At 40.8% G+C, this 72,089-nt stretch overlaps 1 non-coding gene and 1 pseudogene across 1 annotated transcript; both read right to left on the bottom strand.

Moving 5' to 3' along the window:
* Positions 1-3,094: 3,094 nt before the first annotated feature.
* Positions 3,095-3,226, bottom strand: LOC131767521 (small nucleolar RNA SNORA18). The gene has a single exon (XR_009338730.1). It is a non-coding gene; the product is annotated as a small nucleolar RNA SNORA18 (small nucleolar RNA).
* Positions 3,227-22,471: 19,245 nt separating this feature from the next.
* LOC131767015 (ribitol-5-phosphate xylosyltransferase 1 pseudogene) lies at positions 22,472-23,139 on the bottom strand (annotated as a pseudogene).
* Between the last annotated feature and the right edge of the window lie 48,950 nt (positions 23,140-72,089).

The following is a 72,089-nucleotide window of genomic DNA, read 5'->3' as shown; positions in this document are numbered from 1 at the left end:
TTATCTTCCTTTCCCATGTGAAAAAGACTTGGGAGGGGTTAAATACAAGCTTGAGAAGATTCTACAAGTATAGCAGCTGGTGAAAAAGCCAGTTCGTATTTAGGGCACATTCAGACAAGAATAGGGTCCAGTGCAGATGATATATTCTGTGCTGTTCAGATTGTGTCTGGAGTAGTGTGTTCAAGTTTGGATGATATTTTTTAACCAGTACTAACAAACTGGAAATGACTATGATAATGAGAGAGGTTGGAAGTGATCTCAAAAGAGCAACAGCTGAAAATGTTCTGATTTGATGAAGGCCTGCAAAGGATCAGAGAGATAGATGTCTTTGGGAAAGGCTGATTGTCCAGCAGGTCGACAGTACCTTGATGTAATCAATATGGGTCCTGACTCTGTTCCCAGACTTGCAGGTCCAAGAATATCACTGTATCAGTTAACATTCAGAGTTGATCTTCTATGTGGTGATTGACTCACACTAACCAAACTTCTAAGAGACTGATGCATATACCAGTATGCCAGTTGCTTAAAATTAGGAACATAAGCACCAAACAGCTTTTATACATGTATTTGCTGATCAGAGCATCTATTTTGTTTAGGGGTTGCCTTATATTCTGTGGTCGGAATGTATATTATACTGTGGTAAGCTAATTTGTTAGCTTGCAGGTAGGGTAAAATCACAGGCCCTTTACGGTTTCTGACTTAGAATGATAGTCAAAAGTTGATGCCTTGGGACTTCCCTGGTGGCTCAGTGGTTAACAATCCTCCTGCCAATGCAGGGGACACGGGTTCGATCCCTGGTCCGGGAAGATCCCACATGCCGCAGAGCAACTAAGCCTGTGTACCACAACTACTGAGCCCGCGTACCACAACTACTGAAGCCCGTGTGCCTAGAGCCTGTGCTTTGCAACAAGAGAAGCCACTGCAATGAGAAGCCTGCTCACTGCAAAGAAGAGTAGCCCCCGCTCGCCACAACTAGAGAAAGCCCGTGCGCAGCAACAAAGACCCAATGTAGCCAAAAATAAATAAATAAATAAATTTATTTAAAAAATTGACACTCGTTATCTTATTAACTTGATTTATTAACTTACTCTTAACTTTATATCTCATTATTTTATTAACTGAGTTTATTCATATGAACAATATTTCATATGTGGTTTTGAACATTTGTATCTTGTCATCTGCAAGTTGTATGCTTATATTCTTTACCTATTTTCTTTCTTTCTTTCTTATTTATTTATTTATTTTTGGCCACGTTGAGTCTTCATTGCTACATGCGGGCTTTCTCTAGTTGCGGCGAGCGGGAGCTACTCTTCATTGTGGTGTGCAGGCTTCTCATTGCAGTGGCTTCTTCTGTTGCAGAGCATGGGCTCCAGGTGTGCGGGCTTCAGTAGTTGTGGCTTGCAAGCTCTAGAGCACAAGCTCAGTAGTTGTGGTGCATGGGCCCAGTTACCCTGTGGCATGTGGGATCCTCCTGGACCAGGGCACGAACCTGTGTCCGCTGCATTGGCAGGCAGACTCTAAACCACTGTGCCACCTGGGAAGCCCTACCTATTTTCAGTTGGGTAATTTTTAAAAAAAATTTATTTATTTTATTTTTATTTTTGTCTGCGTTGGGGCTTCATCACTGCTCACAGTCTTTCTCTAGTTGTGGCGAGCGGGGGCTACTCTTTGTTGCAGTGCACGGGCTTTTCACTGCAGTGGCTTATCCTGTCGCGGAGCACAGGCTCTAGGTGCGTGGGCTTCAGTAGTTGTGGTACGTGGGCTCAGTAGTTGTGGCTTGTGGGCTCTAGGGTGCAGGCTCAGTAGGAGTGGTGCACAGGCTTAGTTGCTCTGCGGCATGTGGGATCTTCCCAGACCAGGATTTGAACCCATGTCCCCTGCATTGGCAGGCAGCTTCTCAACCACTGTGCCACCAGGGAAACCCCAGTTGGGTAATTTTTAATTAGATGGTCAATTTTTTTTATAGTGTAAAGCGTTTAAAAATATTATTTATAACATTAGGCAAATTATTTAAAGTCAATAAATTTTAAAAAAATATTTTCATTTTATTGGAATATAGTTGATTTACAATGTGTTAGTTTCAGGTGTAGAGCAAAGTGATTCAGTTATATTGAATACATATACATCTATTTATTCTTTTTTATTATTTATTTATTTATTTAATGACCATGCTGCATGGCATGTGGGATCTCAGTTCCCCAATCAGGGATTGAACCCATGCCCTTCCTTGGCAGTGAAAGCGCAGAGTCCTAACCACTGAACTGCCAGGGAGTTCCCTTTTTATTCTTTTTTAGATTCTTTTCTCATATTGGTTATTAAAGAATATTGAGTAGAGTTCCCTGTGCTATACAGTAGGTCCTTGTTGGTTATCTATCTTGTATATAGTAGTATGTGTATGCTCATCCAAGGCTCTTGATTTATCCCTCAACTAAAGTCAATAAATTTTTATTTAAAGAATTTTACATGTGATCGCCTCCACTGTCCATCAGGGTCACCTTAGTTCCTCCAAAGTTTGAGTCAGGGTTTATCTTCAAGACAGCCCTTTTAAAAAGAAGCTATGCTTAATCCACAGTCGTCCTATCAGCTAGCCCATAATTCTTTTAGTTGGACTTCTTTTGTCTCCACTTGAATATGGACACATTGATAACATCAAACAGTTCCCCACTAGAATCTTGGGGATCTAATTTCTTCATGTAATTTACTTTAGGACCACTTATAGGCTCAGAGTAGATGGATCTGCCTGCTTTTCAGTTTCAGACACCCTCTAAAACTAATGAGTTCAAATCATATTCGCTCCAAAGCTATCACACCCAAGAATAATATAGACTGTGGGATATGCCAATACCTAAGGTAAAAAAATTTGACTACTAGGTCTTTCATACTCTTAGCAGATCTTGTAGTTCTTTCCAAAGATCTAACAAATAGGGCTTCCCTGGTGGCGCAGTGGTTGGGAGTCCGCCTGCCGATGTAGGAGACACGGGTTCGTGCCCTGGTCCGGGAGGATCCCACGTGCCGCGGAGCGACTGGGCCCGTGAGCCATGGCCGCCAGGCCTGCGCGTCCGGAGCCTGTGCTCCGCGGCGGGAGAGGCCACAGCAGTGAGAGGCCCGCATACCGCAAAGATCTAACAAATAGTTCTGTGAGTGAAGCAAAACCACACAGTTACTCTGTGAGGCATTTCCAACAATGTGAGTCTACAAGAAAAACCCCATAGGGATAGACCTCAACTATAGGGTTGTTTTTTACTGATTGATAGGTTCTTTGTATGAATATATATCTATTTAATATATTTGTCTATATTTAAATAATTCACATAAACTGATATATATGTATACAAAGTAAAATAAAGTATAAAATTTTATTGTATCAGTTGCAAATATATTTTGTCATAATTTGCTTGCTTTTCGACTTTATGTCTTCTGCCATACACATAATATATTTTGGGTTTTATGTTTTGTCAAGACAGTTTTCTCCTCCCAAGATTATAGATATGTTTTCCTATTTTTGGTTTATCCTTTAAAACATTTACATCCTAAATACATGTGGAATTTTTTTTTAAGTATGGTGTGAGGAAGGCATTTAGTTTTCCTTTTTTTCAAACGGATAGCTCCTTGTCTCAACACCATTTATTAAATAATCTGTCAGTACCTGTATGATTTTAAGTGCCTCATTTATCACATTCTAAGATCATTGGCTGTTTTTCACAATGATGTTTTTCACATTATTTCAATTATTGTGACTTCATAATACATTTTGATACTTGGCAAAGTAAGTCCCGTTTCTTGTTCTTTTTTCTAAAAAGAAAATGTTGACGTTTTTGCCACATCTCATAGATGAACTTTAAAACTAGCTTGCCAATTCTATAAAATATCCTGTTGGAATTTTGACTAAAATTGCATCACATTTTTTATTTAACTTGGGGAGCATTAATATCTGTATAATGTTGAACCTTTTTATCTAGGAATATCTTTCATAGCCTTCATTAAAATTATATGGTTATCTTCAATAAATTTCATACTTTTAAGTTTTTTCCTAAGTAATTCAAGGTTTCATTGGAATCGAATTTGGCTTTCTTCTCTATTACATTTTCAAATCGGTTTTTGTTGATTATAGAAAGGCTATAGATTTTTATTTTATTATTATTATATTTTATAAATATTAATTGTCTCAGGAATCTGGGGAGAACACACACACAAGGAAATAAGACTGTTAAATGTAGGTGACCCAGATAAAATAAATACAGGCTAAGTAAATTTGAATTTTAGATAAACAACAAATAATTTTTTAGAATCAGTATGTCCCAAATATTGCGTGGAACATATTGCTGCTAAAATTCTTTTTGCTGTTTCTCTGAAATTTGAATTTAACTGGGCACCCTGCATGTTTATTGGCTAAATCTGGCAGCCCTGTGAGACATCACAGCCTAACCTCTTCTCCTGTATTTCCGCTTTTTTCCCTCATTCCCCAACCAACTTCCTGCGTGCTGACCTCTGTCTCAGAGTCTGCTTCTGAGTAACAAGTCTGCAATAGACTGAAAATTAAAATAAAATGCCTTTCTTTGCTCTGCCTGAATTTTAGAACCAGTTGACAGATTGGCACATGGATTCAAAAGATCCTCTTAGGTTGATTATTGCAGAGCTGAGACTACAGAACACAGCTGAGAGCCTAATGGGTCACTCGTATGTCATTCCCAATTGCATTTACTCAGAGTCTGCCCCACTGAGCCTGTTTTATAGATGTTCCTATTACCTGTTCATCAGTTAGGTAAGTCATTCCTCCTCTCCTGGGGAGTGAGTAAGGAGGAGGGCAAGAAGCCAGGACTGTTACTCTTGCGACAGTCCCTCTACATGAAAATTTGAAGCCCGGAAAGAGGTATCCCACTATACAGTGCTTTGTATAAGATAAAAGCAGCCCTGTTTGAGTGGTCAGTGCAAGGGATTATATATGAGCCTGATGCAAAAAACAGGCTGGGGTCTTCTGAAAGTACGGCTTCTGTCTCCTTTGCTTCCTCTGTCTCTTCTCCTCCCCCAAGTGAAGGATTTCCTCAGGACTATGCTTAGCTCTTTTCTCAGTGTGTCTGCTTTGTAGAGCTTTTACGGGCATGACCTTCAAATCAACATTTGCCTTGGCCTCTGTCCCAAGCTCTAGTTCTATATTTCCAGAAGTTCTGTTCTCTGTTCCTCATTTTTTTGAAAGTACCCTAAATGCGGTATGTCCCTGCTTCAGTCACACTCTTGCTTTGGTGTGAAGAAATTCTCATTCAAGCTGCCAAGCAGTGAGGAGCATGTTCTGGGGAGGACACACGTGGGAACCTAGGGAAAGCAAACATCAAGCCTTCAAGAAAAGCAGGGACTGGAGGATGGGACAAGACTCAAATGACCTTTGTTTTCAACTCTCAAAGTATCTATTTCTTGAGTGCCTACTATGTGCTGGGCGAGGAAGGAGTCCCCAAATGCCCAGTGAAGGGACCTCAGCTACAACTGTTGGTAGATTTCTACTCTAGTGCTTCACTGTTAATGGGACTCACTTTCTGCACATCTTGTTTCCTTCTGACTTAACTGCTGGATTAGGTTTTTCCTCTTACAGCTTTTGCTTCTTCATTTTACTTACACTTTATGGTTCTTTTCAAGTTCATGATCCTTCTTAGTACCCTTTCAGGGTCACCTACATTTAACAGTCTTATTTCCTTGTGTGTGTGTTCTCCCCAGATTCCTGAGACAATTAATCTGATCTGCTGTGCTCAGGGTTTTGAACCAGAGCAGCTCATAGGTCCTTGGTCAACTTATAGGTCCTTAAAAATGGCCAGTTCACCATATGCATTAAATGGCCAGTGATTCTCATTCTTTAAGGCAGTGATATTCAAGGTGTGTTCCAAAGAGCACTCAGAGGCTCTGCAGGAGGTGAGGGGCATGCTGAGTGGATGGGCTTCCTAACTTCCTTTTCTCTCCTTTCACTAAAATAATTCCAATTATATTCGCTTTATATTTTCAGGTTCTAAGATTATATTTGAAAGACGTGTTCTGCTTGAAAGTTTTCTAAGTCTGTCTGTCTGGTTTTAATCACATCTTTTCCTCTTCCATCTTTCAAACCATTTGAGAAGTAGATGCAGTATTTAGATGGAGATTTTTTTTAAAAACAGCTTTATTATGGGTAAAGTTCAACTGGGGATTGCAGCCTGCGTCTGTGGTAACAACCAGGTTTCCCGATATTGTTTTTCTAAGCCTTGACTTTAGGACAGCTCACCCAAGGTAGTAATGCCCTTCCCTGATAGTCCCCAGCTTTTTGCTCTTTATTAATTCTTAGGTTTTTCCATGCCCTGTGTGATGATTTCCCTTGGTAGGGGAGATGGTCAATTTCTCCTCCCTTTTTTTTTTTTTTTTTCTCCCTCCCTTTCTTCTGATGCTAGCAATGTAAGTTCTTTTTTTTTTTTTTCTCCTCCTTATTTCTTGAAACCACACTCCTAATACCAACCACAGCTCCTCTGAGTATTCTCCTGTGACAACAGGTAGGGGGTGTATCTTTTGCTACCAGAAGGCTCTGAAATGGGACAGAAGAGGAACATGGATTAAATTTTCTGCACTCTTGGCTGAAAATAAGTCCCCATTCTATTTCTTTCTTTCTTTCATTTTTTAAAGATTTCTTTATTGCTCCATTTCTTTTTTTTTTAACATCTTTATTGGAGTATAATTGCTTTACAGTGTTGTGTTAGTTTCTGCTGTATAACAAAGTGAATCAGCTATATGCATATGTATATCCCCATATCCCCTCCCTCTTGGGTCTCCCTCCCACCCTCCTTATCCCACCCCTCCAAGTGGTTGCAAAGCACCTAGCTGACCTCCCTGTGCTATGCAGCTGCTTCCCACTAGCTATTTTACATTTGCTAGTGTATATATTTCAATGCTACTCTCTCACTTTGTCCCAGCTTCCCCTTTCCCCACTGTGTCCTCAAGTCCATTCTCTACATCTGTGTCTTTATACTTGTCCTGCCACTAGGTTCATCAGAACCATTTTTGGGGGATTCCATATATATGTGTTAGCATACAGTATTTGTTTTTCTCTTTCTGACTTTCTTCACTCTGTATGACAGACTCTAGGTCTATCCACCTCACTACAAATAACTCAATTTTGTTTCTTTTTATGGCTGAGTAATATTCCATTGTATATATGTGCCACATCTTCTTTATCCATTAATCTGTCGATGGACACTTAGGTTTCTTCCATGTCCTGGCTATTGTAAATAGAGCTGCAAAGAACATTGTGGTACATGACTCTTTTTGAATTATGGTTTTCTCAAGGTACAGTAGTGGGCTTCCTGGGTCGTATGGTAGTTCTATTTTTAGTGTTTTAAGGACCCTCCATACTGTTCTCCATAGTGGCTGTATCAATTTACATTCTCACCAACAGTGCAAGAGGGTTCCCTCTTCTCCACACCCTCTCCAGAATTTATTGTTTGTAGATTTTTTGATGATGGCCATTCTGACTGGTGTGAGGTGATACCTCATTGTTGTTTTGATTTGCATTTCTCTCATGATTAGTGATGTTGAGCATCCTTTCATGTGTTTGCTGGCAATCTGTATACCTTCTTTGGAGAAATGTCTATTTAGGTCTTCTGCCCATTTTTGGATTGGGTTGTTTGTTTTTTTGGTATTGAGCTACATGAGCTGCTTGTATATTTTGGAGATTAATCCATTGTCAGTTGCTTCATTTACAAATATTTTCTCCCATTCTAAGGATTGTCTTTTCGTTTTGTTTGTGATTTCTTTCTTTCTTTTTTTTTTTTTTTCTGGTACGTGGGCCTCTCACTGTTGTGGTCTCTCCCATTGCGGAGCACAGGCTCCGGATGCGCAGGCTCAGCGGCCATGGCTCACGGGCCCAGCTGCTCTGCGGCATGTGGGATCTTCCCGGACCGAGGCACAAACCTGCATCTCCTGCATCGGCAGGCGGACTCTCAACCACTGTGCCACCAGGGAAGCCCCTGTTTGTGGTTTCTTTTGCTGTGCAAAAGCTTTTAAGTTTCATTAGGTCCCATTTGTTTATTTTTGTTTTTATTTCCATTTCTCTAGGAGGTGGGTCAAAAAGGATCTTGCTGTGATTTATGTCATAGAATGTTCTGCCTATGTTTTCCTCTAAGAATTTTATAGTGTCTGCCCTTACATTTAGGTCTTTAATCCATTTGGAGTTTATTATTGTGTATGGCATTAGGAAGTGTTCTAATTTCATTCTCTTACATGTAGCTGTCCAGTTTTCCCAGCACCACTTATTGAAGAGGCTGTCTTTTCTCCATTGTGTATCCTTGCCTCCTTTATCAAAGATAAGGTGACCATATGTGTGTGGGTTTATCTCTGGGCTTTCTATCCTGTTCCATTGATCTATATTTCTGTTTTTGTGCCTGTACCATACTATCTTGTTGACTGTAGTTTTGTAGTATAGTCTGAAGTCTGAGAGCCTGATTCCTCCAGCTCCGTTTTTCTTTCTCAAGATTGCTTTGGCTACTCGGGCTCTTTTGTGTTTCCATACAAATTGTGAAATTTTTTGTTCTAGTTTTGTGAAAAATGCCATTGGTAGGTTGATAGGGATTGCATTGAATCTGTAGATTGCTTTGGGTAGTATAGTCATTTTCACAATGTTGATTCTTCCAATCCAAGAATGTAGTATGTCTCTCCGTCTGTTTGTATCATCTTTAATTTCCTTCATCAGCATCCTATACTATTCTGCATACAGGTCTTTTGTCTCCTTAGGAAGGTTTATTCCTAGGTATTTTATTCTTTTTGTTGCAGTGGTAAATGGGAGTGTTTCCTTAATTTCTCTTTCAGATTTTTCATCATTAGTGTATAGGAAAGCAAGAGATCTCCATGCATTAATTTTGTATCCTGCTACTCTACCAAATTCATTGATTAGCTCTAGCAGTCCTCTGGTAGCATCCTTAGGATTCTCCATGCATAGTATCATGGCATCTGCAGACAGTGACAGTTTTATTTCTTCCTTTCCAGTTTGGATTCCTTTTATTTCTTTTTCTTCTCTGATTGCCATAGCTAAAACTTCCAAAACTATGTTGAATAATAAGGGTGAGAGTGTGCAGCCCTGTCCTGTTCCTGATCTCAGAGGAAATAGTTCAGTTTTTCACCATTGACAATGATGTTGGCTGTGGGTTTGTCATATATGGCCTTTATTATGTTGAGGTAGGTTCCCTCTCTGCGTACTTTCTGGAGAGTTTTTATCATACATGGGTGTTGAATTTTGTCGAAAGCTTTTTCTGTATCTATTGAGATTATCATGTGGTTTTTCTCCTTCAATTTGTTAATATGGTTTATCACATTGATTGATTTGCATATATTGAAGAATCCTTGCATTCCTGGGATAAATCCCACTTGATCATGGTATATGATCCTTTTAATGTGCCATTGGATTCTGTTTGCTAGTATTTTGTTGAGGATTTTTGCATCTGTGTTCATCAGAGATATTGGCCTGTAGGTTTTTGGTGACCTGTTTGTCTGGTTTTGGTATCAGGGTGATGATGGCCTCATAGAATGAGTTTGGGAGTGTTCCTCCCTCTGCTATATTTTGGAAGAGTTTGAGAAGGATAGGTGTTAGCTCTTCTGTAAATGTTTGATAGAATTCGCCTGTGAAGCTATCTGGTCCTGGGCTTTTGTTTGTTGGAAGATTTTTAATCACCATTTCAATTTCAGTGTTTGTGATTGGTCTGTTTATATTTTCTATTTCTTCCTGTTTCAGTCTCAGAAGGTTGTGCTTTTCTAAGAATTTGTCTATTTCTTCCAGGTTGTCCGTTCTATTGGCATATAGTTCCTTGTAGTAATCTCTCATGATCCTTTGTATTTCTTCAGTGTGTTGTTACTTCTCCTTTTCATTTCTAATTCTGATTTGAGTCTCCTCTCTTTTTTTCTTGATGAGTCTGGCTAATGGTCTACCAATTTTGTGTATCTTCTCAAAGAACCAGCTTTGAGTTTTATTGATTTTTGCTATTGTTTCCTTCATTTGTTCTTCATTTATTTCTGATCTGATCTTTATGATTTCTTTTCCTCTACTAACTTTGGGTTTTCTTTGTTCTGCTTTCTCTAATTGCTTTAGGTGTAAGTTTAGGTTGTTTATTTGAGATTTTTCTTGTTTCTTGAGGTAGGATTGTATTGCTGTAAACTTCCCTCTTTGAACTGCTTTTGCTGCATCCCGTAGGTTTTGTTTGGATCATCGTGTCTTCATTGTCATTTGTTTCTAGGTATCTTTTGATTTCCTCTTTGATTTCTTCAGTGATCTCTTGGTTATTGAGTAGTATATTGTTTAGCTTCCATGTATTTGTATTTTTTACAGTTTTTTTTTTTCCTGTAATTGATATCTAGTCTCAGCATTGTGGTCGGAAAAGATAGCTGATATGATTTCAATTTTCCTAAATTTACCAGGGCTTGATTTGTGACCAAGATATGGTCTGTCCTGGAGAATGTTCCATGAGCACTTGAGAAGACAGTGTATTCTGTTCTTTTTGGATGGAATGTCCTACAAATATCAAGTCCGTGTTGTTTAATGTGTCATTTAAAACTTGTGTTTCCATATTTATTTTCATTTTTGATGATCTGTCCTTTGGTGAAAGTAGGATGTTAAAGTCCCTTACTATTATTGTGTTACTGTCGATTTCCCCTTTTATGGCTGTTCACATTTACCTTATGTATTGAGGTGCTCCTAGGTTGGGTGCATAGAGATCTACAATTGCTATATCTTCTTGGATTGATCCCTTGATTGTTATGTAGTGTCCTTCTTTGTCTCTTTCTCTCTCTTCTTTGTCTCTTGTAATAAAGTCTATTTTGTCTGATATGAGAATTGCTACTCCAGCTTTCTTTTGATTTCCATTTGCATGGAATATCTTTTTCTGTCTCCTCACTTTCAGTCTGTATGTGTCTCTAGGTCTGAAGTGCGTCTCTTTTAGGCAGCATATGCGCGGGTCTTGTTTTTGTATCCACTCAGCCAGTCTGTGTCTTTTGGCTGAAGTATTTAATCCATTTACATTTAAGGTTATTATTGATATGTATGTTCCTATTACCATTTTCTTAACTGTTTTGGGTTTGTTCTTGTAGGTCTTTTCCTTCTCTTGTGTTTCCTGCCTAGAAGAGTTCCTTTAGCATTTGCTGTAGAGCTGGTTTGGTAGTGCTGAATTCTCTTAACTTTTTCTTATCTGTAAAGGTTTTAATTTCTCCATCAAATCTGAATGAGATCCTTGCTGAGTAGAGTAATCTTGGTTGTAGGTTTTTCCCTTTCATCACTTTAATTATGTCCCGCCACTCCCTTCTGGCTTGCAGAGTTTCTGCTGAAAAATCAGCTGTTAAACTTATGGGGATTTCCTTGTATGTTATTTATTGCTTTTCCCTTGCTGCTTTTTTTTTTTTTTTTTTTTTTTTTTTTTTTTTGCGGTATGCGGGCCTCTCACTGTTGTGGCCTCTCCCGTTGCGGAGCACAGGCTCCGGACGCACAGGCTCAGCGGCCATGGCTCACGGGCTTAGTTGCTCCGCGGCATGTGGGATCTTCCCGGACCAGGGCACGAACCCGTGTCTCCTGCATCGGCAGGCGGATTCTCAACCACTGCGCCACCAGGGAAGCCCGTCCCTTGCTGCTTTTAATATATTTTCTTTGTATTTAATTTTTGATAGTTTGATTAATATGTGTCTCAGTGTGTTTCTCTTTGGGTTTATCCTGGATGGTACTCTCTGTGCTTCCTGGAGTTGATTGACTATTTCCTTTCCCATGTTAGGGAAGTTTTCGACTATAATCTCTTCAAATATTTTCTCAGATCCTTTCTTTTTCTCTTCTTCTTCTGGGACCTCTATAATTCGAATGTTTTTGCATTTAATGTTGTCCCAGAGGTCTCCAAGAGCCTCCTCAATTCCTTTCATTCTTTTTTCTTTATTCTGCTCCCTGGTAGTTATTTCCACCATTTTATCTTTCAGCTCACTTATCTATTCTTCTTCCTCAGTTATTCTGTTATTGATTCCTTCTAGAGTATTTTTTTTTGTGGTACGCGGGCCTCTCACTGCTGTGGCCTCTCCCATTGCGGAACACAGGCTCCGGACGCACAGGCTCAGCGGCCATGGCTCACGGGCCCAACCCCTCTGCGGCATGTGGGATCCTCCCGGACCAGGGCACGAACCCGTGTCTCCTGCATCAGCAGGTGGACTCTCAACCACTGAGCCACCAGGGAAGCCCCATTCTAGAGTATTTTTAATTTCAGTAATGGTGTTGTTCATCACTGTTTGTTTGCTCTTTAGTTCTTCTAGGTCCTTGTTAAATGTTTCTTGTATTTTCTCCATTCTGTTTACGAGACTTTGGATCATCTTTACTATCATTACTCTGAATTCTTTTTCAGGTAGGTTGCCTATTTCATCTTCATTTATTTGGTCTTGTAGGTTGTTACCTTGCTCCTTTGTCTGTAACATATATTTTTGTTTTAATTGTTTTTTTTTTTGTGGGTGTTGCTGTATTCCTTTCTTACTGGTTGTTTGGCCTGAGACATCCAGCACTGGAGTTTTCAAGCAGTTGGATAGAGCTGGGTCTTGGTGCTGGGATGAGGACCTCGGGGAGGCCTCACTCCGATTGATACTCCCTGGGGTCTGAGGTTCTCTGTTAGTCCAGTGGTTTGGACTCGGATCTTCCACCATAGCAGCTTGGGCTTGACCTCCAGCCTGGGAACCAAGATCCTGCAAGCTTTGTGGCATGATAAAAAAAAAAAAAAGCAAAAAGGGAAGAAAGAAAGAAAAAAAAGGAGCAGTACAGTATCAAAGAATAAAAAACAAAATAAAATTAGAAAGGTAAAAAGTATATTAGGAAAAATCAAGTTATAATTGGAACAACTGCAACAAGGTAAAATAAAACCACAACAGAAAAAAGAAAAAAAAAGGTTGGGGGAGGGAATAAAGCCAAAGGGGAGAACAGTAACAAAGTATAAAGAATAAAATAAAATTAGAAAAATAAAAGATTTATTAGGAAAAATAAAAATATAAAAGAATCAACAACAGTGAATCAACAAGGTAAAACAGAACCCCAGTGTAAAAGAGGAAAAAAAAAAAGCCTAGGCTATGGGGGCGGAGTTTAAGTGGGATGGAACTTAGGCAAGGGCAGGACCTAGGTGTGTGGGGGGGTGACCTTTGAGTGTGGGGCGGGGCCTCTGCTTCGGGCCTGTGGGGAAGGGGAGAGACAGACATGGAAACGAGCGCCTCTGGAGTGTGGAGTTCCGGAGTTTGGAGGTAAGGCCCTGGGTGAGGGTGTGTGGGTGGGGTTTAGGCCCAACTCGTTGGATGGGGTCTCTGAGTGTAGATGTGGGGCCCTGGGTGGGGGTGTAGGGGTGGGACTTGGGTTCTCCGCAGCAGGCGGGAGGCTCGGAGGGAAGAGGATTAGGCCCAGGAGCCCAACAGGCTCCCCGGTGCCTAAGTGGACAGGGAAAGTGCTGGCCCCGTTCCCTTCCGTTCCTTCGTGCCCCTCCCCCACCATCTCCCCCAGGGTCTCCCCCATTGCTGCTGCACCCCTAACCGTGGGTGGGTCCTGCTGGGTGTAGGAACTCCTTCCCTCCCCCAGCCCCTCCTCAGGGTCCAGCCTTTACTTTTGCTCCCCCTTCCCTCCCTCCCCCTCCCTCAGGACTTGCGAGGCTGGAGGGGGCCTAGGTGGGCAGAGGATCAGGCCCGATCTTAGCGGGTTCCTGGGGGCGCAAGTGCACAGGGGAAACCTGGCCACGCTTCATTTTGATCCTCTGCCCTCCCAGTGGTTCCCCAATTTCCCCCTTTGGGCATGGGATCCCTTCCCCTCCCCCAGCTGCCCCTCAGGGGGCCAGTCCTGTCCTACCTCCACTTCTCCTCCCCCTTCATTCCCTGCATGCCCCACGTCCTACCCGGTCACTGGGGGTTCCTCCTGTCCCCTTAGGTCTCCGTGGTCCCCCACTGGTGCCTGGTAGGTGCCCTAGTTGTGAGGAGACTCGAATTCCACATCCTCCTAGTCTGCCATCTTGACTCTGCCCCCCTTTATTTCTCATTTCAGTTTATGCTCAGCTGTTAGTTGACAGAGTGTATCAAAAATCAGGCAGTGAGCCCAGATGACAATATAAAATTCTTCAAGTAACATTATATCAGAAATATAAAAGCATCCCTCAAATTGAAAGTCCAAGAACTAAATTATCTTTCCTTTATATAAATTTAAGTGCAAAGAAATTAGAGCTCTTACTAACTTGTCATTCTGCTAAATCTCAGAAGGATCTCACTCAAACCCTGGATAGAAACAAGCTCTTTACCATTGGCAGCTCTGGCTTCTTCTGTTGGAATGGATATCGTTTTCTATGAGAATTATCAGCACTGTGAACTATATATTTCGTGCTTTACTCTTTCATGACACATGATAGTATTTCACTTTGCTGCTGCCTTTGAAATTATGCCTAGTATATGACTCACATTGACCAATGGAATGTGAGTTGAAATAATGTGTTACTTCCTGATGGAAAATTTATGAGCCAGTGTGCATTTTGCTTAGTCCTTCTGCTCCAGCACTTGTGGAAGTATTGGCTTGAGATGGAACATGCAATGGGCGGGGTCCCTGATTCACTGTGATAAGCAGAATCCCCTTGTTGACTTGTAATAGATATATACTGTGGATGGAAAGACTGTTGTTGTCAAAACTATGTTTTGGAATTGTTTGTTACTACATAATAACCTAGTTCACCCTGACTGATACACCTTCTCAGGAATACTGAGACTGAATTCATTCAACATACAGTCTTTCAAAAGCCCCACTTTTTAAGGAGTCTAAAATCTGAATAGGTCACATATGAATACAATTATTGAGCAAAAAATTTAAAACATAGTCACATCCCTTGCCTCTTGAGTAGTTATCACAAGCAAGAGGATCCTCCTGAAACCGTTAACTTAGTGTGTTCCTGACCAGACCTTCAGGGGTATTTGAAGGAAGGGGAGAGACAGTGGAAAGACACATGTGCAAAGAGAAAGTCATCCAGGTCTCAGCCTCTTCAGGATATCAGTCAGCCTGTGCCAGTTACTTGGAGACCATGGCAAATGAATAGAAACTCAGGAGAATCTACCTCAAGAGATTAATTATGGATTAACTATGGCACCAGGCCCTGTGATTACTGTATCTTGGGGGAAAATTCCTCTATGCATAATGCCTCCTGTCTCAGAGAATGGCTTTTGTAAAATTTAGAAATTGACCGAAGTGGCGTGTCCAGACAGTTATTTGAGATGCCCTTCTTTCCTCTTCTGCATATTCAAACCCTCCTTACTCCCCTCTGCCTTTTGAGGCTTGCATTTCTGCCACACCAGAGTGGAACTGAATGTGAGCTCTGTAGGGCATTGCCTCTACTTTTTCAAGTGAGAGGCATTTCTAGTCCTTTACTACAGTGGCTGTTACCATGGGCTTTTTGTTTTGGAATTGCCTAGACTAGGGGGTCTGCAAACTATAGCCTGGGGGAAGAATCCAATCCACTGCCTTTTTTTAAAATGCTAAAATATAGGTTTACATTTACATTCATATGAAACATAATACTAATTTATTACATTCACCGATAAATGTAATGTTTTTTCAATTTAAATGATTGAAAAAATCATATTTTGTGACATGAAAATTACATGAAAACCAGTCGTGATGTCCATATATCACGTTTTATTGCAGTACAGCCATGCGCATTCATTTCTGCACTGTGTATGGCATCTTTCACATCCTAAGGCACAGTTGAATAGTGGCAACTGAGACGGTATGGCTTACAAAGACTAAAATACTTATTAAAGCTGGCCTTTTACAGGAAAAGTTTGCTGACTTCTAGCCTAAAGCATATGAGTTTTGCCTCTTTCAGCTGATCCCTGACTTGAAACTGTTGTTACTGTCTCTGATGTATTCCTAGGGGCTTGGTGAAAATCAAAACTTTTACAGTGGGTTCTATCTTAGACCTTGCCTTTCCTGTTTTTTGACTTTTTTTTCCCTGGGCTTGACCAACTTCTGATACTTCAGAGGAACAAAACCACTTCCCTCACTACACCTTTGCCTGAAATAATGGGATATGGCCTACTGGTCCATTTTCCTCCATGGTTCCTCTAATCCTTCCAGGAAGGCTCAGCTAAGTTTAAAAAACAAAACAAAACCAAAACCTAACTTCTTAATTTGTTCCATACCCTCTCTTCATAAACAGGGCTAATACTGAAGGATCTGAGTGTCTTTTTACTTCTTCTTTTCTTTATTTCTTTACTTTTTTTTCCTCCTACACCAGACATCTCTTTTCCTAACATGCTCTATTAGATATTTCTACTGTGACTTTTCCTCATAATGAGAGAGATGAAATCAAGGAGTTCTGGCTTTGCCTAAAGCATTAATTGTTGACATCCATCTTGCCTGCCTTCAACTTCCTAAAATGTGTAATTCTACCTAGGAGATATTCTCCCATCAGACTAGCATGTGGTTAGGCCTGGATTCAATATATTATTGTCTTGCTTGGCTTGCCCTTACCATCTCTCTCTCTCTTTGCATCTTAAAGTCCTTACTTTCTAAAATTCCCGGGCTTGTTTCCTCAGGACATAAGTAATACCTGTGTCTGTTTTTTTAAAATTAATTTTTATTGATGTATAGTTGATTTACAATGTTGTGTTAGTTTCAGGTGTACAGCAAAGGGAATCAGTTATGCATATACATGTATCCACTCTTTTTTAGATTCTATTCCCATATAGGTCATTACAGAGTATTGAGTAGAGTTCCTTGTGCTATGTGTCTCTTCTTAAAATAGCTGTTTCATCTTGCCAAACTTACTTAATAAGGTTTCAAGATCTCTGCCCTGACAGCTTCAGTTTTCCCTCTCCAATCTGTCCACATAGTCTGTAATGACCTCGTGTAGCTTTCCTTGTTTTCAGGATGGTTCCCCAATTCCTGATTGACTTTTAACAGCTTTAGTGGGGTGCTTCTGAGCAGTTTTCTGACCTGGGCTTCCTTTGAGGCGTGTACTGATTTGTTAATGGCTGCTGTAACAGAAGTACATACTACAAACTGGGTGACTTAAAACAACAGAAACGTATTGTCTCAATTCTGTAGGCCAGAGTCTGAGATCAAAGTGTGGGCAAGGCTGGTTCCTTCTGAGGTCTGTGAAGGAAGGATCCGCTCCAGGTCTCTCTGTTTGGCTTGCAGATGGCCGTCTTCTCCTTGTGTCTCTTCACATCATCTTCTCCCTAAGTATGTTTGTGTCTTGTGTCCAAATACGACAGTGGTCACATTGAATAAAGTGTCCACCCTACTCCAGTGTGACCACATCTTAATTTAACAAATCACACCTGCAAGGACCCTACCTCCAAATAAGGTCACATTCTGAGGTACTGGCGGTTAGGACTACAATATATGAATTTTGGTGCGGACACAATTCACTCCAAGCTTCTCTCCCATACCTTGGCCCCTCCTCTGTAAGGTTTCTTTGCATCCCAGGTATCCTCTCTTAGTATCATCTTCTCATTTTCTGGTATAATGTTTAAAGACAGGTTGGAATATTTGTCCTTTCTTACTTTTTGGTGTTCTAGACTGGCTTTGAAGATTTCCTATTTTCCTTTTATATTGATTTGGCTTTTTCTCTAGGTCCTTCCCCTTTCTCCTAAAAAGAAAAAAATTGCAGTAAAATGCATAGAAGCTTTACCATCTTAACTATTTTTAAGTGTATAGTTCAGTATACACTGAACTATAAGTATAATAACACTGTTGTGTTTAAATATATTTAACCTTTGATTTACAATTTCATTGAGTTGTTTCTCTTCCTAAAGCCAAGAAGATGACATGTCCTCTATAGAATGCTTACATTCTTCTCTAAATTTATTATAAAAAATTTGATTTAAAGAAACATTGAAAGAAAATACAATAAACTCTCATATACCCACATTCAACAATATTATTTAACTGTATTTGCCATGTCTATCCATATTTATATGTATATTTATATGCATAAGTATACATATATTTAAATATTTTTGTGTTTATGAATGTATATATGTGTATGAAAAAATATATGGTATATAATTTTCTGTACCATCTAAAGTCAAATTATGGAAATCAGGACACTTTGGCCCCTAATATTTTAGCATATATCACATAAAAATAAGGATAATCTCTTACATAACTACAATATCATTATCACACCAAAAAAATGAACTAATTTCCTAACATCATCTGATACTCAATTCATATTCAGATATCCCTCATCTTCTCCAAACTGTCTTTTATTGTTTTTTTGGTTGTTTTTTTGAGAACCATCAAGGCTCATGCATTGCATTCCAATTCTTTTTTTTAATCTATTGAAACACTTTTCACTCTTTTGTATTTGAAGCCAGAATTTCAGTCTCTAAAATATGTAATTAACAAATTATGGTGGACAAGCCAAATGATTTCAAGAGATTTACACTCAATTGTTTTGCTCAATTCTTTCATTCACCCTTGAACTGCTGAAGTTAAAAACAGTTTTGAACTAGAATAGAATAGAATAGGAATAGAACCTGGCTCTGCTGAACTATTGCTGCCTGTTAATACCCAGATGCTTTAATTAAAAGGCCAGTCCTCTGTGATCTATGTGCACTTAACTGTCTTATGTAACATCAACCCCTGGTCTACTGTCCTTCTAATAAATATAGGGAGTAAAAATTATTCCACCAATGCATAATAACCCTGTATAATGAAGTTTTGTATGTCTTGCATGGTATGAAAATACTTTTTTCCAGCAAATTAATGTTTGATTCAGTCACACCTGCTTAGATCTAAGTCTGTGAGAAAAATCTTCTCATTAATGCTAATGGAAACTGGTTTTGTGTCTGTAAACGTCAACCAAAGCATAGTGTGTTGCAGCCTACAACAGTCAATACTCATAAAAGTACTGAGGTTAAGACCTTCTGTCTGCCTTCATCTTTCCATGTGTTGATTGCCCTAATTTAATATAGTATTGATCTCACAAGATTTCCTGATCATTATGGCCATATATTGGGGAGAGGGGAGTTGGAGTGATGATTATTTCTACCTTCCTCTCTTACCCCCTGAATTTAGAACTATTTGAGAAGTAGATTCACGGGTCATTCAGGTGATGGACATATCAGCCTTGTTGTAAAGTAGATTGGAAAATGTGGTTGAATTCACCTTTGGGCTTCCTCTCCCCAAGTTCTAGACCTTGGGTTAACCTGCCTGAGGGAGAGTTTGAGTGTTTAGAGTGACTAGCGTACTCAGAATTTCTGCCTTACCCTCTGTGATCCCCAGCTCTGTGAGCAGACAGAAAAGAAATACATAACTGGGTACTTAAAAAATTGTGAAATATAGGGCTTCCCTGGTGGCGCAGTGGTTGAGAATCCGCCTGCCGATGCAGGGGACGCGGGTTCATGCCCCGGTCCTGGAAGATCCCACATGCCACGCAGCGGCTGGGCCCGTGAGCTGTGGCCGCTGAGCCTGCGTGTCCGGAGCCTGTGCTCTGCAATGGGAGAGGCCACGACAGTGAGAGGCCCGCGTACCAAAAAAAAAAAAAAAAAAAAAAAAAAAAATTGAAATGTAATTTAAATACAGTAAAATTTATCATTTCCAGTGTATAGTTGGATGAGTTTTGACATATATATAGAATAACGTAACCACCATCACAATCAAGATGTATAGCCTTTCTATCACCCCAGGAGGTTCCTTCCCTCTATGCCTTTGCAGTCAGTCTCCCCTCCTTTCTGATCTTACCTCCAGGCCCTGGCAATCCTGATCAGATTTCTGTCCTGACAGTTTTGCTTCTAGAATGTTATATAAATGGAATTGTACAGCACGTAGCCTCCATGTTGTTGCATCTATCAGTATCACTGAGATGTATTCCATTGCATGGATGTATCACTGTTTATCTGTTTGCCAGTTGCTGGGCATTTGGGTTGTTTCAAATTTTGGGCTATTATGAATAAAGCTGCTGTAAACATTTGTCTACAGGTGTTTGTGTGGACTTATGTTTTCATTTCTCTTGAGTAAATTCCCAACAGTGTGATTGTTGGATCATATGGTATTTGTTTAACTGTGTAAGAAATGGTGTACTGCTTTTTAAAGCATTAATGCTACCCAGTGGAGGAACAAGAACCAATGTATGTTGTACTCTAAACACTCACAAGGCAGGTAAATTTTTCACTTGGGGATGAATAAGTGAGGGGTGGGGAGAGAGAATAGAAGTATGAGTTTATTGTAATGATTTCAACCCTGGATGAACATTAGGATATCATAGGAAGCTTTTATAAAGTCTGATGCAAGTTCTCCACTCCACCCCTTCAGAATGAATAGGTTTTTGGTGAAACCTGTATTTTTTTAAAGAGCCCCAGCTAATTCTAATATATAGCAAGGATTGAGAACCACTGCTATAGTGGAAGTTCCCTCGTGGAAACATGATTCCTGTGAAATGGACGTGGCCTCTTAATAACCAAGAGGCCATTTCCTTGATGAAAAAAAATCAGTAATGTGATAAAATTAGTGGTAACTTTAATGTATTACATGAAATGATATGAAACGATAACATTTGGGGCTCTAAATACATTTTAAAATTGTAACATCTTGCATGAATTTTAAAAATGTATTCAAGTAAGAGAACTATAATTTTGAATTATTTAGACCACTTTAAAATCTAATTCAAAATGTTTTGTGTTCTCATATAAAAGTCTCAGCTCTCCTACTCCTTTTCAATATTAAATATATAAAGAGACTTGTAATGATATTTTTGTTTAACTCTGCTGAGTCTCCCAGGGACGTTACCTCTCTTGATTGGTTGAACACATCCCGTTAGGATAAAGATGATTCCGTTTTAAATGACACAATTTCTTTGAGAAATTCTAATTCTAAGCTACTTGTAGACCACGATTTACAAAACAAACCATTGTTTAGTACTTTTGATCTGCTTTGATTTGAAATGAATACCTTTTAAAGCAGCTTTATATATTACTGGGCCCATTTGAAAAACTTTTTACACCGTGTTATGTTCTTTGGGCTTAGTTCTTAGTTCAGAATGTCAGTGTCACTCTAAAAAGTGCTTATTGATTGTCAAAGTAAAGTGTTAATGATTCAGGAAAATATCTCTACTTTTCACAGATGGCTTTCTAGTTTTATTTAGAAGTAAAATAATACAGACAGGCTACTTCAGGGTGATAATTTCCTGAAGCAAAATGAAATAAGTTGACAGATAATAAAGAAATGAAGAGTCTCTCTGGGCATAGGAAACTCCGAATTGGCTGGTCTGGAAAGTTGAAATCCAAGGACAAATTAATAGATCGCATGTTTTGAAATGTCTTTCTATGGAGCATTTATAATGTAAACTGAGGATTACTTAATGATTGTTTGGAATTGCTAACGCTACAGAGAAGGGCAAAAGGAGAGGAAAGAAGAAAGGAAATGTTCTTTATCATGGGTACCATAGTAGCACACTAATTAAGAAAGAAATTAACTATACAAACATTATTATAGCAACATCAATGGAACTTTAAATAAAAGAGAAAAAATCACTCACATTCCTGCTACCTCAGAATCAATCTGTTCTCATTTGTTTTAAGGATTCTTTTGTTCTATTAATTAGGTGGAACATTGTTTATTCACCATTTCCAAACATATAAGGAAGACAGCCCAGGTTTGTTTTGTTTTGTTTTAGTATTGTAATATTGCCAATCTTTATGTAAGTTTAGGAAAAACTTTTGCATTATTTCCTTAGAATAAGTCCATGGAAATAAGATTTCTGAATCAAAGGACATTAACATTTTAATAGTTCTTTACTATGTTAACTCTTCTTTCAAAAATCATTATCATACCTTTTTATTCTATGCAGGTGCAAGTGCACTACCTCATCTGGGTATTCTAATTTGAAATCACATTGGTATAAAGTGGTGCCTTGTTATTTCAATGATTATTTCTTTGATTATTAGGTGGATTGAACATTTCCCCATATTGTGTCTACTAATTATAATTTCTAATTTTAGATGCAAACTCTTTGATTATGCCATATATTCGTTTGTGTCCAGGGAGGCTTAACAGAGTTCTTATGAAATTTTCACAAGTGCATTTTAACGTAGGTATTTACCCTTTGCTTATTTAATTACTATAAATATTATTTTGTCCCTTGTATTTCTTTCCATTAAAAATTTTTTTTTTTAGCACAAATTTTGAATTTTTAATGATAAAATGATTGGTCCTGTCATTTGTAGTTTCTTCTACTGCTTCAAAACTTAGAAAATTATGTCAAACTTAATGTCAACCTCATGTGGCTGTAGTGCATGGAGGGGAAATTAATGGTAGTGGGAGTTGCGTAAGGAAATCAAGACAGAGAGAGCTAAGGTTATACAATAGTTGTTTTTTAAAAAACGTTTTTATTGAAGTACAGTTGATTTACAACACTGTGTTTCTGCTGTACAGCAAGGTGAATCAGTTATACATAAACATATATCCGCTTTTAAATTTTTAAATTAATTAATTTTTGAATTACAGTTAACCTTTATTATTCTTTAAAAATGAACTTTCCACAATATTAATAAATCTCATTTTTAGCTCTGCTTTGAAGTATTGATACCAGTGAAGTAACCTTTTTCTCCTTTGAATCTTTTCTTGTAAAATTTTAGTTTTCTCTTTTTCTAAAATAGGAAGTTCCTTCCAGTTCTTAATAAAGATAAAGGGAGCATTCATGGACTTGAGTAACTGCAGAGGAGCATTATGGTAAACAGATGAATTTCCACAGCTGCCAGCTGTCATTACATCTTCTACCATGGGAACGGAGCCATAGGAGCAAGCCTCATATATTCTGTAACACTCTTTGTTTACTCCTGCTGGGCACAACGTGAGATCACTCTGAAGCAGAGCATCTTGATAATTCTTAAGGCTTTCATTTGTTTCTTGAGGCTGCCACTGTTCTGTTGCTGAAACCCAACAAAGCTTATCATTCCCATCTTGTTTCAAAATGTTCATTAGTGCTTGTCTGGATGAATTTTCATAAATGGTTCCTACGATATTACACAAGTATGGCCTTTCATATGCAGCATTGACCAATTCGCCTCCACCACAGGAAAATTCCTGTATGTTGCTACTCCTAAAGGCCATTGAAAAACATTCGTGTTATTAATCCAGGGGCTGTCATATATTATGAAAACTAGTTCCACAGAGCCACCATTTCATTTAAGAAATTGGTTTATCCATTCATTATTACAATGTTCATTTGCAACCAAAACAACAGCAAGATGCTGGAGTTTTTGAGTTTGCAGTAAATTTTGTGCATAAAGTAACCACTGGGTGGCAAAAACGCCCTTTGCTTTTTCTCTTCCATTTAGATTGAGTACCACATTATTCTCATCAACAGAGAAGTACCTGGGGACCACAGTTGGACCAGTAAAGAAACTGTAATATGTTCTTCCAACAACTAAGTTTCCTTCTCTCTGCTGAGTAGCCACATCAGTGGGCTCGAGTAAACCTTCAAAAATATGCTCCCAAATACAAACCAATGGCAGCTTTGCCCCAGATTTGTACATGGAAGTCTTTTTTCTCTTTTGTGGACTTATTTAATTTCTGAAGTTTGTGTTTTTGCTCATTTTTTTCATCTTCTTCCCAAGGATTCCATTCTTCACTTCTCAAAGTAGATTGTTTTTTCCAGAAGTTTCCCAATTATTTCCTTCTCATCCAGAACCGTTCAATGATGACTAATAAGTAGAGGGCACATTCCTTATCACTGAACTTGCACATAGGTAAAGAAGGCTGGAAAAGATGCTCTGTGTTTTAAGAAGCCTCCTATGAACACCTTCTCATGTGCACATGCCATTGCTCATCTCATTATCATTATCACGTCAGTGCTCTTCCTGTGGCTTTGATGCTGGGCCATTATCTTGAGGGCCAAGAAGTGCAGGTTACTTGGATTTGCCTTTATATAACTGTTTGTGATTGAACCTTCCTTCCGTTTTCGTCTGGGATTCAGCTGATTGAGGCTGGGAATGGCTGGGCTTGGTTTTAGTCTATGGCTTGGGTCCACGTCTGCTCCATATTCTCTCATCCGCTATGGTCAAGCAGTTATTGGAGTAAAGGTTCTGAGCCCCACATCAGGCTTCCCAACCTGGGGGTCTGGCAATGGGAGGAGGAATTCCCAGAGAATCAGACTTTGAAGGCTAGCGGGATTTGATTGAAGGACTTCAACAGGACTGCTAATGTTGGAGGGTCTCCTGCAGAGGTGGGGAGTGGCTGTGGCTCACCGCGGGGACAAGGACACTGGCAGCAGAAGTTCTGGGAAGTACTCCTTAGTGGGAGCCCTCCCGGAGTCCTCCATTGCATCCACTTTTTTAGATTCTTTTCCCATATAGGTCACTACAGAGAATTGAGTAGAGTTCCCTGTGCTATACAGTAGGTACTTACTAGTTATCTAATAGTTGTATTGTTAAATGGAGTGTGTGTGTGTGAGAAACATTTTCCCAGAGAGGAATTATACTGTCCTTCCTGAGAAGTATTAATACTGTTGGCATGGCTGGTACCCACAACGCCCAACTGTGCAATAAGAATGAAGAAGGGAGTGTGGCACTTTCTGAGAAATCTCGCTTCATGGAAGTAGCCACCTCGTTTATTCACATTCAGAATAATTTTGTTTTGTTTTGGTTGCTTGAGATGAATGGTTGTAAATAGAAGTCTAACTAATGCATAGCTTTGGAAAAGAATGAAATCTCACAGTGGTGCAACTGTTGCTAAATAACTTCCTACGTGTCCCCAAAGTGGCCAGTTTCAGAAGAATTGGGGAGATCTCATCTTGCAACATGTTATAACAAAGAAGGAGGGGTTAAGAAATCACACCTCCTCATTGCTACATGCCTGTACTTACAATAACCAAAGATTTTCTGGGATGTCCTTAATTCAGATATTCTTTTTTGTTGATCTAAGGTGCATCCTCCTTGTCCCATCACAGGTCCCAACTTCTGTTCAAAAAGCAGTCACCATAGGAATTCGGCAGCAGATCCTGAGCTGTTCTCACCCCCACTCCTCTCTTCTAATCCATTTTGCTTATTTTCATTAACAGAACAGAACACTTTTATGTGCCAGTTCTCAGTCTCAGAAACTCAAATGGTTCTTTTTTATACATTGCAACAAACCCAAACTTCTTTGGCCATCTTTAAAGACTGCCCTACTTAGGTAAATTTCTTATTCCTGCTTCCTGGACACTCATCTTTTGCTCTAGTCAAGTACCTCTGGTCTCTTTTCCTTGCAGTTGCCCTGTTCATTCCCACCTGTTATCCCATTGCTTTCCTTCTGTCAATCTGTTCCGGCTGCTAGAACAGAATACGATAGACTGGGTGGCTTACTGACAATGGAAATTTATTTCTCACAGTTCTGGAGGCTGGGAAGTCCAAGATCAAGGCAGATTTGGTGTCTGGGGAGAGCCTGCTTCCTGATTCATAGATGTCCTCACATGGTGGAAGGGCAGGGGGGCTCTTTGGGGTCACTTTATAAGGGCACTAATCCCATTCCTGAAGGCTCCACCCTCATGGCCTAATCACCTCCCAAAGCCCTCACCTCCAGATACCATCATATTGGGGATTAGATTTCAACATACGGATTTTGGGGGAACACAAACATTCAATCTATAGCACTTTCTTTGCATAATGCTTTCCTCCTGGAATGCTTTCCCTCCTTTCCTCTCTTAAAACTAGACTCACTTGTCAAGCCCTACATCAAGTCTGACATTAAACAAAACAAAGCACAGTATAGAGCTTACCCTCCCAGGGAAGTTTAGGTGCCATTGCGTAGGTAAGTCTCTGGGCAGAATCTCATCCATCAAAGACTGCTCTAGCCTCTCTGAGATGGATTGATGGTTCTCTTTTATGTGTCTAGAGTTTTTTGTTGAGCAAGTGCACATCTGTTGGGCAGCATTCAGATTCTTAAAGGATCCTAGATAGGCCCCAACCCCCAAATGTGATCAGTATATTGGATGTACTGGCTTTGGGTGCTCTGCCAGGAGGAAACAACTTTATTCTTCCTTACCACTGCCTTCAAATAAAACCTTTAAATAAACTCCATTCCAAGATCCTGGATGGTGGCTCAGATTTTTGTTTTTCTGGCCTTGGGGATTAGAGCAGTTTCAGTTATTAAAAATTCTAGCCCAATCAAGACTTCAATCTCATGTCTATTAAAAGATTCTCCTTCCATGTCCTCCCAGAGTCTTGAAGTGGGAAGTGGGGGGGAGGCAATGTCTGCCTTTTCTTTCTTCCTCTTTCTGCCTCTTGCATCTACTTGCTAGATGTTCTAGGTTAGGTAGCGAGGAGGGGCTAGAAGTTGAGGAACTTTTTTTTTTAATAAACCTAGTTGGTGTTAGTCTGCAAAAACCCTCTGCATAGTGGACATCCAAATACTGACCATTTATCAAGTAGGGTGCTTTTGTTGGTTCTTTGGGGACACCCTGTTGGAGACCGCTGAGGTTGAAACATTTCCTGATGTGGGAGAGATAGTCTCTTGCTGCCCTCTTGTGTCATGCCCTCAACCCTACTCCAGCAGTTCACACTGTAACTTTTCTGCTGAGGCAGTCTGGACACTGGTGGGCAGTGTTCTTAAATGGGGTACTTTTAAGGAGGCTCTAGCCTGGCTCTCCTCTTCAACATCCATTTAGCCCACAGGTTACCTGGCATGTTGCCTCTCTAAATCCTAGAAGTACAGTGTTCTCTCTTTGCTCTCCATCATAGATAGCTCCAGCTGGCCTCTCCCCTTTGGACTTTACTAGGTGAGAATCAGGCACCAGTCTCTGTGTTCCCCAAACTCCAGGAAACACAGATCAAACCCTCTAGTGATAAGCAGAAAAATGCCCCCCACAGATGTGCATGCCTTAAGCCCTGGAACCTGTGAATATATTACCTCACATGACAAACTGTTGCTTTTCTGGAAGCTCCTCCTACATGGTTTGGGAGGGCAGTGGTGTAATTTTCTACAACAATCTTGTTGGCACTCTTTCTTGTATATAAGCTAGAGGTGGATGTCTTGGTGTGTCCAGCACATGATTTAAGCACCCTCACTCTCTCAGTCACAGTGTAGAGGCAGGAAACGTCCCATTTAATATTGATGGACAAGTTTTGTAAATCTTTGTCCCTTGTTCTGTGTTTCAGTACAAGCACATATAGACCATTTCTAAGCATTTCCGTTACTCACTAGCTACCTGAATTCCTCTGCTGGACTAGGACTCCTTGATGGAAATCCTGTTACTGAGTGTCCTCTGCATTTTGATGAGCACATCCCTCATGTTGGGCTCTGTATATTTTTGCTCTTTTTTCTGGTCTGAAATTAATTTCTGCAACCAAGTCAGTTCCTTCACTTTCTCATTCTATTTTATGCAAATTGCCAGCAGGACATCATGCCTTATGTCTGTGCCTTCCAGAGCATAGGTAGAACTTCAGGTTTAGGTGGGTTGGAGGGACTCTAAAGATCAGCTCTTTCATTGCTTCTTTCCTCCCACTCCTGAATTTTGAATCATCTCTCCTCACTGTCATCCAGGATATACAAGTATGGGATCCAGGGGGAATCGTACTACTTCCCGTGTTTATTCCATTATGGAGATTTTCTTTGAGCTCCTGAAGGCAAGGACCAAATCTTATTACCATGGCAACACCAGCCCCAACTCAGATCCTGGAGCAAAGCAAGAAGTCAGTGAATGAATGAATATTATTGGGCCCAAAACTGTCTTCTCTGTGGCTTCTATAACATCTTCCTTGGGACGATTCAGAATCATTTATTAATTCTCTTCTCTGCAGAATGGCCTTTAACTGTATAAAGCTATTTTGTCCTAATTGAGTCTTTTCTTCTCCTATATTTTCAGTCCCCCAAAGGATATTTCTACACGTCAGTTACAACCCTTTCAACTTTAGTTTTCTGATAGCCTCTTAAGGAATGTTCAGTTTTCTGGTATGAATTCAGCATGACGGTGGGCCGGAAGTGATTGTGTAGCTATTGCAAAAGGCTGCGGTTTGAATCTTTCCAAAAGTCTTATCGGAGCAGCCCAGATGCAGCACTGTGCCAATAGTCACAGCTTCTCTGTTTCTCATTGTGTAGCCTGCAGATAGCCCTGCTGAGGGCTGAGGGTTTATACGGAAGGTGTCATGGTGTGTTTTAAGTGTAACAGGATATCAAATGGAATTTTTCATGGTGTCTTGATATTTAATCTGAAGCCCCAGTGCTGAGAACAAAAGGTGATAATTATCCCCAGATTTCTGAATGGTGTACTAGTGCTGCCATATGCCTGCAGAAATTGTGAAAAGACAGCAAAACTGGTATCAACCTTTCATCACATACTTCCAGCTCATGCAGGAGAAAGGGTTTGATTAAAGACTCTGTGAGGTAGTGGACAGTACTGTGGCATTTCCCTTTCTCTTCTTATGAGGTGACCCTTGAGAGAATTGGGGGCTCCAGTGGTACCCTGGGATTGAAATAGAGCAGGGTGGAGAATTCATGGAGAAATGGATGTGTGTCTTTGGAATTTAGGGATATGAATGAATGGGACCTGGTGTTTGCTTCCTGCCTGATGAGTCTGGAATGCGGGAGGCTGGTCAGAACAAACAGTGATCCCTAAATGAGTGAAGAGGGCAACAGTGAGCACGTCTGCGCTACAAGAATTTCTAAGGGTGAGGACATGCGTCTTCCAGGAGTTACAATGGAAGATAGCTGGCCTTGAGCCAGGAGCATTGCTGGTGGGGTGAAGGGACGCCAGCAATAAGCTGCTCTATGATATATTTCTGAGTAGGAGCTGAGCAGTTTGCAAGAAACTTCTGGGAGAAGTGGGAGAGTGCATTTGTTTTGGAGGGGGCTTTTCAGCTGGGTAGTCCGCACAGTGAGCCTTTGAAAGCCCCACAAATGACCCCACTGGAGAGAGCCAGCAAATGGGCTCCTACCTCAAGACCAGGGTCTGCTGTGTTGTAACAGTACCAGCCATGAAAGAAACACTTGCTCCTTCTCTTCCCATCCCCCTGCCCCCTGCTTTGACCCTGGAGAAGCCAGAAGCAGTAGTGGGAGGGGAAGGACGTGAAGGAGATGGAGGAAGGATAGACAGTACTTCCTTTCCGTGCTGTAGGCTGTAGTCACTATGCCTTAGGTTGGGGTGGAGCTGAGGTATGGTGATGGGGGACTCTGATTTGAATATGTGATTGAAGTTTTAAACAGGACTTTTAAATGAGTTTTTAATTTATTTTTTGGCTGTGAAAAGCGGCATGCGGGATCTTAGTTCCCAGACCGGGGATCAAACCCCAGCCAAGCAGTGGAAGTACAGAGTCCTCACCACTGGACAGCCAGGGAATTCCCTAATGAGTTTTAATTCTTGAAAGTAAGTTTAAAAATCTGTGGGGGTGGACCTGAGATATTTCCCAGAGGTGGGGAAGGATGATTTGACAGAACATGTTGGGAAGGAATGATTAGAGAAAAATAAAACTTATTATCTGGTGTATACCACCAACTTTAACCCATCTGGTAAACTGATTAAATAAATAATAATTTAAAGAAAATTACAGGAAGGCCGGCCCTGAGGGATAGGTAGGTAACAGACTATTCTCTGGAACCCTTGGTATTGTGGACTCTTTGTTTTTCTGAAGTTTTTAATATTTCTGTTTAATATTTTAAAAGTTTTTATTTTGAAATGATGTTATAATGACAGAAAAGTCACAAAAATAGTACAGAGTTCCCAAATACTCATTCCTCATCTTCTGCTAATGTTAACATCTTATATTGATTTAACCATAGTGTAATGATCAAAACCAGGAAATTAACATTGATACAATACTATTAACTAATCTATAGACATTATCTGAGTTTGCCAGGTTCCCCATGGATGTTCTTTTCCTGGCCAGAATCCAAATTGCGATCCTACATTACATTTACTATCCACGGTCTCCTCCTTCGTCTTTCTTTGTATCATTAAATTTTAAGATTGGAAAAGACATTAAAGGTCCCCTAGATGAATCACCCAGTAGATTCTTGAATCCCCTCTATAAAAATCCCTGCTAATCAGTTTTTTTGGTAAGAAGACACCTCTAGTGACGGTCTGTTTTAATGGGGCCCAGCTCTATAAGGAAGTTCATAACTGTGATTCTCTTTCTTAAAGCTTCCACTTACTGGTTCTGGTCCTTACCTGATCCTTGCATTTAAAATAATCCTTCTACCTGACGGCCTTCAAATATTTGAAGAGCATTATATTTCTACTTGCCCTGAAGCCCCATCCCCGATTCCTGCCACCAAATCCTCTCTTCTTTAGGATGGCCATCTTCAGTTCCATTAACTGTTACTCATATGACATGGTTTTAAGTCGTCTCACACATGGATCACTGTATCCCAAACAAGCTCCAGTTGTATATACGGGTGTAGATGTGAGTCTCTCTATTTGTCTATGTGGTGCCTGAACAGAGAAAAATCACCTATCATTCTCCACATTCTGTGTCCTATCTCAGCAGGCCAAGATTACATTAACATTTGGTTCGTTTTTATAAAGATAAGCAGGCAGTAGTTAGACATGCTAATTAAGTAGCCATTTTTAGTGAACTTCAGTGGGTGATCCAGACTTCTGTGTGAGTTGCTAAGACAAGTTTGGTATCTTTCTCAGAGATATCTTTGGGCATGGAAAGCTGGACAAGGTAAGAATGTTTTCAATACAAATTTGGATTGACAAGTTTCCAATTGAAAATCATGGTTCCTGGCTACAAGTTCCTGGTATATCTTCTCCAAAAAAGAAAAGGTAATACATTTTCAAAAACTAGAATAAACTTTTTTTTTTTTTTTTTTTTTTTTTGTGGTACGCGGGCCTCTCACTGTTGTGGCCTCTCCCATTGGGGAGCACAGGCTCCGGACGTGCAGGCCCAGTGGCCATGGCTCACGGGCCCAGCCGCTCCATGGCATGTGGGATCCTCCCAGACCGGGGCACGAACCCATGTCCCCTGCATCGGCAGGCGGACTCTCAACCACTGCGCCACCAGGGAAGCCCCTAAACTTTTAATGTATTGGCAGAATCTGGGAGAACTTTCATTTACTGAACAGTCAGTGGAAATGGATTGAGAAATGCAATGTGGCCTGAAATAGAGGAAGTATTTTTGTTTAAAAATAATAAGAGGTACAAACTATTATGTATAAACTAAGCTATAAGGATATATTGTATAACATGGGGAATATAGCCAATATTTTATAACAATTATAAATGGAATATAACCTTAAAAATTGTGAATCACTAATACCATACACCTGTAATTATATAATATTGTACATCAAGTATACTTCAGTAAAAAAAAAAAATTAAAAAAATTCTCAAAGGACTATTTTTCAGTCTTCTACTGCCTGTACCCTGGTTCAAAATGCAGGGTATGTTTTGACCTTACCTGTACAGTGTGGGTATTGCTGGAGGAGAGGCCTGGAGTATCCCTCTCCTCACAGTTCCCATGGGTATCTCTCTTTCCTCATACTCTCATAGCCTGTAATTTCCAGAGATGAATGGCAGGAAAGCACGAAGGGATTGGGGTTGGTGCATTTCATCTTGGAGATGAGCCCTAGTACGAGTTAAAGCTAGGACACTTTGCATCTGTTCAGAGAGTGAGAGAACCAACAATGGAGATGCAGTAACACTAAATGAATTTCTGCTTGATCCTGGGAATTGGGCCAAGGAACTGTCAACAGCTTTCTCTCCAGAAGCGGATTTCAGAGTGGAGTTACACTAGCACCTAAGTGATGCTAAGGAGAAAAGCAGTCCCTGACATTCAGGAACTAGCCCTTGGTGTCATTATAAGCTGGCCTGCGCTTAGTTAAGTTTTGATGTGCTCTGGTTGGACATAAGTAGTTTCACAGGACATCAACATCAGACAGGGCCACTCCATGACCAGGATGCTTCAAAGCCAAAACAAAGAGCACTTGGTAATTATGTCTGAACACAGACAACACATGAACATTGTCCAAGTCACAAAAAAGCAAGAAGCCTCTGCCAGCTAAAATGAGTAATGGCTGTTTCCTTGTCAATTATACCTTCCACCTTGCTCCATTCTGCCCTCCCTATAAATAAGACTTACTAAGATACCCAGTGATAAAATTGTTCTGGCTTTCTGACACTGCCTAATTCGCCACATCACCCAGTCAAAGCCCAAATCCAAAAATAAGTTCTTTCTACATCCTCGTACTGAATTGCCCTGTGGTTCCCCATGTCATAATTCTGTCTTGCCACAACTGGTAATAAATCCAACTTGTTCAATGCGAAACTGATTGTCCTTTGGTTTGAGGGCGAAGGACAGAGAATGGGATAATACATACTTGGCAATTACCAATTAAGTGTTAGTCTCTTTTCTTTCAAAGATAAGCAAACAATAAAATGAAACAAGACATGGGGTCTAGGGAAAAAACTACTGTTGAATAAAGAAAAAAGAACAGCATCCCTAGACTTGGTTGGGGACCCTAGCTATACATTTCTATAACTTCCAGTTTTGTACTGTTCATCATAGAATTCTGAGGAAACTAATATCTATTAGGAAAATTAAAATCCTAATTGGAAGTATTAAGGAGCCAAACTAATACTGTAGAAAATGGAAGTGGTAACATTGAGAGGAAACTTGAGAGGTTTTCGTAGACTGAAGAGAAGGATAATGGGAAAGCACATAGTAGACCTACAGTGATTCAATCCAAGAAGGATTTGTGTTCACAATGAAGAAACAAGAGCGATTTTAATGGAAGCAGTGCTAGTTACTGCAGACTTGCTTGCTCAAAACGCATTCCAACCCTCTAGTAGTATGCAGAGCCAAGTCCCACTCTTCCCACAGTTGCCTGCAGTTTTGAATATGATTTAGGTTCTTCCAAGATGACGCACTCAAGTGAGACTGGATTTAGAAGTGACTCATGTGGGAGAGAAGCAGGTAGGGAGGTCAGAGGCATCCAGTTTGCTGGTGCTGATTATGGCAGAGGCAACTCTGGAGGCAGCTTTCCAATTCGGCGGTCAGCTTCCTGGTGGGGGCAGAGGCGACAGAGTTTTGGAGCCAGCAGTGTGGCAACGGCTCTTGTCTTCGCAGGAGCCTCCTGACTCTACACTGCCCGGTGGGCGTCAGAGTAGCGGCTGTACTGGCAGCCCAGTTCTCAGACGTGCATCTGGGAGTCACTCATGGAAGGTCAGTCTAGAGCAGCACTATCCTATAGAAATGTAAGGACACACGTACATCGTTTAAACTTTTCTAGTAGCTGCAGTTGAAGTCCAAAGAAATAGGTGACATTAATTTTAATAATATATTTTGTTTAACCCAATATATCCCAAAATAGTATAATTTCCAACTGTAGTCAATATATCACTTTTCCTACTGATGCATATCTTACCTGAGACTAGCCACATTTCAAGCACTCAGCCGTCTGTGGCTCCTGTATCGGACAACACAGGTCTAGAGTCCTTTTTTTCCGTTTTCCTGGCAATTTAGTAAATAATTTAATACCTTGTAATAAATCTCTCTTAAACTTGTGGGTTGGAAAACTGTGTTTTCCACAGTTGAACACTGGTTGATATAGAAGCAATACCAGATAAATAAACATAAAAAGGACTCAATCTGTACCAGCAAAATGAATGAAAAGAAAACCATACTTAGACACACTGGTACAAATTCTTTGAACTGCAAAGGTGAAAGAACTTCAGATGCATCCAGACAGCCTCCCTTGCCCCCTTGTAAATCTATTAAAGAAAAATATACAGATTGGCCTTAGCCTTCTTTCCTGCAAAGATAAATGGCAGAAGGAAATGGAATGATGAGGGGGATAGAAGGTATAACTTGAGAATTTTTTACTCAGCCAAGTTGTTTCTCAGGTGTAAACATAGCAGAATGACAGATGCGTAAGGGCTCATGAAACATACCATGCATAGAGCTCTCTTGAAAAAGTTATTTGCTGATATTTTCTTTTTCATATCAACCTTCTCCTGTTTTGCTTCTGCCTCTTTTTGTTTCATAATTTCTTATTCTTTTTTTTTTCCTGGCTACTTAAAAATTAAAAAAAATTTTTTTTCTTGAGGATACTAAAATACATTTATTTAAAAAAAATTAAAGTGTGTCATTCAAATTTTCTTTTAATAGTGATTTCATCCATTGATTGTAATAGAGTTGATGTTCTTTCTTAACATTACTTTTCTTCCTGTGTTTTGGATTTTGGTTTGCAGGCCCTTCCTGAAAGGAAGATTTTATATCTTTATTATTCTCTCGGCCTATTTTCTCTCTGATCCCCTGCACCCCAACTCTTGTGGTTTTGAGGTTTGTCTCCACCTGGTCCATGGGGTCCCCAGGTCTTATATTGGCTGCTTGGTGCTCCTGCCCCACAGTGATGTTGGGGATGTCACAGATACAGTCACTGAGCCCATAGACAGCTTGCCTGGCAGCCCAGTGGAAAGGCTGAGGTGTGCCCTCCTAAGCTTGCAGCATCACAGATGCCGTGGTCAAGGTCTCAGGCAGCCGCTGCTTTCAGTTTCCTTTCTTGAGTTGGGGAGCCTCACTACAGGCCCTGGTCTCAGGCCAGAAGCCTGGCCTCCCAAGGGGTATTCCTATTCCTGTCGCTAGGGGCGATAGTCAGCCTGTATCCTCTGGGCGGGCCCAACTGTTTGTTTCCATCCAGAGTTTATTCTAGTGGTTGCCGCATCCATGCTCACTGTTTGGTGCCTGTGTTGTGCTAGTTATTAATATTATCAGTATCAACCTGACCTGTTCACCCCAGAGAAGCTGAATTTCTGGCCACCTCAGATTGCTTCTTGACCTGGAGCCCAGGAGGCCTGTAGCTTTCACTGCTACATTTAATGCTTTGTATTTCTTTTCCAGTTCTGGGCATTTGTTCATTTTGTTTTTTAAACAAATATAAAATTTAAAGTTAAAAAAATTTAAAAATTGAGGTATAATTGACACACAACATTATACAGTTGACCCTTGAACAACTCAGGGGTTAGGGGTGCTGACACTCTGCACAGTTGAAATTCTAAAAATCTGTGTATAACTTACCATCGGCCCTCAGTATCTGTGATTCCTCTAAATCCTCAGTTTCCTGTATCCACGGTTCAGCATTGGCAGGTTCAACCAACTGTGGACGGTATAGTACTGTAGCATTTACTATTGAAAAAATATCTGTGTATAAGTGGACCTATGTAGTTCAAATCCATGTTGTTCAAGGGTCAACTGTATTAGTTTCAGGTGTTCATCATAATGTTTTGATATTTGTGTATGTTGCAAAATGACCACCACAATGTCTAGTTAACATGGCTGTGACTTTTATTTTCTTCTGTATTTTATTTATTTTTATTTATTTAAAAAATATTTGTCTATTTGGCTGCACTGGGTCTTAGTCACGACACGTGGGATCTGGTTTGCCGACCAGGGATCGAACCTGGGCCCCCTGCATTGGGAGTGTGAAGTCTTAGCCACTGGACCACCAGGGAATTCCTCTTTTGTATTTTATCTATCAATAAAGGAGCAGAGGAGAGGAGCTCAAGATATATACTTACAATGTCATCTTGGCAAGAAGTTTCTTAAAGATGTGGTCTAGATGACCACGACATATATCAAAGTGAAAGTCATAGTATTAAAGTGTTGCAGTATTTTAGTTTTAAAGAGTTGGTGGAGAGTGCCAAAATTTACCAAATAAAGTTTAATTAATTGACTAATTGTAGACACAAAACGGAATGTGTTAACATTCTTTAAAGTGAATATATATAATTTTAAAATAATAATTTTCCTAAAATATAGTGTTATTATAATATGTGATATAATATTGGAGGTGGGTGAACGGTAATGCTATAAAATTAATAGACATTGTAAACAAACACACATTCATTTAGAAATGGGAAAAAAGAAGAAACAATTTAAATATTTCATAGTTGAAAGTAGACATTAAAAACTACAACTATAGACAATTTAGAAAATATGGGAAATGAGAACACATAAGGAATGAGGCCAAAATTGTGTTCAGCAAATTGATATTCTCAAGGGAGTTCATTGTTCAACAAGCAAGCACTCAACCTAAGAAAAACAAACTGAACCTACTTAAGGAAAGCAGTGGTAAGAATGAAATATTAAGTAAACTATTAACAGAAATCTCTGACTTAGAAAAACAGAAAAACTATAGAATGAATACATTAATTTAAGAGTCAATTCACTGAAAAACCAATATCTTTGTCAAGAAAACCTTGGGAAAATAGAGATGGAAAGAAAAAAAAGAATTTTAAAGAGAAATGAGATAAAATTATAGGAATAGAAGTGGTTAAACTTTTATATTAAAAAGTTCTCTTCTGTAAGAAGAATTACTGAAGTTTATACAAATGGAATGATAGGAAGGCTGGGACTTGTTTTAAAATACAGTGCTTCTTGGCTATGAGATGAGTAAGGTCTGAGGATCTAATGCATAACATGGTGGCTATGGTTGTTAATACTGTATTGTGTAATTGAAATTTGCTAAGATTTTAGATCTTAAATGTTCTTACCAAGAAAAAAAAAGATAAATATGTGATAAGATGGATGTTTTAATTAACAAGATTGGGGGAATCCTTTCACAATGTGTATGCCTATCAAATGATCATTATGTATACTTTAGATATCTTACAATTTTATTTGTTGATTATGCCTCAGTAAAGCTGAAAAAAATATAGGGCTCCATTTAAAAAAGGTGGTTGAGGAAGTGAAAGAATATTGGCAAAAATGTTGATTATTTTTAAGCTGGGTAGTGTATATGTGGAGATCCATTACATATTCTCTCTTGTTTTATGTGTGCCTAAAAATTTCTGCAGTTAAAAGTTGAAAAATTTAAAAGAGAATGTCATGTTTGACTCTATGGTAATACATCTAGAAATCTTCCTAATGAAGTAGATGGTTTTCTGAGAAAACACATTATTAAAACTGACTCAAGAAGTAGAGAATCTGAAAGAAAAGCAACCCTGGAAGAAATTATAAAAGAATTACCTCCAAAAGAGATTCTCAGATCTGTTAATGTTATTAGTACATTTCTTCAAGAAACACCAAATTCTTATGCTCTGTAAATTATGTCGAAATAAATGATACCATCAAATTCATTCTATAAAGTTAGCGTAACCTTACCACTAGGACCTGATATAAATGAACAACAAAAATATCAAACTAGAACAGTTTTATGTGCAAGTATTTATGGGAAATTTCTAAATGAAATGACAAAGAAATTAAACTCAGTTGCATTCAGCTGATCAGTCTCCACTTTAGCAATTCATCAGATTAAGAAAAGTTCATCATTTCCTCTGTAAAACATACTGACTGATGACCACAGAAGGACAAATGCTCATGATCAGTTTGCCCTGGTGTGTTCTTGCAGTTTTGTTCAGATAATAACATGTTTCCAAACCAGTTTATGTCAGTTTTATTTGTTTCTGTATTTATGCAATCTAATTAAGCATTTGTGTACACTGATGAAATGTGACTATGGAAAAAAAATTGTTCCTGTGAAAGCTAAATTGAATATATTGGGAGAACTTGACGCAAGTGAGGCACTAAAAAAGGATGAGATAAGTGTAAAATTTGGGGAAAATTGCTCTCCTCTCGGCTGTCTTTGCTGTGAGCTTTATCCTAAACGGATTCCCCAAGATGGCTGACAGTAGTTCCTGAGGTTATGTGCTTCACTGTTCTTGTTTAGGAATAGGAGTGTCTTTGTGTCAGTATTTAAAGCACCTTATTAGACCGATTTGGGTCACATGCCCACCCTGGACCAATCGTAGGGTACAGCTTATGCTGATTGACTTGGTCACGGTCTATACCACAGCTGGGGTTGGAGTTGGAGCCAGCTTTTCTGGACCCACTTGTATCCCCTGACAAGCATTAGGAGGCTACCGGGAAGGGGGTGAGTGTGGATACTGGGGAGATAATCAACAAATATCTTTTATATTAATGCAAATTATGTCATCAACATAGACAATTGAAAAAAAACCATGGTAATTGTAATGGAGTAAAAGACATTCTCTATAAAAATATTTGGCAGATTAAAGAGTAAAACACTAATATCCCCAAAGAAAAATGGGCAAAATTCATAAACAGAACTGGCCAATAAGTATGTGGAAGGTACATAATTTCAATAGTAATCAAAGAAATGAAAATAAAAGCTATTATGTCATACCACTTTTTGCTGAATCAGTTGACTAAGTATTATGCAAGGAGCAGGGTTGTCCTAAATAACCCTGTGTGCTTGCTTGGTGTTGTAGACAGAATTGCACCCCCAACAAGATTCACAGGTTGAAGCTCTAACCTTCCATGTGACTGATTTGGAGATAAGCCCTTTAAGGAGATAATTAAGATTAAATGGGAGGGCAGATAGCAGAAGCAAGAAGACTACAATCCTACAGCCTGTGGAACAAAAACCACATTCACAGAAAGATAGACAAGATGAAAAGGCAGAGGGCTATGTACCAGATGAAGGAACACGATAAAACCCCAGAAAAACAACTAAATAAAGTGGAGATAGGCAGCCTTCCAGAAAAAGAATTCAGAATAATGATAGTGAAGATGATCCAGGACCTTGGAAAAAGAATGGAGGCAAAGATCGAGAACATGCAAGAAATGTTTAACAAAGACCTAGAAGAATTAAAGAACAAACAAACAGAGATGAACAATACAATAACTGAAATGGAAACTACACTAGAAGGAATCAATAGCAGAAGAACTGAGGCAGAAGAACGGATAAGTGACCTGGAAAACAGAATGGTGGAATTCACTCTTGTGGAACAGAATAAAGAAAAAAGAACGAAAAGAAATGAAGACGGCCTAGGAGACCTCTGGGACAACATTAAACACAACAACAATCGCATTATTAGGGTCCCAGAAGGAGAAGAGAGAGAGAAAGGACCAGAGAAAATATTTGAAGAGATTATAGTCGAAAACTTCCCTAACATGGGAAAGGAAATAGCCACTGGAGTCCAGGAAGCACAGAGAGTCCCATACAGGATAAACCCAAAGACAAACATGCTGAGACACATAGTAATCAAACTGGCAAAAATGAAAGACAAAGAAAAATTATTGAAAGCAGCAAGGGAAAAATGATAAATAATCATTTAAATCATTTAAATGATTTAAATTAAATCATTTAAATAATCATAGGAACTCCTATAAGGTTTAACAGCTGATTTCTCAGCAGAAACTCTACAAGCCAGAAGGGAGTGGCATGATATACTTAAAGTGATGAAAGGGAAGAACCTACAACCAAGATTACCTGGCAAGGATTACCTGGCAAGGATCTCATTCAGATTCGATGGAGAAATCAAAAGCTTTACAGACAAGCAAAAGCTAACAGAATTCAGCACCACCGAACCAGCCCTACAACAAATGCTAAAGGAACTTCTCTAAGTGATTAACACAAGAGGAGAAAAGGACCTATAGAAAGAAACCCAGAACAATTAAGAAAATGGTAATATGAACATACATATTGATAATTATCTTAAACGTGAATGGATTAAATGCTCCAACCAAAAGACACAGGCATGCTGTATGGATACAAAAACAAGACCCATCTATATGCTCTCTACAAGAGACCCACTTCAGACTTAGGGACACATACAGACTGAAAGTGAGGGGATGGAAAAAGATATTCCATGCAAATGGAAATCAAAAAAAAGCTGGAGTAACAATACTCATACCAGATAAAATAGACTTTAAAATAAAGAATGTTACAAGAGACAAGGAAGGACACTACATAATGATCAAGGGATCAATCCAAGAAGAAGATATAACAATTATAAATATATACACACCCAACATAGAAGCACCTAATACATAAGGCAACTGCTAACAGCTATAAAAGAGGAAATCGACAGTATCACAATAATAGTGGGGGATTTTAACACCTCACTTACACCAATGGACAGATCATCCAAAAAGAAAATAAATAAGGAAACAGAAGCTTTAAATGACACAATAGACCAGATAGATTTAATTGATATTTTTAGGACATTCCATCTAAAAACAGCAGATTACACTTTCTTCTCAAGTGCACACAGAACATTCTCCACGATAGATCACATCTTGGGTCACAAATCAAGCCACAGTAAATTTAAGAAAATTGAAAGCACATCAAGCATCTTTTCTGACCAGAACACTATGAGATTAGAAATGAATTATAGGGGAAAAAAAGTAAAAAACACAAACACATGGAGGCTAAACAATACATTACTAAATAACCAAGAGATCACTGAAGAAATCAAAGAGGAAATCAAAAAATACCTAGAGACAAATGACAATAAAAACACGACGATCCAAGCAAAACCTATGGGACACAACAAAAGCAGTTCTAAGAGGGAAGTTTATAGCTATACAAGCCTACCTCAAGAAATAAGAAAAATCTCAAATAAACAATCTAACTTTATACCTGAAGGAACTAGAGAAAGAAGAACAAACAATACCCAAAGTTAGCAGAAGGAAAGAAATCATAAAGTTTAGAGCAGAAATAAATGAAATAGAACTAAAGAAAACAATAGCAAAGATAAATAAACAAACAAACAAAAAAGATTAAATGAGGTCATAAATGAGAGGCCCTAACAATAAGTTTGGTCCTTATAGGTAGAGGAGGAGACACCAGGAGCGCATGTGGACAAAGAAAGCCCACGCAAGGACACAGTGATGAGGAGGAAGCCAAGGAGAGAGGCCACAGGAGAAACGAAACCTGCCAACACCTTGATCTTGGACTTCCAGCCTGCAGAACTGTAAGAAATACATTTCTGTTGTTTAAACCACTCCAGACTGTGGCAGCCCTAGTGAACTATTAAGTTGCCTGGGCCAGAGGCTAACTAGGGCTCAGGGCCTTGCTCTTCCCCCAGTTGGAGGGGCAGTCCCCAAGGTCACCTTCTTGAGGAACTTAGGCTTCCTCCCCCGACCAAGGGAGGGGCTGAACTGAAACATCCTTGGGGCTCCAGAGTCTCCAGGTGCTGGGTAGCTGGTGTTTCAAGACAATTCCTGTAAATAGCTGTCACCCCCAAACCAGATTGCTTGGCATGCTGGTAAGGCTGCCCTCTCATGCTTGTCATATAAGAAAGAATAGGGCGTGGGTCCAGCAGACCCTGGCATGCCTCTTCATGGGCTGATGGAGTGACCGTGGGTCCTTGTCATGCTGACCCTGGCCTTGAAAGCTTCTTTATCCAATTAAGCTTATTCCTTAGCCCATGTCATGGGATGTTGTGAAATTTCACCCAAACCCTAGTGCATTACATGGGGAGACCCAGAAGAGAACATATGACACAAAAGAGAGATTTAAGAAATGATATACTCAGTGGTGATGAGGTACAGGTAATGGACATTCTCATCTTGTCTGTTAGCCTAAGACTATTTACAACCCTTTGCAGAACCAATTTATGATGTGTTTAAAGAATCCTCAGTATATCAATTTTTCTTTTTTCTTTTTTTTGTCGGTACGCAGGCCTCTCACTGCCGTGGCCTCTCCCGTTGCGGAGCACAGGCTCCGGACGCACAGGCTCAGCGGCCATGGCTCACGGGCCCAGCCGCTCCGCGGCATGTGGGATCTTCCCGAACCGGGGCACGAACCCGTGTCCCCTGCATCGGCAGGCGGACTCGCAACCACTGCGCCACCAGGGAAGCCCCCAATTTTTAAAAATTATGGGAATATACTTATTAAGTAGTGAATTCATCACTATGCATCAAGATACCAGGGAAATTTAACAAAAGTATATAGTGTTGAACAGAAAGTATTTTAGCTGTAGCATTAGAGTGAAAAATGCATAAAATTCTATTTTCGTCCACCGGAGACTTTACACCTATGTTGTTACTGATAATTTTCCAGTTAAGCTGGTAAGTTTCTAGAGAACAACAGAAAAGCTGCCACTTCCTGATCACAATTTCAATGGCAATCTTTTAAACAATAAATAAATAAACACATTTATTTAAAAAAAGAAAAATCATGCAGGCAGAGACAGACCCCACTAGAACCTTCTTCACTAACCATTCTTCTGGGTTCACTAATTTGATGTTGTTTTATTTTCTGTGACATTAAATTCAAGTTTTTATTTAACCATCAATTTTTTTTTACTCTCTCTTAAAAAAAAACTATATTAAAGGTAGTGTAGCCTTCTACATTCTTAGGCGAGTAGCCCAGGTATCAGGTAGCCAGACAGACCTTGTGTTTTGGTACTCATTTCTTGACAGTGCTGTGTACATCAGTTGCAAAGGATTCCTTAAAATGAAATCTGGGATTTCTGCCATGGTTCTTTGTTACCGAGTACATTCTGAGGAACATACATTAATAGATGATCAATTCTTTTCATTTATAATGGGAAGGCATAGAAAACTACCATAAGAAATAATTGTTTCTACCATTAATTCCACTTAATCCTTACCCACCTGCATCACTGGATATTAAATATTATAATAGGTAAACTGAAAGTAAATTGTCAGAGCTTTTGAAATCCAATCTCCACAATTATTGCTTACCACTGGGGGATCAGTGTCACAACCCTGTAATATTTGTTTAGTCTAATCCCTCCTTCACTAATGAGAAACACTAAAAGATCACAGAATTTCCCTTCCTGGCCCTTCCCTCAGTGGTGGTATTTGTAAAAAATCAAACCAAAACCGAACAAACAAAAACCCACTGAATAGCCAAGAGCCAACTAAATGCCCCATGGCACTCACCAGTGCTCAGGTGACAAAGCCTGGGGTAGGGGGTGGGGAGCTTGGGGGTAATGTTAAACTGACACTGTAAACAAGGACACTGTGCAGAATGCTACTTTCCTACGTGAACAATGAGTGACAACTTCATCTGAAACAAAACAACTCACCAGACTTCTACTAACCAACTTCTTTTCCTTGATCTTAAAACCAAGTCTTATTTACCGAGTGCCTCCCAAGTTCAAGGCGCAGTAGTGAGCATGATGCCTCTGTCATCTAATGATAACAAAGTACTTTGCAACTAGGCTTTCTCATGTACCAGACAAATGGAAAGAGAAGACGGCCACACCTGAGACCAAAAAGGGAGGTGGGAATGGGGGAATCGACTTTTAAAATTCATCACATTTGTCAATGGCAATTTTTAAAATATACCTCTGTGCCCGCCACCCTGCTTTGAGGGCTAAAGCTGCAACTGGAACATTTAATGTGAACATTTAATGTTAAATTTGACATTTAACATTCGGACGAACAGTGAGGCCATCTTGTGGCCACTTAGAGAAGTTTCCGCTTTCTGACACCCAGCGCTGTTTGCGTTCCTACACTTGCACCCCCTCATGCTGAGGCGGGACCTTGAAATTGAGGCTGCTGCACAGTAGTGAGGACTTTTGGTATCTCCTGAACGAAATCTTCTGGAATGAGTCCAAGATTCAACCGTCAAATTTAAATTCCATTGTTTGTGGGCTGGTGTGTGTTGGAGAGGATTTCATGCTATGTGGTTAATATGTATGCACATGTCCTGACTGTCACGTGTTTACAGCTAGACTCATCTGTCAATCATCCTGTTGAAATGGAAAGTTCCTAAAACAATAAATTTCTGCTGGAAACATCTAACAATGGGGTACTGTGAACAGAAGCAGGGCCAGGTGGGAAGGACAGCACAGAGAAACACATTTCTGGACTTTCCTAGTCCCAGTCCTTTATGAATTGTTTGTAAACGATATAGCTAGTTCTCAGAAAACATATTAACCCCTGTGTGGGTGAAATAAATATTATTACGATGTAAAGAACAGGTGGGTCATATTTTCTAAAAATCTCTCTTTCCCTGGACAAAAGCCTACTAGAATTCTGACTTGAGTTGTAAGAAGCAAATTCATCTTTGCTTAGCAAAGATTTGCAAATACTTGGAACAATCACTTTGATGATTTTATCTCTGTGTTGTGAATTCACAACTCCTCCTTGACTCTACGTCACCAATAACTCTTCGTTATTTATAAATGTAATCCCATTTCAATCATCCTTAAGTATGAGAGATGTAATTTCCCTTTCCAATTCTCAAGTACTTTTATTTTCCTGTTTCTTTTTTCCCCTCTGAAACAGAATGTAAAATTTCCTTATAGATTAGAGAAACAAAAAACACAAAGCAAATTTTGAGGGAAAAGTGTTTTTCCCTCCTTTCAATCACTTAAGCTCTTTTGGGCTATCTTTGTGAGATGGAATACCAGATACTGCCTTGAATAGCTGTGTGAATTATGAAACGAATGCAGATCTGTCCTCTGGCTACTTTGAGCTTGTGCAGGGAGATCAAAGGAACCAGAAGAGAACAACAAAGACCAAAGAGAATTGGAATGCTCAGTGAATCTCTTTCTGAAGAATATACTGCAAACTTTAGAAAGCTTCCCTGTGATATTAACAGCCTATGCTTGTCCAGCGATTTCCCGTTTCTAAAGTACTTTTATATCCATTAGCTCAGGACTACCCTAAATAGAAGGGCAGTACAGGCATTATTGTTTTCTTGTTACAAAGGAAAGCACATACTTGAAGAGACTGATTGCATAGCATGAGGCTGCTCAGCTTGTGAGCATGGGAACCAATATTTGAACCTGGATCTGCTGTCTCCACACTTAGCCTCTTTCTGCCTCATCACAAATTCCTCTGGCTTTGGTTACTCTGGAAAGGTAGCCTGTGTTCATACACATTCTGCTAGTAGATCGTGCATTCCTGGGCCGCCTCCAGCCCCACACCCTGCATCTGCATACGGCAAATGCTTTTTCCATGGAAGAGCTCCAGACGGGGAAATATTTTGGAATCAGTCTGAGTTAAATACCAGACCCTATTTGTAATTTCTGCTTAGGCCTAAGCATTTAAAGGATTCCAAAGGGCAACAGTTGTGAGTCCATTTGGCATCCCTTCTTGGGGTAGTGGAGAAGGGGATGGCAAGTCAAAGGAAGTTAGAATTATCCAGTCCCAGCTGAGCCCAGCTGCCAGGGCCTAAGCCAAATTGATAGAAGAAAATCCAGCAGAGTTCTGAATCGGATTTCAGTGGTTCCATCTTGAATAGGATTTTCTCATGGGTCTGGCAAGAGCCATGATGGATTTTAAGTGAAATTAAGCTGTGTACTCTGGGGGATAACACAGGAAATTACAAATGACAGCTGCTTGTCTCAATAGCCACATGTTGTCAAGAGGCCCCATGCAGGGCCTCTGTTATTCGAGGAATGGGGATGCATTGGAATCCAGTTTTGAGCCCCTGGGAAAAGTTGTTTTAGAGTAGAGTGGAGACTCAGAAGGTTGGTTCTATTTCTTTACTAGGCATGTGATCTCGAATCAGGCACACAGCTTCTCCAAGCTTCGGTTTGTTAATCTGTAAACAGGAAAGTAATAATCCTGGCCTATCAGGTTTTTTGTTTTTGTTTTCTGGTGAAAGGCATTTTATAATCTGTAAAGTGTTCTAGAAATGCAGGGCTTGTTATTATTATTGTCATTACTTACAGGTCATTACTTGCGGGAGAAGGGAATAGAGATGCATAAGAAATAAATGGAGTTTTGAAGAGAAGAAAAGGAACAGCGGTAATATAATTAAAATTAATTTTTAAGTGTTTACAGGCATCTGGAACCATAGTAAGAGCTATAAAAATAAGGTTCCCGAGATGTAATTGGTAATCCGAGGCCATTGCATGAAATGGCTCAGAGCTGATGGGGTAGAGGTGGAAGTTAGGGGAGGAATGAGGTGTAACATCAATGCAGCACCTATGATGTGTGAGGCATTTTTGAAGATGCCATTATCTCCTTAAGACTCCGTAAGAAGTATGTACCAACCCTACTTTAGAGAGGAGGAAACGGAGACTCAGAGGCCTTGAGCACTTTGCTCAAGACCCCGTGGCCAGTGAATGAAAGAGCTGGGACTTTGCCTCCCAAGCACATCCTCATGTGCAGACAAATGAGCCAGTCAATAGGGTGTAAACTAGGTAATTCACAGGACATGCTCTCAAAAGGGGTGAGGCCCGAGAAACTGAGAAAGCAGCCCTGAGAGCTAGGATGACCAGTGCATCCCGATTTGCCTGTGACTGTCTCCATCTTAGCACTGAAAATCCTGTGTCCCAGCCCCTCAGTCTGGGGCCTCCTCAGTCCCAGGCAAACTGGGACGATTGGTCACCCTATAGCTGACAGTTAGGAGATGTGCCCTTGGTGAACGTAAGCAATTTCTCAGGATATCAACATCAGATGGGACTTTCATGGATGTGATGGAACAAGACAAAAACGAGACTACTCTGAAATTATGTCTGAGCAGGAATAAAAACAGACACCATGCAACTGCAAAAATGACCAAATACCCCCCTCTCCTGGCTAACAAGAGAGACTACTGTTTCTTCTTCGGTGACAACTCTAGCCCTGCTTCTTTCTTCCTGCCTATTGAAGAAAAATTAAGATAATCACGAAATTTAGCTACTTTCTCACAGCTCCCAATTCACTTCCTTGAGTCCTGCGAATCAGCTAACACAGGCCTGACTCCTAGAGCAAGCCCTTCCTGAACACTTTCTTTCTCTTTTTTTTTCTTCTTTTTCTTTCTTTTTTGTCTGCATTGGGTCTTCGTTGCTGTGCATGGGCTTTCTCTAGTTGCGGAGAGTGGGGGCTACTCTTCGTTGTGGTGCGTGGGCTTCTCACTGCGGTGGCTTCTCTTGTTGTGGAGCACGGGCTCTAGGTGCGCGGGCTTGAGTGGTTGCAGTACACGGGCTCAGTAGTTGTGGCTCATGGGCTCTAGAGTGCAGGCTCAGTAGTTCTGGCACATGGGCTTAGTTGCTCCGTGGCATGTGGGATATTCCCGGACCAGGGCTCGAATCTGTGTCCCCTGCATTGGCAGGCAGATTCTTAACCACTGCGCCACCAGGGAAGCCCCCTGATACCCTCTTTCTGAGATGCTTCATGTTTCCTCATGATGTCAGGTGGCCTCATAGCAGGGTGCAGCACCAACTCTATTTGACCTCAGGTGTGTTCCTGGATGGTCTTTGACTAGGGGACATTGACAGGACTTATACAAGGTCAGTGTATTAAGGGGGGCCACCTTTCACTTGTGGTATTGTAATTCTCTCTCTCTGGGCCATCTCTGCAGCTAGACCAGATGTTTTTCAAAACAGAATCACTTACTAAAGATGGTAACTAGCATGTATGGAGGACTTCCACTTGCCAGGCACCATGCTAGGGTCTCTCCAAGGACTGACCCTTTTAAGGCTCACCCACACTTTCTGAAGCAGGTGCCATAATTTTCATTTCACAGATGCTGAAGAGGAGGCTGAATGAAACTATGTCCATTGCCCGGAGTAAGTAAGTGGCAGAGCCAAGATTCAGAACCATTGAGTTTGACACTGGAGCCCTGCTGGCACCCACAGAACATTCAACGTTTGGGGAACAGATCAATAACTAACTTGTCTTCAGTCAGAGGTCTTGGCATGATAATAATACGAAGGTTTCCTGCTCCGAGCCATACACTGTTTTGAACACTTTCCATGTGTTAACTTACTTGACCCTTAAACAACGCCATAGATTTGGTACCTCCATTTTACAGTTAAGGATGAGGCTCTAAGAGGTATACGATACATTTATATAGAGTTTAGAGTGAACAAGATCTTTTCACATTTGCATTTTCTAAGCCCTGTGAAGTACTGAATTTCATTAATCTAAGATGCTAGTTATCATAAGATGCACCATTATTTTATGTGCCAGTGAGAAAAAAAAAGCTGCCAGTTACAATTTGTAAGCTGTCCTCGAATGTACCCAGTTTTTGGAGATGCTAAAATGCAAGGAAAAAGACATTTTAGAATTGATGAAATGGAGTAGGTATTTTTATCCCCATTGTTTAGATGCAGAACCTGAGGCTCAGAAATGAGTATATTTCTCAAGGTCATAAAAGTAGCAAGAGAGGGACTTGAATCCAGGTCCACAAAATATGCTCTTTCTTCAGTGCTATTCTAAACATTATGGGAGTCTTTGACCCCTGAGTTTAAAGGAGGGCTGAAGGAGTGTGTCTGACTCTAGGGCATCCCTGAGACAGAAGACTTTTTGGGCCAGGGAACACTTTTTGTGAAGTTTATATCACATTTTGTGGGTGGCCATGTCTGCATCTAAATGCAGGGTGAGCTTTTCTTTGCTTTTAAACTTGGCTAAGACTTTAGGTTCCTGTGGGTCTTTTGGCCAAAGAGATTGCATGAATGAGCTCACCATGCCTGGGTGATGCTTCTCTTTTCCAAGCCCCAGAGATTCTCTGTAGAACTCTCTCTGTCTCTCTCCCTGGGCTTCCCCAGTTGGGGTTTAGGTCTGGGACTGTCTCCTTGCTTTAAGTTATCATGGGTCAGAGATCTCGCAAGGAGTCTAACTCCATATTTGATGCTCCACTTTTGACAGCTTTTAAGCCTCACCTCTTCTTCTCCCTTTCTGCCCCACGTCTGAGCAAGCTGATAAGAAAGCCACGGTGGTCTCTCTTTTGGTCCTCGTGGGAGACTTAAAGGATGCTAGCCCCTGCCAGCATGTGGGTACCCTCACTCTGACCCTACACTCTGTCTACACCCTATAACCCTACCCAGCTTCCTTTCTTTGTGTTCCCAAGCCATTTTGGACCTGATTGGGAGGTCTGCCCTGATCTCCCCAGAAAAGCCTCAATTATGTACATCATAGCCTTTTCAAAGCCTTTTGGTATATGGGTGATATTCTCCGTCTTGACATCCAAACTAAATTTTGAGTGGGGGTCCCTCCCACTTCTGTAGAGAGGCTGCAACAGACCCCTCAGAAAAACTCAGCAGAGACACGTCATCTAAAAACCTATTTAAATTTTTTTAACAGAGAAAAATGTTAGTCATTTCTACGTAGATATTTTTAAAATGAAGAGAGGTTATCCTCACCAGCTTCTGTGTTTAATTGAAAGTCTATAGATGCTTCTCCATGGTAGTTTGCTAAGAGAGCTGGCAGGAAGGGCTGGCTGTGTGTAGCTCAGCCATCATCTTACGTGGGCCAGGTCATGTGAAGATTAAGGCAGGTGATGGAAGACATTCCAGGCTGCCAGCCCAAACAGACAAGGCTAAGGGAATCTGGAGGGCTTTAAAAAGGTTCTTCTGGAGCAAATGAGAAATGGAATGGATAAATCAGATAGAAAAATGAAAAAGGAGTGAAAAAGACCAGTGAATTATACAGAGAGAGAGAAAGATTATGAAATTAGGGGAAAAATAAAAAGGGAAATTAGAAATAAAAAGAATGAAGAATGAAAAACTAAAACTAATGAATTGCCGGAGAGGCCTGGTACATTAAAAAATGGGAGGAGAAATGAAAAAGGAATAATTGGACAAGGAGAAGACAGTAAACAAGATAAACAGTAATTCCAGAAAATGATGTTCCCATCTTATGTAGGCTTTTAATCAAGAACCACAAAGTTTTACCACATGAGGGTTGAAATACATCCATTTCTGGGGGGGTGGAATGAACAGGATAAACTAGTTGCTGTTTGGACACAATTTGCAAAGTAATTACAAGGTCTAATAATGCTGTTCCCAAGACTGAATCATTAATCACCATTTCTGATGATGCTGAAACCGTAATGAGAAAACCCATACCAATGTTTCCCAGGTCAATATCAAGCTCTGTTATAAGAGGTATGGAGAGAAATCCATGGCATATTATTTTCCTGACTCTGAGTCGACATTTCAAACAGCACAGTGTGAAAATATAAAGACAGCGCCCTTTTAAAGGTCAATAGTGATTTCCATTACAATCCATGATTTATCATTCAGCCCAGAAGATTTATTCCAGGCTGGGATGTAACACAAGAGTTTGCTCTACACAAGGGAGAAGCAAAGCAGAAAAGAAATTACCTAGTAGTTTTAAGGGCCTTTCCCCGCATGTACTTTTTCCCCTTTGAGCTCAAAAGGCAGAGGCACCAGACCAAATCTTCAAACGTTTACATTTGGGGCCTTCTCTCTGTTTTGTGATAAATTCTCTCCAACCCCTCCACAAAGATCTGCTCCCAGTAGCCTGAGAGGTCTGGGGAAAATGCCTTTCGGAGTTTCTCCTTTTTGGCATCTTGAAGAAGTATTCTTGAAGAGTGTTAAAGAGTCTCTTCCTCGCTTTCTACCTGCCTTCCTCTATCTGGCTTTTCCAGCCGGGGAACACTGCTTCCAGAGAATTCCTCAGGCCCTTTAGCCATCCAGAAAAAGAATGACTTCAATACAGGGCATCTCGAATATTTAAGAAAGGGCTATCCTAGGTGGCTTCTGCCCACAAAGGCAAGGCTCTTACCTTCGCTGGCAGCTCAGTGGCTGGGAGCGTTTTGGATCAAATCAGGTAGCAGACTGGCTGGGAGGCTGTAGAACAAGCCATGAAACCAAAGCTGGATTGACAACAGGTGATAGTATTATTTTGTAAGGTTTTTTTCCCTCTTAGTTATATTACCACCCAGGAGTATTGTGGGTCCCCAAACTGATGGAAAATGACTAAATTAACTAGGATGCCTGGGCCTCTTGTTATTTTGTTGACTTGAGAGTGATGCTGTCTGCTCTCTCTTCTAACCGTTAACATTGACCTGGTTGACTTAATGCACGTGACCAAATTCATAATCTTGGCAGAGAGCATCTGAAAACAGGTGTATTTGGAGTCAAGGCTAGTTGGGGGGTGGGAGAAAGGAGACTTCTCCGTTTCTAGTGTCCTCCTCCATGGGAGCGACTGGGAGCCCCATCTGTTTATTGGCCTCTCTGTTTCCTGACTCTCTCTGCCTGCAGGGGGCAGAGGGCTGCCTGGAGCAGTGAGTGGACCAAGAAGCTGCGCATTGGGGCCACACCCTTACACCCTTGCTCTTTACTGTCCACGGGGAACTTGTGTTCTCTTCTGTAATTCTCTGCCATGACTTCCCCCATTTAAAAAATTGTGGTAAAATGCACAAAACATAAAATTTACCATCTTAAACGTACAGGTCAGTGATCTGAAACATATTCATGCATGACCCTCACCACCATCCATCTCCAGAGCTCTTTTATCTTGTAAAACTGAAACTCCACACGTGTTAAACAATAACTCCCCATTCCCCTTCCTCCCCAGCCTCTGGCAACCACCATTTTACTTTCTTTTTCTATGGTTTTGACTATTCTAGGAACCTCATGTAAGTGGACTTGTACAGAATTTGTCATTTTAAAAAATTCTTTTCTCCCCAGCTTTATTGAGTAGAGTAGTAATTGACATCACTGTATAAGTTTAAGGCGTGCAGCATGATTTTTTTTTAACATCTTTATTGGAGTGTAATTGCTTTACAATGGTGTGTTAGTTTCTGCTTTATAACAGTGAATCAGCTATACATATCTCCTGTCTCTTGTGTCTCCCTCCCACCCTCCCTATCCCACCCCTCTAGGTGGTCACAAAGCACCGAGCTGATCTCCCTGTGCTCTGTGGCTGCTTCCCACTAGCTATCTATTTTACATTTGGTAGTGTATGTATGTCCATGCCACTCTCTCACTTCATCCCAGCTTACCTTTCCCCCTCCCCGTGTCCTCAAGTCCATTCTGTACGTCTGCATCTTTATTCCTATCCTGCCCCTAGGTTTAAAAATGGTTCTGAAGAACCATTTAAAAATTTTTTTTAGATTCCATATATATGTGTTAGCATACGGTATTTATTTTTCTCTTTCTGACTTACTTCACTCTGTATGACACTCTCTAGGTCCATCCACCTCACTACAAATGACTCAATTTCGTTCCTCTTTATGGCTGAGTAATATTCCATTGTATATATGTGCCACATCTTCTTTATCCATTCATCTGTCAATGGACACTTAGGTTGCTTCCGTGTCCTGGCTGTTGTAAATAGACCTGCAATGAACATTGTGGTACACAGCATGATGGTTTGATTTACATATATTATGAAATAATTACCACAAGAGATTCAGCTAACATCCATCTTCTCATATAGATACAATAAAAAGGAAAGAAAGAAAAAAAGAGAAAAAATAGTTTCTGCTTGTGATGAGAATTCACAGGATTTAAATTCTTAACGATTTTCCTATATATCATTCAGCAGTGTTAGCTATAGTCATCATGTTTATGTTACATCCCTAGTACTTATTTATTTTATGAATGGGAGTTTGTACCTTTTGACCACTTCCCTCTACCCCACCAACCCCTGCCTCTGGTATCCACAAGTCTGATCTCTTTTTTTTAAAATGAGTTTGATTTTCTGTGTTTTGTTTTAAATTCCACATATAAGTGATCATACAATATTTGTCTTTCTCTGTCTGACTGATTTCACTGAACACAGTGCCCTCAAGGTCCGTCCACACTATTGCAAGTGGTAGGATTTTCTCATTTTTTATGGCTGTTGGTAGGATTTCCTCATTTTTATTCCATTGTATATAATAGTATTTGTGTTTTTGTCGTTGGCTTATTTCCCTCAACACAATGTCCTCAAGACTCATCCATGTTGTTGTAGCCTATGACATAATTTTTTAAGGGATGCTTTCCCTACCCCCAGGCAGAGACTGCCCAGAGATTAGGGGTTGACTTTATATGATTCTGAGGTTTAGTACCATAGGGTCATTTGCCAATTTTTAAAATTTTGATTTTGTCAGCTTCTTTGTTTTAATTCTCAACTGGCTCAGAAAGGGCCCTATTTATTGGGCTCTCTTTAGGTGCCAACAAAGCTGAAATTATGACTCTCCTTAATCATCTTGAAAGCTTAATAACTTGATAGAATGCAGACATTCTATATGATAGTTTGTTCCATACTTCCTGGCTTCACTCATTTCCTGAACAAATAAAAAAGAAAATCTACTGTGTTTCAGGAGCTGTGCCTCAGCAATGAGCAACGCAGACAGATCCTTGCCATCAAGAACTTTTAGTGGAAAAAAAAATAGTAACAAAAGGAAACTTATGAATTGTGATTATTTCTAGGATGGAAAGAAATAAAGGGCAAGAAAGAATAAGAGAGGCAGAGGGTGGCTAGATGGAGTGGATTTGGTTAAAGGCAGCTCTCCCCCTTTCATGTTCAGCCATTAATTAAAATTGCCCATGATGTTTGAATGGAGGCAAAACCAGTAGTTAGTAAACTTGACATATGTTATGATAATTTTTAGTCTCCCTATAACTTACCCGTTTTTCCTAGATTTGTTACATATTGTCGTGCATTCATTTCTTGTCAATGCATTTCTAATATCAGGAAATCTGAAAGAGGCTAATAAGGATAGAGGGAGGAATAAGACATTCTTGCGGCCCCAAGGAAACACCTCCCACGTTGAGAGGGCCAGGGACATAAATAAGTAACTATAATATGGTGTGATGAGCTGGGGGAAGATCATGAAAACACAGAGTAGGGGGTGATCACCTTGAGATATGGAAGTTGGGGAAGTTCAGGCAGAGCCGCTGTGAGTATCTGCAGAGGCACAAAGTAGTGAAAAGCACGGCTCGTGTTTTCAGGGCAGCAGGAGTGACGCGTGCTAAGGAGAGAGAGTGGTTAATGTACTGAGGTTCTGAAAAAGCCAGCGCATTTCCAGCATTCCTTGGAAGCACAGGCCAGATAGCTTCACCTTTTGCTTTGAAACTGTCTTTAAACCTTAGCTTAATTTTTATTGCCATTGTAAAGGTAAGCAGACCAAACCTCAGACAGGTCAAGTGACTTGTGCAGGTCATGTGGTTGGTAAGGAGCAGAGCCAGATTAGAATATCATGAACATAAAATAGATTTTATTGGTATTGGTTAGAATTTATGGAAAGTCGGAGTTTAGTTTTTTTAAAAAAACCTATTCCACAAGGTACACTGTCCTGTTTTGGGCAAAATTTCTGCTTGATCCCCCCAAAAGTATATAAAATTCCACAAGAATTTAGTGGTGGTTGTGGATCTATCCATACTCTTGGACTTGAGTGGTGGCAGTGGGGGAGCAGTTCATTTAATTCTTAGCTAAAACATGACAGACACAATTTAAGTGTGAAGAAGAGTGAGATTTAAAAACAAGGAAATAAAAGTCAGTTTAATTCATATTTTGTTTGGCCTGAGTGTAAACAATTTCTTGCTTAAGCTCTTGTTGGATACAGTAAAAAGATATTTTTCTAAAATGTCCAAAGCAGTGTTTAGTGAATTGGTCTTGGTATGTGTTTAAGAGGATAATTAGAGAAAAGGATGGGTTTAAAAGTGACTTAGGCACTATCTCCACTAATTATTTTTAATAAGGAGTGATGCACCATGCAGAGTGCTATTGTTTTCTTTCCCTTTGCATGTCCAAAGCAGAAGAAATGCTATGTGTGTGCTGAGGCGTATCAAAGCTAGGCTGAACCTTCCTCACCAGGTCTGGTGGTCTGATGTTAGTTCAAAGGAAACCTCCAATCCAGAAGACTTTTAAATTTCTTTCTGCAAAATGAATTAAACGCAAAAAGCCAATATAAAACTCTCTATGCCTCTGAATGTGAGGGATAGAGCCAGGTTGTTTTTTTCTCCAAAGTGTTCTTTGGAAATGTGTGTTTTTCTTGTGCGTAGCATACACATATGTGGTAATCAAAATATGAGTCGGTCTTGGAAATGTGGATCAAGAGTCTAGGGGCTTCTGTTGAAGGCAGCTCTGCTCACCTTCCCTGTGGCTGGCCTAGGGCAGGGCCGAGGAATGCTGAATGCATGAATGCGATGTGGTAATTTACTCTTCACACTGAGGTTGTCTGCAGCACACATGTAAGCATGTCACTCCCTCTCCCCAAATAAAGAAAAACATCCTTCATTTGCCCTGTAAGTCCCATGGGGTCTGGCTCCTTCCTACCTTTCCAGCCCCATCTGGTACCATCCTCCTCCTTGTGTTCCTGCAGCTCCTCCTACCGCAAAGCCTTTGCCAAGCTGTTCCCTTCCTCATGAAACATACTTTCTCACACTCTTTGCATCGGACCACCGCTTTTACCCTTTAGGTCTCAGCTCTCATCACTGCTTTAGGCAAACCTTCTCTGATGTGCTTGCAGAGCTCAAACCTATTACTTGCTCCCATGCGATTCTGCAACTATGATATTGTGATATAATAATAAATATATATTTGGTCTTCATCCTCAGGTCCTGGCACACAGCTCCTACTCCTAAAGCCCTTGGAATGTCTGTGTGATAGAGCTCTGAGGGGTGTTTTTTGTTATCCATAATAAAACCCTTTCAGCCATACCTAAGTTTATGCTAATAAGGTCACTCTTAGAGGAAGTGGGGAGGTTAGTTGCCAGAAGGACCAACTATGTGATTTGAGATTTGGAACTTTCAGCCCCACCCCCTGACCTCCACAGAGGAGAGATGAGCTGGAGGTTGTGCTCAATCAACAATGGCCAGTGATTTAATTTACCCTGAGTGCAGATTCATCTTTCTGGGATGGGCACATATGAACCTAGTCTGCAGAGAGTAATCAATGAAACCAGAAAGACATCCTCTTAATCTCCACCAAGAACTATAAATGTCAAGGGAACTGGCCACTTGACTCTTAAGTGTGTCCTGACCCAGAATATTCTTTCCCTAAAGGCATGTTACATGGGAAGGCAAAATAAGAGTTTGCTTGGTAAATCTGGAATCAGCACTAGGGTGGTAAGTATACTTAATGACGTGCATCTGCTTCATGCCCTTGCACATAAGAGAAATGCTTGCTCTAGGGCTCTCTTGGGCAGTGTCTAATCTGCCTCAGTGGTCCCCCTTATCCATTCTTCTGTGGTTGATCAATCCCACTTCTGATTAACAGTTTTTTGGATGTGTCAATAAAGGGATGGCAAGTATATGCTGTCCTTGCCATCAACCCCCTCCTCTTTGCATGGCAGATATTACTAATTGATCATGGCCTTCTTTCCCACTGGGCTCAGATGAAGCCTCAGAAGTCCTCCTCTACACAGCACTCCAGGAACCACAGTCAACTGACTGGAATTGGCATGTAAGATATCAATGATTTCTCTCCCAGAGAAAGTCAGACAAATCAAGTCTGGTTAGAGTCTGTATTTTCTCACTATCACTTGCATACTTCATTCTCCGAGGGCAATCCCAAATTCTTGGTGGGGAGTGTGGCCTCATGACTGCCTTTCCTGTACCACTTGCACGACATATTTACATTTTTACTAGGACCTTCAATGTCTTCATTCATTCACTCCTTCCTTCCACAAATATCTGTTGGGAGTTATTGTACGTAGTGCCAGGCTCTGGGTCTCTCCAGGAACTGTTCTCATGAGATTTAGAGTTGGCTGGATTAAACCTGCCAGTGGTTCTAAGGAGAGAAATTTGAAATAGATCCATGGCAGAGTCAATGCTGGATTCCAGTCTTCCCCCAGAGGCATGCACCTGTAGGGTATAGCTTATCCTTAGGGACACTGGTGCTCAAACCAAGACAGCCTGATTCCTTTTAGATTATAGATTTTATTTTCTCCTTGGGTTTGTGTTCCTGTGGGCCCATGCTTATCTACGAGTTCATGCAGTGGTGCCTGGAGTACCCCGCTTTTAACAAAGGGATGCTCATGTGTCCCCTTGTCTTCCAATGGCAACTGTGGCAACAAAGTGTTTAAATATTCTCCCAATACCCCAAGAAATGCCTGTTACACTGTAATAAGAAAGGGAGGCTCTTTAAGATAGAAGCCAGTTTTTATTATCCTTGTATTCCTAGAACCTATCACATCATCTAACACATAGTAGGTTCTCAATAAATTTTCAACCAGTGAATAAGTATAAGTGATTCCCACTAGCCTGGCTGGGGAAAGAGACATATTTGATGCAGTATAAAAATATTGGAGAAGCAATCACTTTTACAGTGGCCCATATGGATCATCGTTTGTTTTTTACAAAATAAGACCAAAGTCTTTGGAATCTGTATAACACTTATTGAAACCCATTAAAAATTACAATACACCTTCTTGGAAATTTTGATTGGTCGGCATTTTCAAGGTGGCATTCAGAACCGAAATTACATTTAAAGGGCTCAATTTGATGAACATCATTCAGTTCCGGGTATACCACAGACAGACACCAACACAAAGTGATATGTTGTGAGTGATGCTTCCACTAGAGACCTTACTTCTTTAGGGCCTGTTTTTCTTTCTTTCTCATTCTGGGCTCATGGGTCATTTATTTTATCCCCCAAAGGTTCAATCTGATGGTTGTTTTAGACGACTTTGATAGGATTTTAAATGTCATGGCTCTGTGTAGGAGGAGGTGATTCAAGGTTAATGAGAGCCCAGACGGCACCGAGTGTAAATCTGGCCCTTTGGATTGACAGCCGTGGGTGACAGAGACTGAAGGTTCCTGTGCACAGTAGATGCAGTTTGACCTTTACCTAGGGAAGAGGATGAGCTGACTAATTCTGAGCCAGGTGGAGTGCTGCTGGGGTGAAAGTTGCAGGGAGATCAATTTGAGAGCTGGAAGGTACCTTGAGGGGGGTCTGTCATATATATATATATATATATATATATATATATGTTTGTGTATATGTATGTGTGTACATGTGTGTGTATGGTATATATATCTGTGTATGTACATATGTATGTATGTATGTGTGTGTGTACCCATTCCTATCCCCTTCTATGCTTAAGGCAGCAGATTTGCAGAGATACACCTACTATGGACTGAATGTTTGTCTTCCTCCAAAATTCATATGTTGACCCCCTACCCCCTCAATGTGATGGTATTTGGAGGTAGGGCTTTGGGGAGGTGATTAGATTTGGATGGGGCCATTAATGTGGGGCCCCCATGAAGAAGGAATAAGTGCCCTAATAAGAAGAGACACCAGAGAGTTTGCTCCCTCCCTCTCTCTTAGCCATGAGAAGACACAGTGAGAAGGGGGCCATCTGCAAACCAGGAAGCAGCCTCTCACCAGACACTGAATCGGAGGGCACTTTGATCTTGGACTTCCCAGCCCCCAGAACTGGGAAGATCATAAATGTCTGTTGTTTAAGCTGCTCAGTCTATGGTGTTTTGCTACGATAGCCCGAGTGGACTGAGACAAGACTCAAGGAGGTTTGTGAAGCCCATGAAAGTGTGTGCAAAAGGTAGTGCGCACGTGGGTAATTTTCACCCTATTCTCAAAAGAGGTCCCTTCATGGTGGCTTGTTTCTTCCCCACTCCTCATTTTTTTGTTGAGGAGAAGGAAGGAATTTTCATTCTACTCCCCAGCAGGATAGAAGATGGGAAGACCAGTTCTGCCTTTATTTTCTCAGCAATCTGGCTCACTCCTCCCCTGGAGCACCTTTCATGTTTGGGGAGTCTGAGTGCTCCTTCAGAGCCTCCTGGGCCACTATCTCATTGGAATCTGCCTGCTGCAAAGGCAGGGCCAGCTTCATAGGTGTGTAACTTACGCAGTTGCACAGGCCCCTGTGCTCAGAAGGACTCTGTGCTTAGATTAATGTTCTACTTTTGTCATTTTGAAATTATTAACAATTTTTAAATAAGGGGCCCTGCATTTTCACTTTGCACTGGTCCTTGCAAATTATGTAGCTGGTCTTGGAGAGAAGGCACATTCTCACTGGCTCTCCATTAAGGAGAAGGCTCTGACCTTGCAAGGGGAGACCTGTAGTTATGGAGGGTAAATTTCAGCTTAGAAGGCATATTTTAGGAACAGGAAGTCCGTTTGGCCACAGACCAAGGCTCATTCTCCAACCAGCTTCATGGGCATGTTTGGCTTTTTAGGGGCAGTGCTGCGTGGTGGTTACAAGTTGGGCCCTGGAACCACTGCTGGATACCAATCCTGGTTCTGCCACTTACTAGTGACATGACCATGGCCAAATGATTCAACCTCATGTCTCTTAGTTTCCCATCCTGTAATACTATCAAATGATTTAACATGTCTAAGTACTTATGGTTCCTAGAACACAGTATGTGTTACTAGTAATTGCTGTTATACTTTGATCTCCATAATGCTGGTACCTTATTTCTCACTTGATTTGGAATTTGAAAGGGGAAGACAGGGCATTATTTACTGGATTCTCTAAAACTCATATCTCAAAAAAAGGTTAAGAGCCACTGATACACTTTTGAAGGAGGGTCGGTCCCTGCCCTCAAGGAACTTGTAAATTCATAGCTTGAAAACTGACATTGTAAGGTAATTTGGGAAAAGAGCTTTATAAGGATAAAAAACTAAACCCTCTAGGATCAGCTGGAGAAAGATAAACCCCTCTCATTTTAAAAAGAAGGCTTTTAAAAAAATCATCGTCTTTGTGACATTCTCCAAGGGGAGCATGGATGGGTATCTTCCCTTTCCCAGACAGTAGCCACAAGCATGTATCTGAGACGATGATGTATGTATAAAAAATTTGGTTTTCAACTCAATAAATCAGGTCCAGTGTAGTATTTGGGTAGAACTGTGAGCCTGTGACTGGTTTGATAATTCTCTAGAATCATCTTGATTGTTCTCTGAACTCCAAAGGGTGATGATTATTCTTTCTCAGCATTCCTGAGCTCAAGAAGCTTATGGGCTAGTGAAGCAACCAAAATGGCCAGTGAGTATGCAGGGTGTACTAGGGAGTAGAGGGACTGCCTTATTCAGTGTGGGTGGCTGTAAGAAATTACTGCAGACTGGGTGGCTTAAACAACAATTTATTTCTCACAGTTCCAGAGACTGGAAGTCCGAGATCAGGGTGCCAGTATGGTCAGGTTCTGGTGAGGACCCTCTTCTGGGTTTACAGATAGCTGTCTCCTGGCAGTGTCCCCACGGTTTACTGTTTCCGAGCGAGCTCTCTGGCCTCTAAGGACGCTAATCTCATTCGTGGAGGCTCCACCCTCACCACCTAATCACCTTGCAAAGACCCCACCTCCTAACACCATCACATTAGGATCAAGGTTTCAACATAACGCATTTTGGAGGGGCACAAACATTCAGCCCACTGCAGGAGGGGAGAGGGTACTTTGGCAGCCTAAGGGGCCAGTTGGAAGAGCTTCACAGAGAGGGTTAGCTGTGAACTCCCTGAAGTAAGAGTAGACTTTTCACAGTAGACAGAGGTGTGTGTGTGTGTGTGCGCGCGCGCGTGTGTGATGACTCTTTTAAGAAAATAAAAATGAATGTAAAAATATTAATGCACAGAAGTAGCCTGCTCTCTTGGTGATAGTGTCAATTTTGGACTCATTTGTGCTCTAAATGAAAATCCTAATTTAAATACTATTCCCAGCAAAGACTCCCCTGCTCCTCCTTTCTCCCTAGAACGCCTTTATGTTTCTTTAAAAATCATCCTCATTTGTGATTCATACCTGGTTTAACAAAATTCCTCCCTGGGATTTTATCATTGGTAAATAGTTTCCTAGATAACAATGATGGGATAAAGATTTGAAAAGCTTCAGGTAGCTTTTCAAGGGCTCTTTTTAAAAGTGTAGGTGCCACAGGGAGAAGTGAGAAGGAAGGGTTATATTGCTGGGGTTTTATGAACTACTCCTGAACCCATGAAAGCACAGTATATTTTAGACCAAAGGGAAACATCCACCCTGCAATTTGTATCAAGAAAAAGAGAGTTTTATCAGAAAAGATCTCGAAAAGTCAGGCTTTAGTGAGTACTTTAGCTCAAATGGTGATCAGATGTGGTCTACCAGGACTACAGTATAAATCCTGTTTCTGATACCTTACAAATAAATATTCAGCAAACAAGTACAGAAATCTTCATATACAGAATATGAACTCAAATCCTTAATAAACAAGGCCAATATGGAAGTAACAGTTTCCTAACTGCCAACATCGGTCTCAGGAGCCCCTTCCTTGATGTCCAACTGCACCTTGAACACTTTCCTCCCATTCTATTCCCATTCTAATGTGCTATTTCCACACTGTATAGTGATGGTGGGTTTAAAGCCTCTGTCCCCTTTGGGCTGTGAACATCCGGAGGTGGCTTTTGATCCCATGTGCCTAGTACCATACCCATCACATAACAGATAAGGGAGGGAGGAAGGGAAAGAGGGAAGGAAAGAAGAAAGGAAGAAGGGAGGAAGGAAGGCATCTTTACTGTAGCATTGATGCAAATTTCAAAAAACTCATTTCTTCTGTTTTGACACAGACCTGTGTCCCCCTGAGCAGAGCTTCTGCCATCATCCTGAGGCTTTTGAGCCCTAGGGGTAATTTGGTTCAAAACATTTATGAGAATTTGCCAGGCATTACGGGGTCCGAGGACTCCAAGGCACAGTTTGCTTTGTGCTTCTAAGTCTTGACAATTTCCCTTTTGGCCACTGGGTGGCAGTGTGTCCCATGAAATGGTCATGTTTGTGGGGTTGGTGTGTGGCTCCTCCCCAGGCTTAAGGCTCAGAGATTGTTGCTCCTCACTTGGATTTGTTTAATGCACACTTCCAGATTGAATCGACAGCTCGTATTATAGCCATGTGTGTGCAGTATATGTGCTTAATTATACTGTGGAATTAAATTCAAAAGGGTGAGAATGTGGTTACATGTGTACATTTCCAAAGCCGGCTTCAGTTTGCAGCTTTTGCCTGCGGCTCAGGCAGGGATGATGCAACTGCAGGGGAAGCTGAGGGAAGCCTCAAACCCAATGGCAGGTGGCATCCGTTGGGAGCGAAGGCAACTGCAGGTTTTGCATCCTAGGCCACTGATAGCCATGGCCCCGAGGTCCCTTCCCTTACCCGCTTGCTGCCCCAGGTTCAGATGCTCAGCCTCTGTTCTCTTCCTCCTGCTCCCAGCTGGGCTGCCTCATGAGAACTGGCCCTGGAGGGGGCCAGCACCTGACCCCAGACCGTCTTCTCCCCATTTCCCAGCATTACCTACTTATCCCTACCCATGCACAGAGCACTGAAAACTTTTCTCTACTATGTGGAATATCAATGACTTTAAATGACATTTATTAGACAGGACTTTAATGTCCAGGGATGTCTGTAATGGTGAGGTTTCAGGCACTGGAAAGGTCAATGAGAATGCTCACCAGAATGGAAAACCCTCAAGGTTATCTCCACAGCATCCCTAGCAACTGGGTGTTCCATTGGTGTTGAATACCTCCAGTGATGGAGAACTCACTGCATTACAAGCAGATCCTTTCCTTCCTGATAGTTTTAATTATTAAATTTTTCGCATTTTCTTTGAGCTGAAACCTGGCCTCCCGTAGTTTTCAACCAGTGGCCCTCATTTTCCCCCTGGGGATATCTAGGCCAGATTTATGGATCTTTTAAATTGCACATTTTGATCTGGTGGGTATGAGACAGAGTCAGAGATTCTGGATCTCTAACAAGCTCCCAGGTGATACCAACCCTGCTGGTTCCAGGGCCATACTGTGAATAGCAAGGGAGTAGAGGAAAAACCGCGCTTGGGCTTTGAAATTATCCGTGGGTTCAAAATATAGCATCGTTCTCTAGCTCTGAGACCTTAGAAAATTTACTCAAGTTCCAACCGTAAAATGGGGATAATAAAGCCTAAATGAATAATACCTAATTCATTTATCATGAGACTTAAATGAAATTATGAGTTTGTATCAGCTAGGAATGCTTTCAGTTGCAAGAAAAAGAAACCTAATATTGGCTTAAACTACGGGAGTTAATTTTTCTTGCATAACAAGGAATCTGGTGGTAAGTGGCTGCTGGCATTTGTTTAGCTGCTTCATGATGCAAACAAGGATCCAAACTCTTTATATTTTCTTCACTACCATCCTCAGCATATTGGCTTTTCATCCTCATGCTTATTGTATGGTCACAAGAAGGTGGCCACAAATCCAAGCATGATATATGCACTCAAGAAAAGGAGAAGAGGGGAAGTTTCGGTAATGGCCAAGTCTGACTCTTTTAGTAGGAAAGCAAAACACTTTCTAGAAGCCCCCTAGCAGAGTTTTCCTTATGATTCATTGGTCAGAGCCAGGTCACATGACCACTCATAGGTTTTTTTTTTTTTTTTTTTTTTTTTTTTTTTTTTTTTTAATTAATTAATTTTCTGCACTGGGTCTTAACTGCGGCACGTGGGATCTTTAGTTGCAGCGTGTGGGCTCTTTTTTTTAGTTGTGGTATGTGGGATCTAGTTCCCTGGCCAGGGATCAAACACGGGCTCCCTGTATTGGGAGCGTGGAGTCTTAACCATTGGACCGTGAGGGGAAGTCCCACCACTCTTAGTTTTAAGGGACCCTGGCATAACAAATTACTGGCAAAAAGGAATAGGATTGTTATGGTTCATTACCTTGGGCTGGTCACACTGCTACTCTGAACAAAATTGCAGTTTTGTTGGTAAGTGTCTTAGTCTAGTATGGGCTGCTATAAAAAAGTACCATAGACCGGGTGGCTTAAGCAACAAATATTTATTTCTTTCAGTTCTGGGGGCTGGGAAGTCGAAGATCAAGGAACCAGCAGATCTGATGAGTGGTGAAGGCCTACTTCTGGGTTCATAGATGGCTGTCTTCTTGCTGTGTCCTCACATGGTGGAAGGAGGGCAAGGGAGCTCTCTGGGGTCCCTTTTATAAGGGACTGATCCAATGCATGAGGGGTCCATCCTGGTGACCTGATCACCTACCAAAGGTTCCACCTCCTAATACCATCACACTGAGGATTAGGATTTCAATATATGAATTTTGGGGGCCCCAGGTGTTCAGTCCATTGCAGCAAGGATGAAATGGGAGATAAACATCAGGTAGATAACTGTGTGGTTTTTTGGTTTTTTTTTTTTTGCTATACGCAGGCCTCTCACTGTTGTGGCCTCTCCCGTTGCAAAGCACAGGCTCTGGACACGCAGGCTCAGCGGCCATGGCTCACGGGCCCAGCCACACCACGGCATGTGGGATCTTCCTGGACCGGGGCAGGAACCCGTGTCCCCTGCCTCGGCAGGTGGACTCTCAACCACTGCGCCACCAGGGAGGCCCCAAATGTGTGGTTTTTAAAGCATATTTACAAATTCACGGACACTCCTCCCTTTAGGAAGTAGGATATACATCCCTTCCCCTCAAGCCTCATCTGTAACCAGTGGAATATGGGCAGATGTGATGCTGTGTGACTTCTGAGGCTGGGTCCTAAAAAGTCATGAATCTTCTACCTTGTTTACTGGAACACCTGCACCTGGAGCCTTGAGGTACCTTGTAAGAAGTTGGACTCCCCTGAGGCTGCCATGCTGTGAGGAAGCCAAGTCACACAGAGAGGGGCCACATGTAGGTACTTTGGTTGGCAGTCGTGGTCTTCCAATTAATCCATCTCAGGTCCCAACAGGTGAGTGAATGAGGCTTCAGGTGGTTCCAGCACCTCCCCCCCGCCTCCCACTGTTGGGTCTTCCAAACCAAGGCCCCAGCATTATGTAATAAGACAAGCCTGTCTGAATTCCTGACCCATAGAATTTGTGAGCATAATTCAATGGTTATTATTATGATTTTTAAAAAATTTAAAATTTTATTTTTGGCTGCGTTGGGTCTTCATTGTTGCACGCGGGCTTTCTCTAGTTGCGGCGAGCGGGGGCTACTCTTCGTTGTGGTGCACTGGCTTCTCATTGCGGTGGCTTCTCATTGCGGTGGCTTCTCGTTGTAGAGCACGGGCTCTAGGCACACAGGCTTCAGTAGTTGTGGCTCGCAGGCTCAGTAGCTGTGGCTTGCGGGCTCTAGAGCACAGGCTCAGTAGTTGTGGCATGCAGGCTTAGTTGCTCTGCGGCATGTGGGATCTTCCCGGACCAGGGCTCGAAGCCGTGTCCCCTGCATTGGCAGGCGGATTCTTACCCACTGTGCCACCAGGGAAGTCCCTGGTTATTGTTTTAAACTACTAAATTTTGGAGATAACTTTTTGCGTAGTAATAGTACCTGGATTAGAAACTAATAGAATTTGCCATGGAGTGTTTCCCACAGGGCCTGGCAAAGAGTAGCTGCTCAAAATTATGCTACTTATTAGAACTTCTCTTTACTCTCTCCAAAGCTGTTTACTTCTTTGGCACCAAAGATTCGACTAAACAAGCCGTGATAAGGATCTTAATTATTTTCCAATGTTTTTCCCTTGAGTTGATTTCATTTGCCTTTACCAGCCTGCTTGCTTTCCTCTGAGTATGTCTCTGGTGACTCTTTTTTGAGGTCTGGCTTCCAACAAATGATAGTAACTGGTGAGATTTATAGAATGATTTTTATGTGCCTAGCCCTCTGATAAACACATTACTTTATGAGGTTGGGTACTCATATTATACCCATTTTAAAGTTGAGGAAACTGAGGCACAGAGGGGATAAATACTTGCCCAAATTCGCAGGGTTAATAAGTGGTAGAAGCCAAACCATCTATTCTAGCTGTTCTTCATCGTGGAAACCAATATGTTGTCTGTGTTAGGACTATTGCAGTAGGAACATGGGCCAGAGAGTGCTTTTGAGATTCTGTGGGGTTTGGGGGAAGAGACATATTGCATGTATGAACAGCTCAGTAAAAACCATGCTGGGAGAAGAGGAAGTCATCTAGAAGATTTTTTTAGGTCTCCAAGTCCCCACATTCTCTGGCTCCTGGTATTTGTCCCTTCAGCATCACTTCCGGAAATACTGTTCCTGCGGTTCACACTCACTCCTGACTCTTGTTCTGCCCAGCTGAACACCCGCAAACCTTTACTAAGTCCACCTTGGCTCCCTTTGCGGGGTGTGTTTCTAACTTGCCTTCTTGAGGAGATCTTCTTTTCCCTTCCCACTTATCTCCCCATCAGGACCTCCTCTGCGCTAGGTCTCAACACCACACTGGCCTTTTGTCCATGGACTGTTTGTAGTGGCCACAGAACATCCCTTCCCTCTACCTCCCCCCGTTCTGTGCCCATTGCCCAGCCCATCCATTGCCAGCTGCTGCCATTCAGATGCTCGATGATGGGCTGCCACTCTCTTCCTGATCACCCCAAATGACCTGGACACCAGCTCTACTCGTCTCTGTTTCTGGGGCAAAACAGACTAAACTGATCTTAGTAAATTCCTCAGGGGTCCTGGTTATCACTACTTCCTTTTCCAAGTGCTCATAATTTATAACCATATTAGATAATGTTGACTGAGACTGACAGCAAAAATCACTGAAATACTTTCTTTTAAAGAACTGGAATAACACATACCTGTCTTCAGTCTTCTGTCAGTAACAATAAGAAGTTTCCTTCTCCCAACCACTCCCTACCTACTTGCCAGAGCCAATCACTTCAAATTTGAAAGCTTCTTTTGGTCTTCACGGCTCTTATTTCTAAATAATGAAGTTACTATTTTTTCCTTAATTTAAAAGTTGTGAACATTTTTAGATCTACTTTCTGTTAGAGTTCTCATGCCTCTTATTTTCTCTCCTATTCATATTTTTATATGACAATTTTTAGTTTATTCAATAACCAATTTTACTTTGACTAGGAACAGATTACTGAGCCAATTAGGGTACTATGATTACATTACGAAAATTTCAAGCAAATCGTTATGTAAAAAAATACCACGAACACCCAGATACCTACTATCTTACCTAGTCATAACCTAACATTTTGCCACATTTGTTTCAGGCATAAAAAAAGCATTATAGATACAACTGAAAACCCTTTGGGTTTCTCTTCGTAATCTCATTCTTGTTCTTCTCCTTACTTATTTCCTTAGAGTAACCGTGATCCTGAAGTTGCTGTTTGTCGTTCTGTGAATTATTTGTTTTTCTTATATTATATGTGCAAATATTCCTAAATGATATGTAGTATTGCTATGTTTTAAAATTCAGTGTAAATGGCATAATACTTTATTTAGCCTTTTGTACCTACTTTTCCCCTCAATACTTGCTTTTTAGATTTATCCATGTTGATAAATGTAACTCAGACTTTTAAAACTAATGTATGGTATTTCATTGCATGGCTGTAATGCACTGTATTAATCTGTTTTCCCAGTGATAAAATTTCTTTTCTATCCATTTTTTGCCATTATAAACAGTGCTGCAAAGAACATTCTCATAATTGTTTTCTTATGCAAATGTGGAAGAGTTTCTCTAAATATGATGAATTTTGGTATATAAGCGTTGGCAATTTTGCAAGGTATTGTCAAATTGTTCTCCAAAATGGTCGAAATAATTAAATACCCACCAGCCCTTTATGAGGGCTTTCCTGGAATGGCCAGACTTTATTAGTATTTTTTCAATATCATGGACATAAAATTGCATCTAAATGTGATTTCAATTTGCATTTCCCTTTCACCTGTAAGGTTGAAATCTTTTCATAAGGTTTTTGGCCAGTCTTTGTGGAGTAAATGTTGTCTCACCTTCATTTGCTCAGATTTCAATGTACCTATTGTTAATTTTTTAAAAGCAGATGTTCTGACATATCTGCCAAAGCCTGTTCATGATATTTTCCATACCAGCTAAGATGCTTTGGCCTCAAGTAATAGAGCACCCAACAAACAGTAGCTTAAATAACAAAGACATGTTATTATCTCATGTAACAAGAATCACGGCAGTAGTTGGCTCCAGAGTGGCTTTAGACCTGGCTCTCCTTGTCTTTTTCCTCTGCCATCCTCAGCATGTTGGCCTTATCTCTTGGGTGGTCCTGAGACCACTGCTGCAGCTCCAAGAGTCATGTCCTTATACCACACAGGGAGGAGCAGGAAGGAAGATGGCAGGAGTCAGAAGTGGGCCTTTGCCTTTGGTTGCTCTCTTTTACCAGAGAACAAATTCTTAGAATCCCTCTGAAGTCTTGCACTTACATCTCATAGGCCAGAACCGGTCACATGTCTGTATTAGATAAGTTGTTGGCCTTTGGGAATGGGATGTCATGGTTGGTGTTTAGGCCAATCCCAGTTCATCCCGGGAGCTGGGCAGACTGCATCCCAAACAAAATCTAGCTGCATAGACAAATGAGAAATGACTGTTGTGCAGGCTGCCAAAGTGCTCCCTTTCCCCAAATCAGCAGGTCATCTACAGCTCCTATTTTTTTTGTCTCCTGGACACCTCCCTCTTTAGTCCTCTATCCAGATGGTTCCTTCCATGGCCTGCTTCACAGCTTTCCCCTTTGAGCTTCCCTTTAGTATTCTTCTCTGTTGGGTCCCTTTCCTGAGTGCCATGTATTCCTCTCATTTTTTTCTGTCTCTTTTTGCAGAAGCCCAACCCGTCAATAACTTCCTAAAAAATAATGCATAGGAGACACATGTTCTGAACCTTGTTGGTGTGAAATTGTCAATATTCCATACTCACATTTGATTCATCATTTGGTTGGTATAGAATGCTAAGTTTCAAATAATCTCCACTCAGAATTTTGGAGGCCTTGCTCCATTATTTTTTTATTCCCAATGTCTAGAAGTGCAAAGGTATCCTGACTACTGGTCCTTTGATGAAAACTCTCCTTCTCTTCTCAAAGGCTCTCCAGATCTCCTTTTTATCCCTGGCCTTCTGGAATTCCACACAGCTGTAGCATGGCATTGGGCACTCAGAAAGCTCCTTCAGGCAGACTTCTGTTCTGAAGTCCTGAGAAATGTTCTTGTTTTATACTTCTGATGTTCCCTTCCCTCCATTTGCTGAATTCCTGGAATTCCTGTTGGTTGCATGACAGACTTTCTGAATTAACCCCCCTAGTATTCTTATCATTTTTTTGGCCTAATTTTCCTCTCTTAATTTTTTTGTTTTCCTTTCTGTGAGGTTTTTGGGTTTGATTGTCCAAACTCCTTATTAAGTTTTTTTCTTTCTTTTTTTTTTTTTTTTTTTTGTGATAACGTGGGCCTCTCACTGTTGTGGCCGCTCCCGTTGCAGAGCACAGGCTCTGGACGCACAGGCTCAGTGGCCATGGCTCACGGGCCCAGCCGCTCCGTGGCATGTGGGATCTTCCCGGACCGGGGCACGAACCCGTGTCCCCTACATCGGCAGGCAGATTCTCAACCACTGTGCCACCAGGGAAGCCCATTTATTAAGTTTTTTATTTGCTTTCATATTTTTAATATCTAGGGACCTTTTCTTTCTTTTCTTTTCTTTTTTAAAAAATTTGAAGTCTTTCTTTTCCTCTCTAATCTCATGCCCCTTCCTCCCTCCCATGATATAACAACTATAAGGAATCTGGTGAATTTCTTTCCAGTTCTTGTGTACATCTGCTTTGTGTATATGTGTCCATAAATAGTATTATTTCTTAAATGTTCATAAATGACATCAGATTGTATTTAACATTCTTCAACTTATTGTTTTTAACTCACAGGTATTTGGGATTGACTCTTGCTATTACACTTTGATTTAACTGATTCATTTTAGTGCATGATATTCTAGTAATTATAGATTACACTAGACTAATTTTTCATATATTTACTAGGAACTCTTTCTTGTTCTTTAATAAATTCCCTTTCATAGTATCACATTTTATGTATAAAATATCACTCTGATGTTATACTTTTTTGAGATTTTCTTCTGTTCCCTGGATTTTCTGTTGCCTCTAGGTTCATTTTCTTCTGTCTTGCTTTTAGTTTGCTTAGTGTCTCTCATGGTGGAATCTTTGCTCCTATGGTATGAGGATTCCTTGTTTATTTGTCCACATTAAAGAAACAGGCACTGAAAAGATCACTTGGAAGCTCTGAGTGCGTGGGCTGGGCTTGTGGATGTGGGAGACTTTATGTAGGATGATTGGAGCCTAGGGTAACATTTTGATGGGATGTCTTCAAAATCAAAATATGTAAGCCTTTATTTTAGGACCATTTCCAATTTGGTCTTAATAGGATCTAACAGTAGGTCTCTGTAACATCAGGTTTATACAGCATTAACTTATTCATATTTCTCAAGATTCCGAACTTCCTTAGGCCTCAGTTTCCTTGCCTGTAATCAGATGGAGTTGGGCTAGGTGACCTCAAAGGACTCATTCCACTCTGTAGTTTTATATTATGATTCAGAAGAGAGATTAGTTAAGAGACGGAAGCATATTAGAAGGAATCAGTTATGCTAAAATATAAAAATCCTTTGAAGCCGTCAGGAGATAGGCTTCTAAAAATCTAATAAAAATTTTGACTCATTGGGGATGTGACTCAATGGGAGATAATTAGAAATAAACTTGGGAGGGAGGACTCAAGAATGGCTAATATTTAGTGGCAATGCCTTAATTAATTTCGCCTGTGCCCTTGGGATGTTGAAGTCACTAGGCTTTGCAGTCTACCTCTTGGAGCTGAATTGCACATGTAAGCTGGAAGTTGCTGATTGAATGGGGCATTATAGATCCAGAGAGAAGGAAGGAGTATTAGATTTTAATTTATAATAACCCATCCAAGACCCTGGGTCTTAGGCTGACAGATCCCTACACAAAGGTCAACATCTTGGAGGATTTCTAAAAGTAGATTCTTGTTTACTCCTCAAATGAAGCTGTGTTCTCCCCCCCTGGTGTTGTATGAGGTTAAGGGGACTCTCAAAAGGTGATAGGGAAAACATTACTCGGAGATTTCACGTTTCTGCAGAGAAATTTTTATTAGGGTCTGATGTGTATGTGTGTATTAAAATTAAAACTAAGTCTTAGTTTAAACTCTCTTTGCTTACTTAGACTGTAAATTCCTGCAAAATTGGTGCCTCTGTCCTCACTGTTTCATGTATCTCTCATACAATGTGTGCAGTTGGTGTTTATTACACATTTGAGTAAATGAATATATTGAGATGAAAACATGCCCTGGGAAACTGCTTCCTTTTCATCTGCCTCTAACTCAGGTTGAAAATCTATAGGTCACCATCCAAGTTCAGCATGTTTTAAGCAGGCTGAGGATTGGAACTGGGGCTTGTTTAGAAGTTAAAAGTACATTCAACTCGATTTGATGGAATTCCAATGTCACAGAATACCTTGAGGAATAACGTCTCAGCCAATACTCCTTACTTCAGCAGCATGACTTGTCCTGCAGTCACCTCGATATCATATTGCTGAGCTGAAATATAGCTAACCTGTCATAATGGTATTTACCCAGAGCACAGGGGAGAGTGATGCCGGGGGAGACATTTAGGGGAGATTTCCTGGATTTACGATATTGATTTTTGGTCTCTGTATGAGGAAGAAATTAACATCCCTCCTCCTGGAAATATATTCTCTGTAATGAGCCTGGTTAACTTCATGAAATACAGCTTACCAAGTTAGTGTTTGCCAAGAAGGGGGACTGGGTTGGATTCAGAGGGGGGTGGGCAATCTCACTCAGAGATAGGACTCTGTCAGACTGCAGACGAGAAAGGAGAAGATTTAGGCTGTCTTTGGTTTTGGCAAAGCTGATGAAAGACAAGCTTTAGTTGGGGAAACTTGTTTAAGAAAGGTTGGAGGGGAGAGAGGATTTCCATAGTAGCACAGACTTGGGGGCCACTTTTTATGTTTTTGTTCTGAAAAAGGCCATTCATTCATTTCGACAAACATTTACCAAAGGCTAGACTCATTACTAAGGATGTAAGGAATTGCTTTTAGGGAGCTAAGACACCAGAAAAGAAAACAACCCAAACCAGCCTCATAGCAGTTGAAAATGGAGACTTTAACTCTTGGGGAAATTCAGACTCTCCCCTGAGCATTATAAAATGGGAAACTTCATTTTGGCAAAGCCTAATGTCTAGATATCATCTTTACATCTTCTCCAGCACCTTACACAGCATCTGGCCTGAACTTTGTTTATTTTATTTTATTTTAAAAAAAATTTATTTATTTATTTATTTTTGGCTGCCTTGGGTCTTCGTTGCTGCGCGCGGGCTTTCTCTAGTTGTGGCAAGCGGGGGCTGCTCTTCGTTGTGGTGCACGGGCTTCTCATTGCAGTGACTTCTCTTGTTGCGGAGCACGGGCTCTAGTCGTGTGGGCTTCAGTAGTTGTGGCACTCAGGCTCAGTAGTTGTGGCTCATGGGCTCTGGAGCACAGGCTCGGTAGTTGTGGTGCACGGGCTTTGTTGTCCCGCGGCATGTGGGATCTTCCTGGACCAGGGATCGAACCTGTGTCCCCTGCATTGGCAGGTGGATTCTTAACCACTGCGCCACCAGGGAAGTCCCTGGCCTGAACTTTGTAATCAGTCCTCCTAAAAGTACGCCTTTCATCGTTTCTCCCTTTCTTAGGGAATCTACAATGACTTCCTGTGTTGCTTGCTGAACTCAAGATCAAAAGCCTATGCATGAGTTTTAAGGCTTCTCATAATTTAGCTTATCTTCCCAATGTATATTCCATATATTCCATAAAGGAATAGCCCCCCAGGGGGCCCTCTTTACTTCTGAGATTGCCCTCAGACAGCTGGTACTCTGACTGAATCTTCAGCTTGTTAAAAATGTTGGTCGATAGAGACCATGCACTTCATCCCTGTGGCAATGGGCACATGGATGGGGGTTTGGTTGGATCTGCAACAGAGGTATGAGCTCTGGGAGCCTGCTGGGAGGGCCTCCTCTTCTCCTTTTCTCCACTCCCAGCAGCAGACCCAGGCTGTGGGGACAGAGAGGCCTGAG

This window comes from Kogia breviceps, chromosome 12 (assembly GCF_026419965.1).
Source record: "Kogia breviceps isolate mKogBre1 chromosome 12, mKogBre1 haplotype 1, whole genome shotgun sequence".
In the NCBI taxonomy this organism is placed as follows: domain Eukaryota; kingdom Metazoa; phylum Chordata; class Mammalia; order Artiodactyla; family Physeteridae; genus Kogia; species Kogia breviceps.
This window is presented reverse-complemented; position numbering and strand designations above follow the sequence as displayed.